We start from the raw sequence: 72,089 nt of genomic DNA, 5'->3' as shown, positions 1-72,089 counted from the left end.
TGAACAACTGCTAACAAATTGTTTTACGATTCCATCGGTTGCGGCTCATGTTGCAGCAAAGAAAAATGCGTGGAGTCCAACACGCAAGGAATTTCTACCGGATGTACAATCCAGTTGTTTGGAATATTATCACGGTGGACTATGGAACACTGAATACAGCCGCGACGCTATGATTTCCGTTGATATGGTTGCCTGTTATCCAGCGAGTTTTCTCGGGTATGGATCCGCCGCTGAGTATTTCAAACGATTTGGACACCCCAAACATGAAATGACTCGTGTTGCTATTAATGGACCACTGCCTGATTTTGATTTAACCGGATTCGCTCGCATAGTATCATTTGAGTTCGCGGCAGGACTTCATCGCTGTTGCTATATTTGGATCGGTAGACACATGACTGAAAAGAAGTGGCTGCCAATAGTGCTGCTACGGTATATGATTGATTGTAAAATGCTAGTTTCGTTGATTGTCAGTGACGCGATTATATCATACCGGGCGCAGACTGAAGTCTGGTTACCAGAACCGGAGCGTCTAGATAGCATAATTGACGAGTCCAGAAAACACATCGATGCCGACGAGGAATATATCGTCGAATGGTCCAGGAGGATATTCAACCAACGAAACCGCGAGGCAAAAGATCTCGGTAGAAGAATAATCGGTAAGTTCACACAAGGTGGAAAAAACTGCGACTACAAACGATATTGCTCACGGCTGATTATAGATGACGCAGAATATGATTTCGTAATCAAGGACGCAGTGGCGAAAAATAGATACGTGAACTGCGAAACAGCTTTCTTGTCCAATGGAACAAGGTTGGGTACAGTTGTTACCTACAGCGATGGAGACAGCCCGGCATACCCGCATTTGAGGGCGTCTATGCTGGGTTATGCTTGCATAAATTTATTCTCGATGATAAATAAATTTCCCGACACCGCGGTTAGAGTAGCCGTTGATTCGTTTTATGTTGACGTAAAGTACAAGGAAAACGTAGCCGGGTTTACTAGTCCGGACGAGAGTTGGGGTACATGGAGAATTAAAAATGAAATACGACGCGATTATTCCCCGTCAGCAGATGTCACCGTTGAAAACAATTACCTACGCGGTGATAAATTATCAGAATGGTCTAATGCACCACCGTGTTCTGATCCAATTTGTAGACACAAAACAGTTTATTTAAGCGGCTGTGGCGGGTCAGGAAAGACGACTCGGGCAATTGAATTATTTCGAACGCGGGCAAGTATAATCGTGCTTACACCGACCCATAGACTAGCGCGAGAAATAAAACAACGAAATGTTGACGCCGTTACTTATCACAGCTTTTTTCGATACAGCGGCGGTGAGTGGACTCCTGATCGAATGGGCGAAAAATTTATTCCTGAGGTTATCATCTGGGATGAAATATGTACTTTTTCGTTAGATGTTTTACAAATGTTTCTTGATTGGTTGCTGATCGCGAATACAGCGGTGATCATGTGTGGCGACCATGGCCAACCACCACCATTTGTCGGCGAGGGCCCACATGATTGGTTAAAGGGTTTTGTGGACTATTATGAAGAAACCGATACTGATTACCGGGCACTTGATGAACAACTGCGTGAGGTTAAAAAATTAATCAGATTACAGCCGGATAGAATTCAATGTGAAATAATCCGCGAGGTAATTCCGGAAACGCCGTTAAATGAATTCTGGGAAACATGGAGACCAAACGATTTGATTGTAGCGAGTAGAAAGATAGTCAGAGACACACTTCAGCAAAAGTTGTTTACGTTGCATAAGGAAAAGTTTCCAACGCGTCCAGTGCCGTTATGTTATAGACCCGCGGATACACGGCGGCAGAACATTGAAGTTGAAATCCCGGCCCCGACAGCGTCAGGGACAAAAAAACAAATTCTCGTGCTGAATGATATCGTGCTCGTTGATATCAGCGTCGTCGAGGACGCGCTACGTGCTGATAAATCCCCGTGGACGCTAGGATACGCAACAACAATACATTCCTCGCAGGGACTAACCATCACGGACACAATTGTTTGGATGGTTGATAATCGCATCGAATGGTCGAATCTAGTCTATCTTGCAGTGTCCCGAGTACGGAGGATAAATCAGCTTCGAAGAATTGTTGTTGACGGAGTCACCGACGGAGTCACCGACGGAGTCACCATCGATGCAAGCGTCATTGATAGAAAACTCTCGGGTTACCGCCAACAGGATAAAAAAAAACAACGGCGTTTTGATATTGATGCCGAATTAATAATTGCGTTACGACAACAACAGAATAATCACTGCGCGAGCTGCAATTGTATAATGAGTTGGCGTTATTCGGATAAAGACGCTCGCCAATTTACCGTGGACAGGATCGATAACAGTCTCGGTCATGTCAAAAACAATGTGAGGTTGACCTGTCTTGAGTGCAATAGACGCAACGGCGCTAGTTAAGACCACGCGGGGGTAATTGAGTATCGTCAGGTATCACTTGTAGTTGCTCGCGTGTAAACCCCCGCTGTGGGGCAGTTGGATCCAGTCTATGGATCGGTGGTCTACCAGTTGATCGTGTTATCGTTGATATGTTATGTGTGGTAACACTCCAGATAGGATCAGTAGCTCTTTTTTTACCGCCTTCAAGCTCTCCCGGTTCATATAGATATCTAACAGTGACATCGCCAAGAATCGGCTTGGAAACGCTATTTATTTTTGATTTTCCGGGTATATACTCGTATTTAATCGCGTCGCTGGGCTTCATGTTGATTGCTCGGGTAATCTCGTTATTTAACGCGGCAATTACACCTGGCAACCTTTTGACCCATTCACGAGATCGTTTTTCTTGGATGAATTCCTTCGCCTATTGATATCCAAATAACCGTTCAGCAAGAGTCCGATTAAATCGTTCAACAATTGCCTGATCACGATGTAGCGCAGTATGACCTCGTCGTACCGCGACGCTATGATGTTTCAGCGTTGATAGAACAGCGCCGCGAAATTCATTGCCGGGATCAACTTGTAATAGATTTGGCCAGCGCAGAGGACCTCTTCGATAAATCCGCTCAAACGCACCGGCTACTTCAGTTGCTGACTTTGTTTTTAACGGCTCCGCTTGTTTGTATCGACTCGCAACATCAACTACGGTTAGCGCGTATTTGTAACCGTTGTCATGCGGCAAAAATAGTATATCAGCCTGATGAACTTCATTAGGTACGCTGACATCAAAGCGCGAAAAGTTGATTTGTTTAGGCGGTGGTAGATAGATTTGCCATATAGCCTGTTTGGATAACCAATTAGCCGCAACGGCCTTTGTTACCTTTGCAGCGCTTGCAAGCTTACCAATTGCGGCCTTCCCCTTCCAGTATCCTCTCGGAGAATAATAGATGAATTCCATGTTGTTATTATAAACGCTAGCGTTTTCAATTACCAGCGCGAGAAGCTCCGCTTCCAATCATTAATTTACCTTTCATAGCCGATTTTACCAACCATGAAGCCAATTTTTCTTTGAAGGATTTATCAGGAATAGCATTTAACGCGTGAATTAATTTTACGTCCGCGATATGACGCTGTTGCAGATCGCTACTTTTGTAGTAAGCAACATCATGAGCATGACACGCCTTATCGATAGCGTTTATTGGATACTCACCGGGTTTGGGCTGATTTTGATCATCGAGTCTGATATCTAATCGCGTTCCGGGGCCACAGTAGCTATATCCTGGGAGGTGCTTTTCTCCTGGATACTTTGCCCACGGGGTTCCGGGGAGTTTTGATAACTTGGCTGCAATATCACCTCCTCGCTTTTTTTTAAAACATCTCCGGGTCTAATAGAAATAAATCTAAATTTCTTTATACCGCATTGTACACACTTGCCAGTAAGCGCCGATCTGTTATTTCTTGTTGTAACAGTTGTCATATCATTTGTGCCAGTACGCACTCTACACTTCACACAATATAGATCCATAATTTATGTATAGAGACATGAATATAATTGACTTTTCAGCGACTAAAACAAGAGAACCAGTTAAGCATGTTGCAGCGTTACCAAACTCGATCCGGATGATTATCATCGGACCATCTGGATCCGGCAAGACGCAATTGTTACTTAATTTAATAATGAGATGGATGAAGTGGGACAAGTTGTATTTGGTTGCTCCTAGCGTAGATGATCAACGATGCTACGAGGTGTTGAAAGATTTCAACGAGAATGCATCAGCGATCGCTAAAAAAAATGTCATCGAGTTTATTACAGATATCAATGATGCACCAGGCATCGATGATATTGATGGCGACGTTAACAATCTAGTCATGTACGATGATGTTATGTTAGACAATCAAAAAAAACCCAGCTAAGATATTTTCCAGAGGCAGGCATAAAAACACTGACGTGATATATGTCACTCAACGATACACTCAGATTCCAAAAGTAATCAGAGACAACTGTAATATTCTTGCTGTATTCAACGGCGTTGATACACACACGCTACGAAATATTTGGCAGACATGGTGCGGCGGTGACATGGACTTTAATGTTTTTCGAAACTTTTTTAGTCATGCTCAGTCGACCCCACATGGATTTGTAACGATAAATTTACATGATCCTCGGACACGATATCGTATCGGACTTGACCAAATATTCGGTTAAATTGTAAATAGCCACTTAGCAGCAGGGGGGGGGGGGCGATGACATCGACGCGGTCGTCGCGCTTTTTTACCGGACGCTGACGACGCTAGGATCGCTGAGTGCAGAAGGTATTAATTAAACCAAATGACGATTGGACGATCCCCCAACGACGACGTCGTCTTTTTTTTTACCGGGCGCTGACGACACCGGATCCGCTGAGTGCAGAAGGTATCAATTAAGCCAAATGACGATTCAGACAAATGTCCGATTCGCCCCCCCCTGCTGCTTAAATCGTGTTGTATGTTTATTCGAGATGGTACTACAGACAATATGTGTGGTTTGGCATTTTTACGACAGTGAAGTAAACAACTTTTTATTTTTTTTCTTATTCTTCGAGTAAAAGGATTGGTTTTTGTCAAGGTCATACTGAGACTAATATTTTTTAGACGTAAATGCTTCTCGAAGATTCTGAAAAGTTGACCCTCATCCGGGAATCTCTTATGCTTTTCAATTTGCTGTATAATCTTTATAGAAATATTTCTCAGTCGGGCTTAAAAAGATTGGGACGGAAGGTATTCTTTTGTTGTGTCTGTTTGGAGTTATTTTAATGTGAATTCGACTTATCTGGATTCGAAAGGAATAATTCTTTTTTTCATGGAAAGATATGAGTGCTCATGCAGAATTCTTTGACAAAATCATTTCATTAAACTTTATCGGGAAACACAACAAGAATAGTTACAATATACGTCATCGCTTTCTATCTTGGACTCTTCGTCGGGATTGAAATTTGAATTCATTAGAACATTTCATTGTTAGGAATTTTAAACCTTTATTCGTGGATTATTCTGGGATTGATTTTGGATTTGTCTCTTAAAACCGTAAGTTCCTATTTTTCATTTTTACAGTATTGTTCAAGGGAAAAATTATTTGTTAAATTTTTCAAAGCTTGTTGCTTTCACTCTTTCGTTTATTGCCTAAACACATAACACTTCTCAGACCTATCTACAACTCAAAAAGTTTAAAGACTTGGCTTCAGTGGATGTTCAGCAGAAATCAAACCGGTTACTATTGAAAACACTGTTTAAAAATGTTAGCACCAGAATATGTGTATTTCAGGTTGGCAAATGTGCGTTTCAATCACACCAATGACTTGACGCATTGTACGTAAAACATGCAGCTCAAATTATGATCCCGTTAATAACAATGGAAGTTTTACTGATTGAATCGTTAACTATCAGGACGTAGGACACAATTAATTTTACTGTATGTTCTCTACATTTGTTTCTCAGTACTGACCTTTCCACTGTGTGACAATCAATACAAATCATATGTTAATCTAAAATACCTTCAAAGATGACTTCACGGTGAAGCTCTCGTCAAAGATTGACCTGCTCTTTTTTTAGATGCTGAACTGTCAACATAGCAGCATGTTAACAGAACACAGATTTCACTTCGGATCATCACCAAGGCCTGATTACTCACTGTGCACTGTCGCCGAAATACACACATACAACAACACCCTGAGCTCATATTATCAAGAATAAACAGTTACCTTTAAATCCCTACCAAAAATGCATAAATAAAACTCTTCTATCACCACCAAAATGAGAGAGGAAAAAATGTTCTAAAAATAGACTAGAACTACATTCATGGGTACTGAACTGGAAGTATTGGTTGTGAACCGATTCCATCAGTGGATGATGGCCATTCACGGAAATACTGTGATGTCATGAGTGATTTACAATCAGATACTATTTCAAGAATCGAGTGATCTTAATGTCCATAAAAAATTAAAGAGAAATGTCTTGTCTTTTCTGTATATTTAGAGAAGATTGATTTAATTATTTTGCAATATGTTTATACTTTTATTTTATTCAAAGAAATCTGAATCAACATACACACGGACCCTTATGTCTATACAATTCATTTCCAGTTGCCAATCACATTTTTGTAAAAACAAAATTTGAAAATATGAGCAAATTCTGAATTTACAAATCATGCAATGTCCTAGTCTCAAGGCTGAATATACCCACTTGTTCAATTTTAACTACATTATATCAGCGGGTGGGGAAGGCAGGGGGAACATACCTCTTAATATTTAATTTTTTATTGGGGGGAATGCGAAGCGATCATTTTAAAAATCAAGACTTCTACGAAATTAAGGGGGAGGGGGGCTCATACCTGTATCAAAAATGTAGATGAAGACCTTGTACTGACCCCATAATCAATCATTGGTGATATATTTTATGTAAAGAAATGTCACGACGATGGTTAATGCGATCCTACGTATGTGTTTTTAATGGTCCGTTAATGGCATCGGGGCCTTAAAGACAATATTGATTTCTGTATTACCCAAAGCTGATCGGGGTCATATATGTAAGCCTGATTGTGTTTTGAAATCAACATGGGCTAATTATTTCACTAAAACATGACAAGAATTAAAGCCCAGATGTGGTCTCAAAGTGCAAAATAATATTTAATTAATTAACAAAAGGAGATTACCACGACCAGCTGAATGTTTCATATACTATTCCACTTGTAATTATTTATCGATATTTTTGTATTGTTATAATTGTTAATTTTCAATCAGGCACATGCCCCAAGGCGAACCCATGGGTGCAAAACGAACACGCTTAATGGGCTGGATGGGGCAGGCAGGTTCACCTGGGTCATATATTCGTTACAATTACCTGTTGATTCCTATTTCGAAATATCGGCCGATTGCAGCAGTCCCCCCAGTTATAATAATGGTTTTATTGTCCGTCGCATGGATTCGAGCCCTAACGAAGTTTTACCAGGTGGCCATGGGATGAAGAGTATCATCCGCCCTAGCCTTAACACTATCACATAACTGAAAATGATATTGTTTGGAATACATATAAAAAGGATACCAGCGGTGTTGTTTACAACAAATCAATAATATTAACCATTTAGTCAGAGAGACTATGAATTAATAATTGCTCATAGTATTATGCTATTAGTGTAATACTAAATTGATAGACTGGCATATAATGTATAATTCCTCACAGCGTTGTGCTATCAGTGTAAGACTATTGTACTATCAATATCCAAGGATTTAAAACATGCATATCTGCTTAACAAGTCAAGTATTACTGGTAGTCAGTCAGTTTAAACGTCAGCTTGTTAATGGTGTATGTGCGGTGCAAACACACTATAATCTTATCCACGGGTCTGCTCACCTTATAAAACTTTAAATTTAAAAAATACAGTCACGCTGTTATTGAGGGATTTTACAACAAACTGCGTGTGGACAGGTGAACGTTTCAATATCATCACTGGGAATTAATTTCCATGTTAGTGGAATGTGTAGCATTTCATCGCAAAGGGTTCAGCGCTGTTTAGTAGGTTAAAACATATGGTACATTACAATGTATACTGATATCTTGTATATCCGCTGACCGGTCATAAGTAATTAAAAAGTTGTAGTACTAATAATCATGAGTGATTCTGAACTTACTATGGAATCTCGTACGGCTAAATAAGTGTCACAACGACTAGAGGCAATTAAGAAATACCTTCCAGTACATGATTCTGTCAAACAGGAGTTAAAAAACATCAGGAAGCTAAAGTGGAATTTACGTATGGTACACAACAGTTATTGAAACCAATTGTCGAACCAACCAAAACAATAGTTACAGCAACTGAGACAACAAAAAAGCTCTTAAAACATTACCAGTTGATGTTGTTAGTCATCTTCAACCCGTTCCACTGACCCATCAACCGCTTCAGCCACCACCAGCAGTTCATCCACCTCAGCAACCCACACGAAAAGTTAGATCTAACATAATATATAAATTTACTGAGGAAGTTATTGCCGCTATCGCGAATAAAGACCAAATATTTGATATTGCTGCGTTTGGATATGGTGGTACAGATCAATATGTAAAACCCAAATATGTTAAATCGTTGAAAGGTGCCGATTAGGTTAATGCTGTATATCGCCTCGCTACTTATACTAAGCAGATTAAATCTGAGGAAGACATTAACAATTTTGAAATTTTTAACCAGGCAGTAAAGAAACATGCAGCAATTGTAAAACCGAAAATGGAAGAAAAATATAAAGAAATGAATTATAATCGTAAAGAACCAGAAAAAGAAGGTTATGCATAAAAGCTAATTCTAAAACAATGAAAAAAAATTTAAAAGCTGAGTCATAGTTCCTCCAGCAGGTTGCTCTGGAACAACATATCTATCTATATCTATAAATACGTTGACGCAGTCACATTTGAATATTAAGCAACGGGTGGTGCTCGGTCAAATATAGTGTAAAGACGGAGGTGATAGGACAGTTAGAAGAGTAATGATAGGAAAGGCAGAAATAAATAAAAGAGTGTCAGTGTACATTTTTGTCCTTTAATACTCAGACCAATCTGTCTACCATAGCGGTGGTGAGAGAAGGAACCTCAACCGGCATAGCCCAGTGAATCGCTAGGTCATATTTGTAGCTAACTAGTTCATTCGAATGTGATTTTGGAAAGCTCCTGCTTGTGAGACACCAAGTCAGGAGCATCTGCAATTTTTCGATGCTGAGTTTAATTGGAATTTTTTCCTGTGGTTTGCCCTAGTTTGGCTATATGCCAGGGTCAGGTATTTGTCCGCTGGTATGTCCACTAGGATGTTTGCAATCTTGTGTAACATGGTCAGCTGGGCCTTGGTTCGCCTTGATTCGAGTGATTCCCACTGGAGAAGGTTCATCATTGCGCTGACACCGCTATAGTTGCGATATTAAGTTGTGGTGAATCTAGCAGCTCTCCTCTGAACCGTTTCTATCTTAATTAGTATATCTTTATTATATGGGTTCCACACAGTCAAGCAGTACTCAAGACCTGGTCGAACCAGAGTGAAATATGCTGCACTTTAGACTTCTTTCATTGTTGATTTGGAGGTTTCGGCTCAGGAAACAATATTTAATGTTCCTTTTTTTACTATCTTTTATATGTGTCTTTTCCAAGAGAGGTATCTGGACAATTCAACCCTGAGATATTATGTTGCCTGCTTATTGGTTAACTTGTGCCCCTTAAGAGTAAATTTAGACAAGATTAGTGATTTCTTCCTGTAAAGTCTTAGGATGAAGTATATTTCTGGGTGGAACGACATGCCTCGGTTTCTTTCCCAGATGGCCAGTTGGTTCACGTCTTCTTGAAGGAACTCACAGTTCTTGGGTGCATTTATTTTCCGGTAGATTATACAGTCATCTGCAAAACGTTTTGTCTTGGATTTGACACTCGCAGGTAGATGATTGGTGAACACCAGGAAGAGGATGGGACCTAAAACATTCTATTGAGGTACCCCACTAACAGCTGGTGCTCAGTTTGATGTTGCTCCATCTACTATAGCTCTCTGCGATCTGTCTGTCAGGACGTATTTGATCCATTTTTGGGTATTACCCCTGATGTCATTGTGGTCCAACTTACAGAGGCGGCTTTCATGGGTGCCACGATCGAAAGCCTTGCTCAAGTCAAGGATAGCAAGGTCATACTGCTTCCCTTTGTCTAATGATTTGGCAAGCACATCTACTATGGTTATGAGCTGCGCTTCACAGCTTCATCTGGTACGGAAACATTGTTGCCAGTCTGTTGGAATGTTGATGTGATCTAGACGTTGCATCATGTTGCTAAGCATTTTTCAGCAGAATCATGTAAGGATGACAGGTCTGTAATTGCTGGACTTCAATCTTCTCTATTTTTGAAGACAGCTGTAACGTTTGCTGTTTTCCACACACCAGGAACATAACCTGTTGAAAGGCACTTCTGGTAAATATAACTCAAGTATGGTGCACACTCCTCTGCTAGATATTTCAGCATCTTTGCTGGATTCATGTTTGGTCTTGTGGCCTTATGTGTGTTTATTTTCCGCAACAAGTTGTAGACACTTTGTTCAGTAACTTGGATGTCATGCATTGGTGGGTAAGTATATCCAGGTAGGCTTGATAGAATACTCTTATCCTCTTGTGTGACGACTAATTAGTATTGACGATTCAGTATGTTATCCTTGTTTGATGCCTCTGAATGTAGTTTCCCGTGTTCATTGAGTGGTGCACACCACAGTTGTCTCTACGTAAGGACTTAATATAACCCGGGATACATCATCAGATACCGCACGGATGGTAAACTGTTCAACCTCAGAAGGCTTCAAGAAAACCTAAGGTCACGACCGACATCGTCGGAGACTTAATATTACGTCCTCCAGCCCTGGGCGGCGAAATTGGACTTGGTGGATGAATGACAAGCCCGACGTTGTATCTTACCCACTATCAGAGCTGAAGCTGCTGCGTAGATATACCAAGGAGCTAAAATCCCCGACTTTATGTGTTTTTACAGGAAGTAAACCTATAAATGTATTATGTTTCAACTAGATGATTTTAACTTGTTTCCGATACTGTAAAATATTTGTATTGACCCAGAAATCGACATTTGTTATTTAATGTAAATGTATGAAAGCGCAAATTATATCCCGGATATTGTTATATTAGTCATTATAGGCTATTTAGCAAGTTGAGATTATTATTCAAACGAAAATGTGTCGCCTTGAAAAGATAATGTTATTTCTGCATGGCTGTCTTTCTCTAGTCTTCTTGGTTTAAACCGCTATATTTCAATATTCTAAGGCTGCCTATCTAGTAAGATTCCTTTTCTTGTTTGGTTTGGGAGCTCCAGTTGCGGTTGTGAGGAATTGCAATAAGTGTTATACCGCTGAAAGTGTGGCCACTGAAGGAGAAGTGTTCTGCGACCGGGCGTCTGTGCAGCTTCTTTGTCAGCCAATCAGATATATGAAGGTTGATACTTTCGTGTATCTTTTCAGTTTTCAGACATAGTGAATGATACAGATTTTACATGTGATGAGATAAATGACATTATGTGTTTTGCATGTTTGGTCTGGACCATGTACATTTAGTTTGTCTCTCGTCACTGTGCTAGAAAATATACTAGGCAATATCATATGTTGACAGGTTTTGCACCCTTTATCGCCACAGGCGGCAGATTGACTAAGGTGGTCTTGAGTAGTGATTGGGGTTAGCTTCGCCCTGACTAGGATATCCTTGAGGTTTTTTAGTCTCCGACAGGATACTACAGGTTTTTTATATATAGCATTAACATTAGTGTGTCCGACGATTCCACGAGAGATAGTGTTTTCCGATTAGTTCACCTACTTTGGGGTTGTCTGGATGGTAGGTCAGGATAAATGGTATCCTATCATCCTTTTTCTTCTTTCCGTATTTTAGTCGGTCATCGCTGTTGTTTGTTTAGTCCTTTCGGGTGTCTCCGTAATCAGGTATTTATCGTAGCCTCTGTAAATTAAATGGTTAGATACCTCTTCAGACCTCTCTAGGAATGTTCGTCAGAGCAAATTCCGCGTATCCTCATCGCCTGGCTATATGGGATGTTCCTAATGCAATGTTTTGGATGACATATGTTGGGTTGAGATAATGGTGTTTGTCGGTTGGTTTCGAGTAGATGTTTGATTTCTACCATTCTGGTTGTTGTGTCCAGGAAGACGTGGTTTGTGTTGGAGACTTCTGCCGTGTATTGTATTGAGGGATGGAAGATGTCTGAGCCAATATAGCTTTCAGAATTATTCAGTACACAAAATGAAGTGGATGAAAATGTATATCAGATGAAAAAACGGACGTTCTTCAGATTTTACACGGTACAATAGTTAAAGTACCAAAAATAATTTGAAGAAAAAAAAAAACACAATTAGAAATTTAATTGTATTGATGACTTTTGAATTATTGCATTTCAAGGAACACGAAATATTATTGTACATGTGGTGGTGTCTAATTTCAATATGGTATTTGATTTCGAATACGTTCCGATGTGCTTTACAACAGTTTTCATTGCACCGATTCCCAATGAATATATGATTGAATGTTATAGTGGTATTATCCTAACACCAGCTCTCAGTAAAATATTTACTTACATTCAAAATACAAAGTCGAATTCAATGGATAATAAAAAATTATCTTTTCCATGGAACACAAGCTGTATTTATAAGTATCGATAAGACAAATATTTATTTTCTCGGATACAGCAATTGATGCATATTTTGGCATCTTTAATTATCCTCAAAATCGGTCGATTATCGAGTATTAGGAACAACCTACATTACGATGCAGTATTGCTTAATCAAAGTGACGACTAAATTTCCTGACATCAGATGTCAGATTGCCTTTTTCCTCAACAGAGGTTTTCTGAAGGACGTGGTCCTTTGACCATGACATCAAGAAAATATATATTGTACGTATGATAATACAAAGTTACAATGGTGAGATACAGTATCCAGTTTGCAAGTATTTATTTCCAGTGATGTTGGCCTGGTTAATGGCATACCTTCTGTCTGGCATAGCCGTATATCATTAGATTGTTTTATGGTTTAGCACTGTGGCGTGCTGATGAATTGGCTATATTTGTCCAAAATGCTCTTTAGCGTTAGCAAACGTTAACATAACGTGCATAATGCTATCGCATTTGAAATCTAAATCTAAACCCGAAAAAGACAAAAGTCATATCTGTTTGGAATGAAAACGAATCTAGTTTTCAATAGCACATAGACTATTTAAAATTCAGATATAGAACATTATGTTATAAATACAGGTAGATTTTTACAATCTTTCCTGTGTTGACAGACTATACGATTGTTGTGTAGACATGAAGATGAGTTTTCATTTGTTTTAAAATGCTTAAATACAATAATCATTGTGAACCTCACGACAGTCAGTTATCGTTTAGTCGCTGTCATTTCTAAATGGTTATTACAACATATACTTCTTAGAAAGTAATGTTGGCTGCTTTTCCTAGAATAATCACAAACTCAGATCGATCCGGGTGTCTGTTTATGTCGCTCGTTGATCTAAACTACCTGCTCAATATATTGGTGTACATCCCCATTTTGGGGTTTGGAGACTTACTAAAATATTCTGAGCTGGTACTGTCTTATTAGTAACGTAACTCAAAGAACCTTCGGACCATCGACCTCTTTTATTGTCGCAACATAAGTTGTAAGTTTCAGTCGGAGTAGGACAGCTTTAGTGCGGACAGAACATGCATGTACAATAGTTTCTGCGTTAAAAGTTGTGTGTATAACGGACGAAGGTATCAGGACAGTAATCGAATTTACTTCAATGAATGTGTTTAGTCACAATTTACTTTCAAACGTTGGTACGTTTATCCTCAGCAACACCAGCGTCATTTTCACAATATCGAGCGCAATGTTTTGCCCGATCAGCCTCCATTACAATCCTGGTAATAGTACGTGAGCATAGCTTTAATTTCGTGTAAATATTGCCGTATAGGCATATAAGTATAGCAATAAATAAACAGTCAGAGGTTCCAGTTAATGTATTAAACAAAGACTTTCAACTGGCTTGGTGTCTATGTTTACAGTTGGAGATAACATCCATTTCAAGGGTCGCAATGTCAAATTACGCTGAACATAGTGTGCATACATCTGCAATATCATTAAGAGGAACTATATAGTGACATTTTGATACATGCTTAAAATCAATGCAGAAATCAGCAAACAACATATCCTCTTACTCCTAAATGAAGGTATTTGTGGAAAAGATAGAAATCGATTTCTTCACGGTTGAGTGGCTTTGGCTCAAGTGACAATTTATATTAGCTCAAAGGCTTAAGTCTAACAAAAACATATGCACTGTGTGAAGAGTGTTCTGATGAAATGTCTTTGCGGTTTTTATAAATTGGCGTTTAATACGGTTACTTAATCATTCAATTCATTTTCAAGCATACAGTGATGTGCAGGATATAATTCATACCGTCGAATATCATTTTGTATTTATGTGCCCGAATCCAATTCGACTTGATTAAACTTTACGCCCTTATTATTGATATATGTAGGTCCGCTATTGCAAACTATGATTGTCAATTTGGAAAAGAGAGTTGTGAACTACCAACAGCACTCTCAACATTCTGAACACCCGCCTGCTTGTATTTGTAAGTTGCAAACCCAACAGCAAGCATGGCTGGCAAAGAAAAAGTCTCAAAGGTACAAATGCATCGACAATAAGGTAACAATTGAACCATAATACATAACCCACCCCATCCAGAAACAAAACAGCACATCAATACCAAAACACCAGGGAAGATAACTTTATTTTAACATTGTATTCGTGCATATACGTTCAGAACAATACAACTGCAGGAGCATGATCACACTATGCAATGATCAATGATTACAAATTGCATAATAATAATAATAATAATAATAATAATAATAATAATAATAATAATAATAATAATAATAATAATAATAATAATAAAGTAAACCAATATGTAGAGCTACGTCGGATAAGATTTACAGTTTAATCAAGAAAAAAATACATAATATTCTCTGATTATAACAAAACAAAGAATTACTTTGCCGAAGGATAAATCGAAGGCAAATACTAAACATTAGGTTGGCATAGATATTCCAAAAGGCACTATTATGCATCCTGGAAAAAATATGATAACCATTATATTTGGAAGTTTTCTATTCAATCGGGTACATTACGCAATGGTAACATATCCAAAAGAAAAGTCACGTGTGCCTTATCTGAATAAGGTTGCTGTTAGAAGTTTGAACCACAAACAACTAATTATAGTGTGTATCCACAGGCTCGAAAAGGCTGTGTTGAACTCTGGCTTTATTACTGCTACCTATACTTCTTTCATACGATAAAAACTACACCACCTTGTGACTTCTTTAAAACAAATGTCAAACAATGCTATAACAAAAAGGGAAACTAAGGGATCGTGACGGCGAAAATGTTTGACTGTACCATGATTACCTGTATGAATCAGGTGCAAAATTCGATAGCATACCTGCAGAATAATATCATTGAATATAAATAACAGTGATTGTATTCCATTATTAATCATTTATTAATACTATATGACACGATGTGTGATTTTTGCCAGCATTAGTAACAAATTTGCATTTTCACTGGGTCGGATATAAGATATAAGTATATAGAAACAATGTCCTGTTGTTAACGTAGATATATCAATATTTGGTATCTTACCATCGTTACCAGCAAGCACATGGATAAATGCCAAGATTACTCAAAATCACCTTCTAGGAATGGACCATGTACGTGGCTCTTGTCGAAAGTAAATTCCGCCTTATAATATAAATATTCTACCTAGCTTGTGGTAATGGCATTGTGTTTATACAGGAGGTATATATCAGAAAGGAAAATATAACTCTAAAAAATTAAATAAAGATTTGCGTTCCTCTGATTCCATTGAAAATGCTAACAGAAGAAGAAGAGCAAGTTTCAATCATATATCAGTTATGGCTATGTAATTGGACATTTAGCTGTGTGCAATTTATATCAGATGAAATGTGATTACATCTTTTTAGTCTCTCGATGAAAGAAACCTTTGCCATAATGTAACAATTTCACTATATACAGAATTGAAGTAAGTCAACTTTAGAGATATGTACAATGAAAACACTAGGCATTGCAACGAGAAACAATTTTGATTATCAACTTCTCATTCAAATGTATAGATCAATCTAACAAGAAGAGACATTGAAGAGAGATTCCGAAATATGAACCAATGTCAATTCCCCATTATTGGACTCTTTCTGTGGTACGTTTTTCGAAAACAAATCCAAACAGAGGGCGGCAAAGCTATCTCCGATCTGAAGTGGAGCAACGTTTAACGATATAGTATGGTTAACGTCCAGAAATTCATGTGCAAAAGTATGTTTACTTCACGTAAAAGATAAAACATGATATTCATCAATGTTTAAGGAGTTCATGCAGAAAGGTTATATAAAGTTGGAAAAGCAGCAACTAGATATAAAATTATAAAATCTCCACTGTCAAGTGTTTGATGTCGTCTTTTCTGTTATTTCAAGAAACAATTTCACACATACGCATCCCAAATCACACACACACACACACACACACACATATATATATATATATATATATATATATATATATATATATATATATATATATATATATATATATATATATATATATATATATATATATATATATATATATATATATATATATATATATATATATATATATATATATATATATATATATATATATATATATATATATATATATATATATATATATATATATATATATATATATAGTAAAGTAAATTCCGCCTTATAATATAAATATTCTACCTAGCTTGTGGTAATGGCATTGTGTTTATACAGGAGGTATATATCAAAAAGGAAAATATAACTCTAAAAAATTAAATAAAGATTTGCGTTCCTCTGATTCCATTGAAAATGCTAACAGAAGAAGAAGAAGAGCAAGTTTCAATCATATATCAGTTATGGCTATGTAATTGGACATTTAGCTGTGTGCAATTTATATCAGATGAAATGTGATTACATCTTTTTAGTCTCTCGATGAAAGAAACCTTTGCCATAATGTAACAATTTCACTATATACAGAATTGAAGTAAGTCAACTTTAGAGATATGTACAATGAAAACACTAGGCATTGCAACGAGAAACAATTTTGATTATCAACTTCTCATTCAAATGTATAGATCAATCTAACAAGAAGAGACATTGAAGAGAGATTCCGAAATATGAACACATAAACTATATATATATATATATATATATATATATATATATATATATATATATATATATATATATATATATATATATATATATATATATATATATATATATATATATATATATATATATATATATATATATTTATATATATCTATATATATCTATATATATATATATATATATATATATATATATATATATATATATATATATATATATATATATATATATATATATATATATATATATATATATATATATATACACATATATATATTATATATATATACATATATATATATCTATCTATCTGTCTATATATATATCTATATATATATATATATATATATATATATATATATATATATATATATATATATATATATATATATATATATCTATCTATCTATCTATCTATCTATCTATATATATATATATATATATATATATATATATATATATATATATATATATATATATATATATATATATATATATATATATATATATATATATAGTTTATGTGTGTGCGTATGTCTAATAATATTAAGAAACCAATGAATTTGCTTTTTAGTATGTCAAAATGTGGATTGTATATTGCATGTCGTAGTAGATCATTCTTCCATTTTGTTTCAATTTGGCTGAATCTGATTCAGCTTGCTTTAGGCTAAATTTTACACCTTTGTTACTGATATAGGTTTGTTTGCTATTGCAAGGTTTTCGTCGAAAATTGTAGAATGTTTCTGATTCATGCATCATATCCCTCATCCTATACGCTTGTACATATGGTGTAAAGAGTTGTAAACTACCATAGCCACTCTCATTGGAACACTCACCTGCTTTAATGCCTATTTTCCAAACCCAACTCCAAACAAGGTTGATAATTGAGCAAACATGCGTCAATACAAAACCATATAGTGCCCATTGTAACCAGACTACTACGTCAATTTATGAGAAGACCCCTCCAATAATTTATACAACCAGTACAATGGTACTAAGGATGAAGCTCACAGGGTGCATTTAATATATAATTGCGACAACCATAATAGAACAAATATGCTGTGCTGATTCAACCAGGGTTTACACGTGAAGAAAACAAAATATGTTATAATCTTCCATATTAAATAAATATGTGTGTTCATAAGGAATCGCAGAACCAAACTGAATGAAAGAGCCTATTTTTACCTTGAAAACAGATGCCCAAAATACGCTGGTACGATCATTAGGAAATGTTATACTTGATAACCTGTATATTATTGTTACGCACTGCTTAACAACACTATCTTTGAAATAAAAAGTATAAAAATATTAGAAATGCGAAAAGATTGACAACTGGCGATGAAATAGGAACGTCAGTGAATGACCCGGTCTCAAAGGAAAACAAAGTTTACAAAAGTTGAATCTTCTAAAACGGTATCATGAATACGTTTGAATACATATCAATTCTCCGCGTTAACCAGGAGCAAAATTTGACCGAAGGCCAGGGGAATGCGTTCATCGAAAAACAAAGGCATTGCTTAGGTTCTAAGGACAATAATTTACAATAACGATCAATCTGAGGTGCAGTGTTGTTAGCATAATTAGTGTAGGTAAATAGCAATGAATCACCATTCTATAACGTATGCATATATGTCAATATTTACTGTCTATGTTTACCGTTACTCCCTAACGCAATATATGCCAGGATCACTTTATAGATACATCTTAAGATTAAGCTAATATATGACTTTTATTGACGAAGAATCAATATAACGTTGATATCCAACCTTTCTCGCTGAATAGAAATGACACTGGAGAATGTTTCATTCATAACAAGTGTAATAACGGAAAGTGTGATTTGTAGAGCTAAAGAATACAATCACGATTTTATCATTAGAATAGCAAAATGAAATACAAAATAAAGCAATAATTAGACGATCAGCGTGTTTTGCTGATTTGACTGGTTATGTATCTCAATAAAAGTCCGGTAAATGAAAAATGATTAAGTACTGTAGGCTCGATATGTGGTTAGTATAGATGTAAAACAATGTGTTTTCTTTGTCATGTGGCCCACATTTGGAGATATTTCTTGAGAACTAGAACAAATGCCAATATTTAGATTTGAACTTGCCATTGTTTATCACCTAAAACTTCGTTAAATATTTCGTGTGTTAGTGTTAACGTCAGTTAATGGTATACCAATTGATGTATCAGTTTCGAAGTTTCTTATTGCTTGCCATTCCCAATCGATTAAGGAAACATTCAAGTTTTCTATTTGGTGCACGTACCTTATAGGGATTTCACTTTTTTTCTTTGCCACTGTTATCGTCTTCCATCATTAGCAGGTAGTATTCTGAATCAGTTTCAAAAAAGGATCATTTTTTGGAATTCAGTTTACGATCGCTTCTTCCATAACACTGCCTGAGGTATTTTATGAGACGTTGAAGGCTAAATGTGTGGCTGTTGTAGATACACAATAAGGTTATACCGTTTACTGTTGTGGCCCTAATTGTGGAATATTTATTGAAACTATCGAAAAAATATGGATTTTGAGATTGACCTGATCATGACTTCTGAACCTGCTAGAAAGGTCGTACTGGAATCTTAAAGGGTACCTATATGGTAAAAGCTGAAACATGTTTTACATTTCTGCGCTAGCGAAATGGTTTAGGAAATTATTTAAATACTTTATTGTTGGAAAACACGTAATTTAGGAATTCAGAGTTAAAAACGATTTTTAAGCACCTTATGCAATTTTACTGCTGGAACTTAACAGGTGTGAATGAAACATTGCGTGTGGTTCAAACCTGGTTTCAGAGGGACAGAAAACATGACGCTTGCCATGTAAGATAAACATGTGCGGGATAACACACAAGAATTGCTGAAAATACCAAGAATGTGCATATACGTCTAAAACATTTTTGTGGTGGTTTCCATCAGGACGTGAGATGGTGCATTTTATTACTCATTGTTTATCAACATTCTATTACTGAGCAGATTATTTTATGTTATGTCTGTAGACTGCAACAAAATAATATTTATTTGTTTAGTATTTCCCAGATTGATTTTTTTACAAAAGCATTTATGTTTATCTTCTGCAATTAAACAGATTTTGTTATGTCTCTTTCAATTTGCAACATTATGTCTTCTTCTCTTCATGTCAAACGAGTGCCGAAAAATAGGTATACGTTTAAAAAAAATTAGAAATCGTTTTTGTTATTATTAGTATTGTTATTAGTAGAAGTAGTAGTATTATTAATTACAACAAAAATGTGAATAACAACAATAATTAGATTGATGAGAGTTAGAAAAAGAGTATCCTCTCGATTTAGAGGAAGTCGCGTTGTATATGATTACTCTGTAAAAGAAATTTCTAAAAATACTGTTTGTGGCAGAAACGTACACAAATGTCAATTTTCGAATGTTAATACTCTTGTAGATGTGCTATAAATGATTACTCGACGTAACTCCGATGACGCACTCGAGGAATAGTTGAACACCTGTCCTAACACCTAATGCGAGCTCGTGTGATGAACGGTATTATTATTATGGAATTTATTAAGTCGAACTTTTTATTTAATTACCATGTTAGGCACATGCTTTTTCCTGTTGTTATATTCGACCTCTGTTGTTTATTTCCTCATGTGTATAAGGTGGGACATGGATGATGATATCAGCCGATACTCCATATAAAAGATTATAATTTTATAAAGTCCATCTAGCGATGTAGACTATATTTACTTCACGGTAATTCGTAATACTAAATAAGGATTTTGAAGACTCAAACATGCTACGATGAAGTTTTAAATTAAATAGGCGCGTGCTTAGTGTAATTTTTCCAAGTGGTAGATGAGTCCATTTTCAGTGAAAGGAGGATGTATGCCCTGCACGTGCATATAAAGTAAACACTTTGTTAGCTGCATCCAATATATGCAAGATATAATTCTACTATTTCCAAAACGAATTTAGAAAGGTAGAACCATACAGATAATTAAGGGAATTATCCAGAGCTTATGGAAAACAATGGATAACACCATTACTTTTGTGTACAAACACTTACCTGTGGATTTATGGACGCCGTAATGTTGTTAAAGTTCATTCAGGTTTTGGCGCGCGAAGAAGGTGACATTGTAAGGGAACACACAATAACGATCAAGTTCTAAATTATACATCAATGAATAAAATGTGTAATATCTTTGCATCTTTTATGTCATTGATGCTTTTTTGTTTTAGAATGGGGGTGGGTATAATCTGCCGGATGTGCAGGTTGAACCTATAATAGCGCTTTTTTATGTCTGAAATTACTAAATTAGCATGCCCTTCACAATTAATGAGTCGCTTTCACATAAGCGATGTCATATTTGGCTGAGGTGGACCTTAATAAAATATATCACTCATAAATACAAAATTCAAAGTGAGGTGAAGGCAGGGATGGTAAAGGGGCGTGGAACATAAGTGCATGTAATGTACAAACTTCAGAACTAAACAGGTTCTCATAATGTCTTAAATATTTCAAATATGAATGTCGTACACAATTTTAGAAGGTTTTGGTCCGTAGCAAGATGTTCATAAAGATTTAAGTTGACCACGATAAAGGTTTAAAGTCATCAATACTTATGTAATTATCTTTCTTATACAATTTGGTTTATACACCATGCAATTTACTAGAGTTTCGGCCATATATAATTCTGATTTGTCTACTAATCTATATCCACCTTTATTAAATTCAGTAACCAATATAATTAATTACGTATACTAAAATCGAAAACAAATGATGTGAATGGCAACGATGCGTAAAACTAAGTAACGAATAATTGACATAGAACAAACTCGCCTTATCAGCTAGATATTAGCCAGAACTTTCGTAATATTTTCGTCACTGCAGATCTCGCTGTAAAATCTCAAATTTAGAAGAAATATATGTTAGTCGTTGATTCCGTAATAGACTTGCTTCTTCATTAAAGCGCATGATAGTGTTGTACAGGTTTTGTTATTATAACTGATAATTGCCTATACGACCTTCTACGCTTCATGCAGAATATGTACGTTGAATTAACGATATATCGAGATGAACAGGATTGTCTAGCAACTTACATATTAATCCCAAACTTTCTCAAAACTTCACTACCAACTTTATAAAACACAAAAGTAATAGGAGGAACAAGCATTTGCATTGAAAAAGGTGTGACATTCGTTTAATATAACGTTTTATTTGGAAGTAAAGCAACATAAAACAAGTAGTGACAGGAGGCAGGAAAATATTTTAGTTATTCTGTTTGAAGAAAGAATAATAATTTCATGTCTCGCAGGCGTGGGATATTTTTACGCTGTGACATTTGTATGGTCAAATTACTATTTTTACTGACGGATTAGTAACTAATAGATGCGGATTGATTTCGAAATGAGGTGTAAAATACATGTATTGTACCATGCTAGCATGCATTTCGATGGAGGATTATTTTACCATCATTACGTACACATCATATGCTTTTTCATATATGCCATTTTCAGACATTGTTTTAAGAAGATGATTTTTGCTTTCAAATGTTTTGTTTCTGCTGGTCTTTGATACACATTATTGCCTAAATCATGCAAACGAAATAGGAGCTAAGTACTTTTCTCGCTAACAAAAGGATTTAGCTGACTGTGTATATATACTTTTCTGTTTGCTGGTAATCCTCCAAAGACAAACATCGTTCATTAATATGAAAGAAAACAAAACAGTATGTATAAATATTCTTTCTATGGGGCTGAATGGTGCAGTTAAAGGGATATTGAAATACATGTTTTAAACATATGTCGGAACATTTGAACGTTTGTTGTAATTCTTTTGGAATGAACTTTAATATAAATGTAGATATTATTATTTCTATTTTGCATCGACATTTGTAAAGTATCATATCAGTGTGTAAGGAATCAAAATAATTTCAGTTGAATAATACTAATTAAAAGTCAATGACAAGTGCTACAATTTATAATCATTTTCAGTCTATCATCGGAAAGCACTTACAGCTTATTTATAATGACAATGGCTAGTTAACCTGCGTATTAAATGTACCAAGTTGAAATAAAACAAAAAGTTTCTACAATTTGCCTTGCGTATGCCACAACTCAAAAGTATGACTTTCATGTATAAAAAACTAAAAGTATCTTCATTGTGGTTCTACATATTTTAAAAATAGCAACTGAGGATCATTTCTAAAATACTTTAATCATGCCAATTTTTTGTTTAAACTAATTGTTATAAATATCAATCCAAAGTATCAATGAAAGTAATACAGATTTTATACAGCACGAAAGACTTGCCACTTAATTCATTATTGGACTAAAAAGCGATACAAATTGCTGCACGTGCATGCTCACCTTTACATCTCCCGTAGAGTTTCGGGGGAATTTAAAAATATAACATAAACCTCTGATGTACAAAGCGATGTTTTGAAACGCACCAGATAACAGGGGATGCAAAAGTAAAATATTTTCTTTGTGAAGGAAGTGATGTTTAACAGGTATAAGTATACAAGCTCGGTTGAGTTGTCAGTTTAATAAGGGTACACGAGGACATATGTGATAATTCTTTAATATATGTGTTGCAGAGTCCTACTGCATTTAGCTAAATATAGGATAAGTATTTGCAATGATTGCAGATAGAGAGTACTTAGCTACTACTTGCATAGTCAATTTACAAATATTATATCTGCAACCTTACTTGACATACAATTAAAATCTGTGAGACAAGTCTAATTTGGAAACTCCTGAAATACACCGTATCCAGCTGTACGATAAAGGTGAATACTGTATAAAAACTCGATGGAAATATGGCGATACAATATCAATCCGCAATTCATAATTTTTTAAGTCAGATGGGCAGGATCGGCCTCAGGCCTGTTCAACAGCTTGGTCAGTCGGGCCCCGCTCTAATAGAGGCCCCGCACGCTAGTAATTTTTTAAGATATATATAGAGAGAAAGTAATTTTTTAGCAGTGGAAGTATATTTTAAGTTCAATATCATATAAAACCTTTAAAAAAGTTTTCTCCAAATGCAGTTTGTCATGAATTCTGATTTTGTGTATCGATAACGTTGCATGGATGATACAAATGCGACATTTAAAATTGCTAATAGCTATATATGATTCTCGGTTTTTAACTATGTGACAGTCCTGGACCAAATATGTTTGGTAGACTGAATACATGAACAAATCAGATGTGAAAAACCGGCAGAACCCCGTCTGCTGCAATTCGTATGCTATGGGCTGTATATTAATGAGCCTTTATATATTTCAGTATCTAAAACTGTTGTACACGCACTTCCTCTGAACAAAGGTTCCCACAGTTTAAACGAAATTGATCTAGTAGGATGTACCTCAGTGACAAATGTTGCTAGAATCCAATCTACTTACTTAACATTGATTGTACCCGAAAATGACATCCCATTTCTGCTGAACGAATTATGTTAATATTTCTGGAGGATGAACGTGATGCAAAATCTTAAGATGGTATTATTCAACATTATTTGAGTTTACGGTCCCAACGTGGAAGTAATATTATATTCCCTAACGGGCTTTACTATCCCCCCACTTTCTCTGAATAGGCTAGAATAATCGTCTGTATACTTTATACATTTTTAGTGCAGATACATATCTAGAAGTAAGATAAGGAGGGGCTGAAACTACCTCTATGTGAGGGTTTTATTTGTGCAAATTGTTGATCGAATGCCTCTATTATGTAGTCCTTTGCACACCCAGACCATATAAAAGGAAAGATTGGGTAAATACGTAACCTTAAAATTTTAATCTACTACAAACTGTGTTATAAATTACCCAAAAGATTGTTTCAAAATTTGCTCTATGACATATTTACCAAACATTTTGCTGATGTTGGAACGTATTCTTATGCAGATCCTCGGGGTTTTGATATAACTCTAGTTATCAAAGAAACAAAAACGGCAAAATAATTTTGGGAGGTTCTTGTAGGGTTCATGTACGATCTAAAGGTGAAATATCTTAGAGAGTTTTGATACAATTACCATGCAAAATAAGGGTTGAAAAACATATCATCAAAGGATTGATTCATTTGGTACAAATTGCTGACAGAATGGATCAACAATGGATGGTACTCGAAACGAACTTTGCCAATACGTTTCTGGTGTTGTTGAACATATTCCATGCATCAAAATATAAAAGTACGATCCGTGTCTAAATCGTTTTCTCACAGGACATTATGGGTTTATTAAAATGACGTAATGATAATTCTCGTATTTTTAATAAAATAACTACCATATATCTAAGAAAAGAAGGGTTCATCTTTGGCAGTTTACCCCTTGAAAAACAATTCGGAATACGACGCGTAAATAGCACAACAATTAGTATATGTGAGTTAAATATAGGTCGATATAACAATCCATGACACCTACGAAATCTAAAACATGAAGGGTCAAAGAAGATATATTCACACATATGATTCTATATATATATATATACACACAAATAGTTAGATATAGTCTCTGTGAGCATGTATAGTTAGATATGGAATTTCTGAGTATGTGTTGTTCCGACACCATGGGTATAAGCTAAGCAACAAAAATGGAGAAAAACAATTTATAAATAACTTTTGTATAATTCAACTAATTTATTTCCCTACACTACAGATTGAAAATTTTACAAAACTTATTGTACATTAAGTGCCAAATGGTCTTATATTTCTATCAAATGTCCAGAGCTACAGATTGTCTGGAAATAAATCGGGGTATTGTTAGTGCTGATATTCAAATATTCTTGGATGAGCTGATATGTGAAGATTATTGATGTTTCACAATAATATAATCTACCATGTCTTTGAAATAACTCACAATAATCCCAAAGATTGATTTAGTCCAAAATGTCAATTATCTCTTTGTTATTCCAATGAATAGGTTTGAGACAGACGATTCTTTACAAATTGTATCTTAACAGTGACTCTAGAGATAGAACATACATTTGGAATAACATAGTTATGTTTTTCATAACCTATTGCTTTCAAAGCCATCGTTTTAAAAGAAAAACTAGACTTTGAATTCAAATATCAACTAAAAACCTATTTATAAATTACAAACATGACAAAAGGCAGATACACCTAAGACCATTCTATGTAAAAAAGACATGTTATCATGTTGCATTACATTAAATTCCAATTGACAATTATTGACAAATGATACTCATACAATTTAGACATACATAACAGACTATTTAGATATGGTCTTTGTGAATATGTATATGTTCACACAATAATCAGCGCAACATAAGTAAAGATAAAAAATAAAGGTCATATAATAAGTATATTCACACAGGTAACACTTTGCAATTGGTCCAAATATTAGAGTGTTTGAATATGTATATTTCCATATAGAACTTGCTATTATGTATATTATCATATACTAATACGTGTAAAAGAGGCACATTCTCATGATATTTTATTTGCCATCTTTTCATTATGATTTAACCTTTAGCCTTTAACCTTTAGCGGACGTTTCTAGGTAATGTCAATCTCAGTACAAATTGTAAATACAAGACGGTATGATAATGATTGGGGGGGGGGGAAAGAAACTATTTATGATCACATATTTTCTAAAAGACGCATATGTGGAAAAGGTTTAACATCATACAACTAAAGAAATAATAAATTGCTCCTAGAATGTTCTGCAACCATTACAACGTATTTGGAGCTTACAAACCTTACACGAAATCTACAGCAAGGTAATATATGATATGTTTCCATTACATATACACTACTGCTACATATACTGCAAGACCAAATTATCATTTTCTTTTTTTTGTACAGAAATATTATAATCTTATTCACGGTAATTACGCATTTATTTCCCGCAAAATGTCACAAATTTGTTATTTTTGAAAATCAGTTATTTTGGATAGCAAAACACAAATTTGGCAAAACTTACTAAGCAATAATAAAATATTAATTACTTTATCAACTCTTTCAAGGTATAATACCTTTTGTTAGAAGTAAAGATGCAGATTTGAACTGAATCAAAAGACTACGTTTGTAGCAATAATACCGAAAAAATAACTTTAAAAGTATCACACGTTCCTCCGGTTTACATTCATAGTATCACGTTATTAATAAAGTCATTCCTTTATAAGCGGGATATATATTTATGCAGAGAAAAATACACTCTTTGTTAATGTACACCATATCAATTAAGCCTAGCCCATGCTTTGATTATCGTAAATTGTCTTCACTGCAGAAAAGTCTTCCTTTGAAAGTATGTAAAGAACTATATCGAAAGGTTCAAATCTAATTTAGAAACGTATTTTTAACGGAACCCATGTACATGTGTTCTGATTTACTGAGAATAGAGGGATACAAATACCAAAATCCAAAATGTCCTAATGTCCTACTCGTCCATTCAGTTTTCTGAAAAAGAGAATGAAATTATGAAAATAAATGACAAAAATTGATATTCAATGTACATATGGTCAAATTGTTTGAGAGTAGAATACAGAGATAAATGCACACACATGTATATATATATATATATATATATATATATATATATATATATATATATATATATATATATATATATATATATATATATATATATATATATATATATATATATGCAAATATATATACACACATATCTATCTATCTATCTATCTATCTATCTATCTATCTATCTATCTATCTATCTATATATATATATATATATATATATATATATATATATATATATATATATATATATATATATATATATATATGATTGTTATTGTCCTGGATATGGTGCGTAATTCTAGTACTACTATTACTACTACTACTTCTCCTAAATATTATTATTGTTATTATTATTATTATTATTATTATTATTATTATTATTATTATTATTATTATTATTATGTTTGCTCAACAAAAGTGTTTACCAGAGATTGCAATATCCTCAACACGTCGATAAATTATATCAGCATCTTCAGCTTCATTGCCATATTTTCGGCTGGAAGTAAAATGAATTCTTCAATGGGACAAAGCAGCAAAAAAAGATGCACCAATTTAAACATTTACAGATAAATAGATGCCATATAAATGATAATATACGAGAGATTTTTTAGACTTGAGTTTAGACATAATAATTTACGTGTAGTTTTTGATAATATTTATACAGAAGAAATATTATGAGCATATGATTAAGTTTTATAAACAATGTTGATGTACACACGGATTGCGTATTATCTTTGAAAGACTTTAAATATGTGCATCAAAACAGTACATACACTCTAATTCTGTTAAATGTCTAAATGTCTAACTATTATTAACCACGAAATCAGCACGAAGAGCAAAGTAACAGTGCTAGACCATTTGTGTATCTGTGTAAAATGACATGATCCAAATGTAAATGAGAAGGGCACTCAAGCTCAGTCGTTTGATTGATGATTCCTTCGCAGTTGTATCGGGTTCAGTTCACAGACCATTCTGGGTCTGCTGCTGTTTTGTGTCCATTGCAAAACGTGTTACCCTCATTGCACTGCAAAAACTGAAGCCACTAAGCAAAATACATTGACGCAGCCTTAGACAAGCCAAACCGAAACAATCTTTCTAATACAGATGAAACAAAGATGCACTGGGATTCTCCAAGGCTGCATCTGGAATATACACAAGGTTACGCCGATAGTATATAAAGCAACCATGGATATAATGTATTGCTGTTGTTCCTTAACGTTTCTATTATCGACCTTGTTAATAATTACTACTCACTGACATAGTTACGTTGTTAAGGAACTAAAATATGAAATAGCAGTGACCCATAACTAATAGTACTCTGAGAGGTTTATGATATAGCTATTTTTTAAATTATTTTTTGTGGATTGGTAGGGTATCGCTATGAAACGCATATATATAACTACGTTTTCATGCGAGTGTATCTGCTACGTACGAGGGCATATAACACCGATTGATTAGCATCATTTTTGGTAATGTGCTCTTAGTCGTGAGGGAATATGCGCTTTTGTGTGCAGGCAACGCGATGGGTGCCGTTTACCCGCGGACCTGGCTTCGAATGTCCCTAGATTACGAATACAAATACTCTAACCTGTATGATATTATTATTTTTATTAAATATTAATTCTGTCAACTATCATATTAAGTATTCTTTTATAGAATCCAGCGATAGCACTTTCCGTTCTGTATATTTATAATCCACTCTCTCTCTCTCTCTTTATGTATATATAAATAATTAAAATAATTGGACGTTCAATAATGTTACATATCGATAATGATTAAACATACGGAAATCAAATCATACATTCTTGTTTATTTTTAAAATTAAACGGCTTGATTGGATTTAAATTATATCGTTGACATAGGTAGATACACCTTTATACTACTTATACATTTGTATATGTATATATTTATGTATATCTATATCATGTGCATTATTTTCATAAAATATATTTTGTAATGGTCACTTAGTAATTGTCATTTTTAATGCTAATATCCTATGCATGTTTTTATTTGTAAGATGATTCGTGAATAGTGTGTACGATGCTTCATTAACAAGTTTCAAGTTTGAGCAGGATCAATAGTTCTGATAAATATAACGTGATTCACCAAGGATATCAGTTCATGGAATTGAGGTCATGGATCTTGTTAAAATGGTAAATTGACTTATTTTTAGATTAACTAACTTGTTTGCTGTAATGTGATTTCGAAATTCGAAAAATGATTCATTGAAGCCTTGCATATCAATATCGAACTATTTGTATTATGAAGGTATATAACATAATTATTTCTCGGAATCATTCATTCCTAAAAGTATTAATGGTTTTATAAGAGATATCAAACATATTGATTCATGTATTTCATGTTAATATTCACTGGAATTATTGTGAGATACATTCATTAAAAGAGCATTTTGATATTAATAGCTCCACGGAATTGCCGTAAACGTATTCAAGGACATTTTGATTTGTAACCGTATTCTGACTTACCTGAATTAATTTAAAGAATGTTTATAACATTGTGATTGTTCTATATTGTTGGTACGCTCAGTATAATAAAGACGTCATCTGGAATACCATTGGAACTTATTCTGAATGCTAGAAGCTACTGGAGTTGATAGAGTTTTTATAATTTTAAGAATCTAATCAGCATACTGTAAGTCATTTTCTAATTCTGTACTTATGTATTGTGGAGAAAAATTATATTTTCAATTCTACAAAAATTGTTGTCTATCGCTCTTTGTTGTTACGTAGCAAAGAAACTTAAGGCTCATCCGGAATTTCAATCTTCTATAATATTTTAGTGATTTGTATTTCACATATTTAGAAATTTAGAGTGCGGCTTTGTTAATGTTCCTCTCCATTGGGTAAATTTGTCATCAGACATATTCTCAGGTCCCGTGACAGTCGGAACTGCGTTTGTTTTACACATTGATGAAGGTCATTTATTACTAAGCACTGACCTAGATGGATATAAGGTTGTGGTGTAACTGGGAAGTAGTTTTTGGATCAGAAAGTTGATACATTGTGCATTTACTAGAGCAATGGCAAAGAATGCTCATTATAATGATATTCATCAGGAATGCATTACTTTAGCTGACACATGTATTCGTCAGGCTTTTTAATGACGTTACTTTCACTCCTCGTTTGGATCTCTCGAATGATATTGATAACAGTGATCCCCATCGAACTACTCATTCTCTTTCTTCTAATCAGGAGGACAAATGACAATCACTTGTCTTCGAACAAGAAAAGGATTCTGAGATCTCCTGTTTGTTTCAAAGGGCCATTAGTGAAGCCGAAACAAATTAAGTACATGTTTGTCATTTCGTTGGAAAAGGGATTCCTATGAGAAAATGGAGACCACCTGAGGAACCTGACGAGTGGTATGTGAACGACCATATTGTAGGTCCACAATCACTCAGACAGGGAATACTTAGTCTGGCCCATGAAACACCTTTGGCTGGTCATTTAGAGATTAATAAGACTTATCACGAAATCTTGAATCACTTATATTGGTTTGTAAATACTGCATATCGTGTCACACTTGTCAAATTAGAAGATACCTAAGGCTCATCTTCAACCTATTCCTGCATTTGACGAACCATTTAGGACAAAAATGGTACATTGTGTCGGTCGTTTACCTAAGACAAAGTCAGTTGCCAATACTTGTTGACCAAAATGTGAGCATCAACAAGATCCCCAGGGGCAATCCCTTTGAAGAAACTGAAACAATAGTAAAAGTTTTGATAAAGTTTTTATACTAAATTTGGCCTTCCCAAATCTGTCAAATCTGATCAAGGTTCATATTTTTTGTCTTAAATTTTCCAGCAAGTTTTGTCCGAATTAGGCATCCAACAATTAAAGTCTTCTGCCTATCACCCTGAACATCTAAGGGCTTTAGAACGATTTCATGAAACTCTGCAAAATTTGATTTGGTCATATTATTTTGATACAAGTAAAGATTGGGATGAAGTTGTTCAGGTACTACCGTTGTTGTTAGGAATCAGTTCAAGACTATTTAGGATTCAGTCCCTTTGAACTAGTTTTTGGACATATTGTGCGTGGACCGTTCAAGTTGTTAAAAGAGAAACTTCCTTCTAATGAAGATACAGAAATTAATCTTCCCGATTATGTTTCCGACTTTAAATATAAATTATCAAAGGATTGTGATTCTGCAAGAACTAATCTGCATTCTTTGCAGTCAAAATTGTAATAAAGGTATGCAACAAAATACAAAGGAAAGGAATTTTCAGCCTGGTGATACAGTTCTGGCACTCTTGCCCGTATCAGAACATCTTCAGGCAAGTATTATGATCCTTACATATTTGAAAGGAAAGCAAATGATTTAGAGCATAGACTTCTAACCGCAATGCATGCACTTGATGAATATAAGGCTATGCTCTCTGGATTACTTCAAAATATTGAAATTAATAGAACCTTAATTGTGTTAGCAATTCCTTCACCATACTGTACCTTTTCTTAATTCTTTTCTCTTGTATTTTATAAACAATATATATTGTCAACTATACAAAACTCGTTGTTTATTGCACTGTCTTCTTACGTCTTCCTGTCTCATTCATTACCAACTTTCTCTCTCTCCTTTCAATAAAATATCTAAATTTCCGCAAGAAAACACCCTCTTAATTACCGCCGATTAGTCATGTATATCATTCTCGTCTTTACACATTTGCTTTCTAAAAACAAACTGTCATCATTGAATTGTGGAATTAATTGTTTTAGTTTCCTAGACAAATAATACCAAAAAGCTATATTTAATCACATATGTTATGGCGAGAAAATGGTTCATTTAATTTGAAATACATATAGCTCAAGTGGACACAAAATACCACTAATGTGTTCTTTAAAGCTCAAAAATAAGTGTACTTAAAATGAGAACTCTATGTCTAATTCTATACACAATATGATTACGTGGCACTTCTATTTATTGCTAAACGACGGTACATACTTAAAAAGCTTGTTGTTTATCCTAGAAGACATTTGGACATGGTTACCTGTAAGGGCAATTTGAATACAACATCTGTCCTTCTGGGTATGGTTGTGTGTGTTGGAGAGCTTGCTTGTGATGACAGAAACCCGTTCATATTTAGATTTCAGGTGAGCCATGATCAACAAAACTAGATTGGTAATTTAGATCAAGCCGTATTTCTGGTTACCACCACCATTAACACATCCCTTAGTTAAAACCAATTTCCTTTCATCTATAATCTTCACATATCTTCCTAGAGCATGCATAAGGTTGACGTTAGCGTCGGAACAAAATGTAAACAATTTACCTCGGATTTCACAAATGCTGTTATAAATGTAACTGTCGTCACTGTTCCAACCAGAATCACCAAGCAATTCAACTATAGACTAACATCGGAAACAACATTTTTTGATTAACTTTTCACTCTAAATCATATGAAAACTGATTACTAGGTTGAAGTTATTCATGGCCTCCTGTACTCATAAATCAGTGCAATCACAATGGGAGGTTTACAAACAGATGACAGAGAACGTAAATGAAGATGAAAAATAAAGAACAATTTGAGAAAAATACAAGGATGATGGAGGATGCAAAACTAGAGCCGATGCCAGAAGGTAATTAAAATGTAATGTTCCAGATATTAGGACCGGGATGAAATGCAAACCATGCTTATGAAAAAAGCTTATTTATATATCTATATATGTAAGTATCGTATGTGTCAATGACAATTTTATTCTTCCGGTATAAGGTTTTTTAGATAACAAACGTAATTTTATACATAGACGGAACAATCGGTTACGAGACAATTTAGAAATACAGAAATACTGTAAGTCAAAAGTATTTGCTTTTTAAACTGAACACAACTTGTAATCAGGACTCATGAAGTTGACTATGATATAAATCAAGACGATTTCTTCTTCAAAAAGATACTGGGATATCTTCAAACCAAGAATGACAAAAATAATAGCAATAACCAATCCTTAGCCACATGCGTCATGACAAGAAAATGCTTTGTGTTTTGATAAAAATAAATATAGTTCAATGGGTAAAGAAATGCCACTTATGAAAGTAGAAATATCCAAACGACTAATATGTTAATCAAAAGAAATCTGATCAAAATCATATAACCTTATATTTAAAATGAGAACTAGATGTCTAGTTATATATAAATATATGCGTATATGGCACTTAGATTCATCGCTAAAGGAAGATACATAATTCAAATAGCAGTGGCCTATTCCAAAAGACACTGCAATAGTGACATCCCAGCCCATAATCCAAACAGTTTGTCATTTGTAATGAGTTTTAAGTAGCAACAATCGGACAAATTAAATGTAACTACTGATAATCAAGCTTTAAAGTACAATATTGAATCCGTAATAAAACTGACAGCATTATGTGTGGACGTTGCAGTATTAGATAAAATCGGCTGAAGTGAACTATAATACAAATGTTTGTTTTATCTTTCCTTTTTCTTCTTAAAGGGTATGTGTGAACAGCAGCTGAAGAAAGCCCTGGCTACTTGTAAGGGTAATATAGCAAACATCTTTGCTCCTGCGATGTTTGCTTTTGTGTGTATGTGTGTGTGTGTGTGTATGTGTGTGTGTGGATAAGCTTGCGTGTGATGAAAGAACCGACCCATAATCATAAATAAACTAAAGTGATAATTTAGACCAAGTAATATTTCTGGTAAACATCATCCTTAACGCACCCCATAGCTTTACCTAGTTTCCTTCCTTGCGGAATCCTCAAGAATATTTTGAAATAGCTTACTAGAGGAAAAACAAGGTTGAGTTTAGAAAGTTAGCTTAGGAAGGAAAAATACTATATTGCATGGAACTCTCTTTATTGTGCCAACCAGAGCGCTCCATCCATCCAAGGATAGACTGATATCAGAAGCAAAACTTTATGACTAACTTTGGATAGAGTCTAAATCAGACGAAGAACTGATGACTAAGTTGAAACTGATCAAGATCTTCAGTACTCATGCATGACAAATGTGATCATAATGGTTGAAGTACATACACGCATACATTCACACAAGCACACAAATACAACAGTCAAGAACATTTGATGTGTTGTTGTGTTTTGAGAAAAAGCACAAGGATGATGGAAAATACATATGCAATGCTTCAGAGATTAGGGTAGGACTGAAATGTTTAACATGTTTAGGAAATGTTTATGCCTCGCACTATTTAATGCTTTGTTGATTGCAAATAATAATAGTAATGATAATAATAATAACAATAACAATAACAATAACAATAAAACAGATATCGAACTCCGTAGAGTCGATAGCACCTTCCAATAAATTGATATTATTTGTGTCTTTTTTATAAATCGCATTATACAATTCAAATGCTAGATAATAACACGGAGCTATTACTTTTTACAAGTATGTGACTAGTTCAAGTGTGTGTTTTCGACCAGTTTCTATCGCTCTCTTCTGCTTCAAATATCGCTTTTGATGGTGCTAAGTATGATTAAAATATAATAGTTTTATCATCATAGCAAAGGAAACCTTAAATGCTAAAAAAGAAACTACTCACGCAAATTCTGTTAGAGTGCCATCGATAGCTGTGACAGCTCCTGTCTTTGCATAGATCCGAATGTAGTAGTCTGAGAATACATCTGCCAATAGATGTGACACCTGGAAGAGTTTATTGATTTAAGTCTTTTGGAAGACATGCACTTTCAAATATGAATCGGAACACTAAACAATTTTTAATCTTGTAATCTTTAAAGTGGACAACAGAAACATTTTGATCATTAATTGTGTATTCTTTCTCTTCTCAATTTTGATTTAGTGTATGTGTCGCTGATCTTGCTTAATGTTTGGACGACAGTCATCGCTCTGAGTATCCGCTCATTTCAAGAGTGTGTGTTAGAGAGAGAGAGAGAGAGAGAGAGAGAGGGGGGGGGGAGAGAGGGCTCTGAAAGGAGAGCTCGCACAGGTAATACAACATACGATCGATTATCAGTTCTGAACCAGTCACGATGACTTCTACGCAAAACGCAAACTGAAGATCATGCATGTATGTTGATTATTGCTGTTGAAAATTAACTTCATGTGGACATCGTAGCTGCATTAAGTGCGATTTCGACTGAAATTGACTGAAATTAATGCGTGCGATACTTCAATATGGATTGAATATTCGCATCAAAGGCATAATGAGACATAAGTGTATTGCCTAGATAATAAATGAGCGTATCGGCTGCAGTGTACATTACGATCTGAGATTTAGACTGTTCTAACATAAAATTCCACGCGAAGGTGTTCTATATTCATAGAAAAGGGTGACTGGAACGGATTGTATGCTAGCCTAATGACTGCCTCAAAAATTCACACTTGTTCTTGGAAAAAGATTAACTTATAAACTTCTTATTATAAATTATACATTATGAAAAAGAAACAAATATTTGAAAACTTTGTATTTTTGTTTAACCTTGACGTCATAGCATGGTGGTGTAATACATATTTTTCACACTAATCAGCCAAATCAAAGAGCTAGAGGATGGATAGAAACTAGCTTGAATATTTGATAAGTTGAATACATGTTGCCATAAAAATGATCATATGTAACATGCAATGATATTAAAACAAGAAACATTCTGATTGCCTCCATGATACATAATTTGGTTCCAGGACGAGTTTGAATGGACATACCTTATGTTTTGGTAGAACGTGGCCTGAGCATATCATAACAGCATTGGCATCGACTCTTTTGTCGTAGAAAGTCTGATTGACCATCGGATTTCTGTCACGCATGCCATAGTCGAAACAAATCAACTGCAAGCGACAATACAAATGCATTCTTTGTTAACATTCTCTAGCATAAACGGTATATTCATGTCTCTCTCTATGTGATTATAATACGTCATAAAATATTGAGCATAGTATAAACATATAATTTACAGATATTACATTAGGTAGTATGTCTAATTTATATTCTATACGTTGCATAATAATATTTGTTCAAAATAATTTGTTTAAAAATTAAAAACACCTTAACGTTATTAAAAGAAATTTTATTTCTCAATGTTAAATATAATATTAGGCATATTTATAAAACTCCTAACGCTTTAATGAATACTCTAGATTGTGTGCTACGGAATCTTAAATATAAGATTAGTCCCATATTGTCTAAGTGCAAACATTCCAATTATTAGTTGAAGGTTTTAGTTAATATTGTTGTATGTACTATTTTGTAACGTTTGGGACAACACAATTACCTTGTTATAAATATAATACTTATCAACTTTGATCATTCAGATTGAGATACAGCAACGGTCACAGAACAAAGACGTAGAAAAGTACTCCTTAAGATATATTTAAATGCAATGGAAAATTCTTATCGCACTTTCACATTTTGTTCATATTTTACATTTGGAAACACAGCCTCCACTTTCTTAACCTTGTTCGATATTATTGTTCTAGGTCGCTTGATTGTCGATCTTCACAGTACGAATGTAGTTCCGTCAAAGACTTGATTTACATCTCAAGTAAACAAATTTATTTCAAGCCAATTTATGAAAGACAACTCTTTGTTCTATTCAAAAATAAGTACAGGTCCCTACCACAAAACTCTTTTCAAGACACTTGAATCAGAGGAGTCGGAAAACTTTTGTTAAACCCGCCTTTTGACCAAAAGTGCCTATAGGTTTTCCGTCCTGAGTCATCAACGCTTTAAAAACTGCCTTTGACCGATCTGGACACTACTTATGTATGTATGTATGTATGTATGTATGTATGTATGTACGTATGTATGTATGTATGTATGTATGTGTGTATGTATGTGTGTGTGTATGTATGTATGTATGTATGTATGTATGTATGTATGTATGTATGTATGTATGTATGTATGTATGTCTTGAACTTTTTCCTACCACCACTGCAAAATTATCATGAAAATTCTGAATAGTCCTCTCCATCGACTTAATGCAGTCTTCCTTTGCTCTCTCTGCATCGGTATGGCTAATGCCACGCTTGGAAGAAAGAGATTCGAATCAAATAAACGAATGCATGGTGTGACAAAATATTTCTTTTATTCATAGCGAAACGTTTGAGTTTCGAATTTAATCTCGATAGTAAGATTAACAGTCATGTGTGCGTTTATTTTAGAAAACAAAACAGAGATAAAATTATTAAACCATGAATGCATAGTTTTAATTAAAATTCCACGTACATATACGTATGCTATTATACATGCAGATTTCAAAGCAAATTTGTTTAATATTGAGATATATAGGAACATTTGTGTTGATAAAAATCGAGCTCTTTAGGAATGATGATGAAAATGTTTCATTTGACGGTGTCTATCTCTTTAAGATGTTGACATGAATATGTTCTGCAATAAAACTGGATAGGTAGACAAATAATGCGTCAGTGTACTTAGTCGGATTTACTCTCACATATGTTTAGATACCGAAGAAACATTTTGCAAATGACAGTCATAACTTTCCTCTAATATAAACATTTCAAATCCAAACTGTGCAGCATTTTAATTCGAAATTCATGTTACAAAAACATATGAAGCACCTAATATGTGGAACAAATATGTATACTAACATTTCACAGTCAAAACAGCGTATATTTCCTGTTTTTTGATCTCTTGCATAAAGAATATATAACGCTGTGACACAATAATGTGTTACCTTCAAATGCAATTCGCGATGCATTTTGTAAAATTTTCTGTCATCAATCCTTTGCATGAGCTCTACAGCTTTGATTATTGGATGCTCTTGGTGGGTACCATTTTTTCCATTAATGTATCGAATGGGCGAAATTATATCATCTGTAAGTTTCATATATTTATCAGTGTTAGTTTCTTCCATATTTGTAAATGACTTGATATAGAGGTCAAGTTCTCTGTCTGTGTCTGGAATTCTCGTAGTTTCTTTCAATGGGTAAGGATCAACCTTGAGAATCTCGTTACTGAAATCATATAATGTGTCATATTTACATGTACTAGATGTCTGTATATACACAATTTCATATGCATATGTGTATGTATGCATGTATGTATGTATGTATGTATGTATGTATGTATGTATGTGTATATATGACATCAATTCATCAATACTTGTATACATGTGCCTGCACTAGAGGCATGAGCCAAATGAAAGTGAGGGACAGTTATAAACGTTTCGATAATGCACATCGAGTTAAATGCTTTCGAAGATTCAAATAAGGATTGATCGATTAAGAAATCATGGTTACACAAGAAGGAAGTAACTGTTCTATAATATTTCATTTTGCTAGTATATATATATATATATATATATATATATATATATATATATATATATATATATATATATATATATATATATATATATATATATATATATATATATATATATATATATGTATATATATATATATATATATATATATATATATATATATATATATATATATATATATATATATATATATATATATATATATCTATATATATATATATATATATATATATATATATATATATATATATATATAACTGTTAGCACCGTCCAATGCATTATACGGCAGCTTAAACATCAATATACTATTTTGAACAAGATTACATTTTGACAACATCTTAAGAGAGCAGAGTTTTTTTTCAATCATGTCATGTTTCATTAAATTGTCAGGCATTTCCTGGTTCGATATTTCTAGTGTCAATTAGCGTTTGTGCCATAATAACATTTTATGTGTTATAATGCCACATTCACTAATGTGTGTGTGAACGAAATATTCATAAAAGAGGAATTGTTACGTACCTTTCTATCATTGCTTCTGATTCTGAGGCAGTGAAAATATCTTTTACCCTACGAGAAAAACATTGAAAAATAAGGAGTTGCTTCATTTTGTTTATATCATGTAGAAAGGTTGTATTGAATTATAAATAACAACAATAACAAATTAATACGTAAGCAATATTGACAAGATGAGACAAAAACTGTACGAATATTATTATTTCGGGTAATATGGAAATGTGTTCAAGAGACCAATGTAGGGTGGATTATTTGCTGCACATTTATTCATGTGTATTGGTCTTACACTTGTATATTGAATATATGAACTTAAATATTGCTGTCAATTTTCACCGAATCCTAATACTATTTTATAATATTAAACTATTACTTCCGGTGACAATATCCCGTTTGAAGCATAAACAGAACTGAGAGAACTGAGAAAAGCAGTTTCTTACTTTGAAAATCAATATCGTATTGAATGAACGTACTTAATACGTTCTTAGTGTGAATTTTATAAAAACAGATTTAAATACATGTATAAATCCTATATAATTGATTGATATTTTATGAGTAGCGCCAGGCATAATTAAAGTTTCATATTTTATAGGATTATCACTAATTAAGAAAGAATTGAATTAATACTTTCCTAAGCTTTATGATTTCCGGTCTATCTTGAAAGGATTTGTCTATATTTCCATAGCAGCTGATTATCGTTAATAAATCTGTTGCGAAAACATTAGTTTTTTATTTTTATGCCAGTTACTGATCTTATGCAAGTCTAAGTGATTGTAATCTCTTTAATATAACTATATTTGCATCATTTCAGAGTTTAATTCAAGCGCAAACTGCTGATCAATTTATGCAGAGATCTAGTTGTTCACGGTTTTCAGTAATTACCTTTCGGATGAAAGTAAAAATATACCAAAATAAAAGACAGACTGAGTCAGTAAAAATGGAGATTGCTGTGCAGAAACAATGGTTTCCTTTTTCATTTTGATATTGCTCATAAAGTTGATAAATGCAGGTTCATTTATTGTCGACTTGATTTAAATTCCCTGCCAAACGGAGCCAAACAGTTGCATTTAACTTCACAAATGCGAGCGGTAATGCAACGACTTGTTTCTTAACCTATCTATAAACAATGCACTTCAAGTGCTGACTGATTAACTGACTATATTCCGCTGTAGTGCAAGATGGGCAGCAAATTACAATAACTGTACATATGAAAAATGTTCAACTCTTTTCAGACCTAAGCGAGTGAGTTGGCGTGCTACCGGTCGGTAATGGTTGTTGGTCAAGTATTACAAAGGCAGATGACGTTTGCCTCTAATACGGAAGGTCGCGGGTTCGAACCCCGGATGAGTCATACCAAAGACTGATAAAAATGATGCTAATAGCTCCATCGCTTTGCACTTACCATTAAGAGATTCGTGTTAGGACTGGTCGGCCTGGTATCAAGATAATGTCACTGAGTGGGACATGATGGTATATGTCTGCGGAATGATGACACAGTGATAGACATTACTATAAACTGCCACACAGCATCCATCGTAAGGATATGGCAGAAAAATTGTTAAAGCTACGTTAAAAATCCAAATCACATAGACTCACTCATACACAGGCAGATGAGTATACAATCAGAGCAAACCAGTAAAACTGAGATGTAAAGGTACTTACATTAGGTGCATTGCAACGATGACTCTGTGCTGATAAACGTATCGGTATAGGGTGATCCTTGTTTGGAACATGTTGTAGAGCATCCAGGCATCCTAAAGTTGGTAAGTAGGCAAATTATGATCTTGTGAAACAAAATTCTGTTTTATATATTTTCAGAAACATATAGTGCGATAATTCGTCCTCATTGAGGCCACGATTTGACAAACTCATTTATTTAGTACTAGATATAAAATATGTATTTCCGGAAACTTTAAGACTGGTGAAAACGCTATTATATACTTCGACCAAACTATAAATTAAAAGTATGAAATAGGTCATCGTTTAATTTGTTTAGAATGACTTAGAATTAATAAGACATTTTGATGGCTCAGAAACGTCATTATCGAAGAGAATAACTGAATGACAGACCAACGCAATTATTTATTTTGATGTGTTGATTGACCAGTCTCATAATCGATTGACGAACTGATCAATACAAATGCAATGTGTCTGGCCACTTTTATATAGAACCTGTATCGTATTTGAATATGTTTAAACTATCCTATTCATAATGGACGAGTTGTATTCCTTTTGTTTTCATTTCGTTTTCCGCGGACACAATTTTGCCGCGTTACCATTTTAACCGTTTAATCGACATAATTTCTTTTGCGTACCTTTCAGTGCGAGTTTCCTAAACATCATTCAGAGGTAAGAAGTGCAAACAAGAAGGAGAGAAGTCAGTGGGAAGGAAGCTATGGTAACGACCTACGGGGTGAAGCCTTCAGAAACATTTGCATTTTAATCATATCCAGTGTATAAGGTTAACCATCTAACAATAAATAAAACTTACTCTAAGAAATGTTTGTGAATTGTTTTGCGAAAGGTTTACATGATGGGGTGGGAGTCAATTCCCACCGTTTGGAGCCAGTTCTGCATATCCAGAGTGTTCAGCTGCTCAGATACTCCCACTTATACTAAAGTCCTAACGGTTTGCTTTCATACTGTTGCATCTTCGTTTCATCTGAGTACCATACAGCAGCGTACGCGTGCTTATTCGTCTTCTTACTTTTTACCATGTTACACAGACGTCAAAGTAGTGTCTTAAAATGTATACCTTCTCTGGATATCCTATTTGATGGACTGGTGGTTCACCCGTCTTCGAGGTAAATACCACTCTTGCCCCCAAGATGGCTCTATCGCTCAAGAACCTCTCATTCATACCGCAATACAAGGCGTCTCTGCACAAATAGTCCCACTTATCAACGTCAATTGCGTTTTCCTTATTTGATACAATCTGAATGCAATAAAAATAAATAGAAACCATAAAAACCCTTTAGGCGTCATTGTTCATGTAGATTGCTTCAGATCGTAAAGAGGTCAGCACGTTTTGTTAGCCATCACTTTTAAACTGATAAACATACAGAGCACTTTGAAGATTTTTGGTAACGTCGACAGTTTCATTCCCGCTGCTCTACAATAGTTAAAGCTATCGTTATTGCGATAGTTTTATTTAGACAAATCACAATTTGTGAAAACTAAGAGACTGCATGCTGAATAGTTTCCACAGAGAATATTATATTTGTTTCAATTATATGCAGTATCTATTGACCTGTGTTATTGTTTTAAAGAAACAGCCTTTGTATACATTAAAATTAGCATAATTTGAGACTAGAGTAGATACGCCATTACCATCATTGTAAATTTCGGACTGTCAGAAATATATGTATATACTTTAGATATAAGAAATGATTTAGAACCTGGAAAATGTATGCCTTCTTCTTTTCTTCAATAGTCATCTTCGAAATCTTTTTGCCCTGAAAGATTGAATATGAACATGTGTACGCTTCTTAATTTAATATATGCGTCATTGAAATTCTTACAATGTATCCCTTTATGACATTATAGAAAACATATTATAGGAAATTTGTGTATATTTGTTATTATTTCCGAGATCAAAACAGCTAGAGCACTCAACAAATAATTTGGGTTGAGACATGAGGCTTAATTCTATCAACGACAAGAAAAGAAATAAAACAAATAAAACAAAGTAATACAACCCTGAGGAAAACCCTCCAAACCAAACAATACAAAACAAATAAAATTTCCATTTAGTTGACGCTAGATATTAAGTGGAATTCTGCATTTTGAACAAATCTCCCCTCCCGCCTCATATTTCTTTATGCACATGCTTTTAGTTCCAGTTGCATTTCTTTTAAAGAATTATTATTTAGACTGAAAAAACGTATCATGACACCCATTTTGTTCTGCATAATGTGCTATTCATTTGCTGAGTATACATACCATTATCAACCTCATGATAAGTCGTATTGATGCGATTCCATTCTGTAGGTTTTCGCGTATTTCTGGATGTTTGTTGATGATCCTTTTGACTAGTAGACATGAAAGATCTTGATGCTGTAATGACCAGTGAAATATAACGCTGTCTATATGTGTTTTATACAAGGGAAAAAACATTCAACATATTTAAAATAGATCCTTTACTCAGTAAGAAGATCCCAGTTACCAAGTGAACCACATATTATATTCGACATGATACTCACAGTAATACTTTATTTACGACAAGATTACCTTTTTAACATAAGGGTAAATAAATATTTTGCTTGCAAAATATGGATTGCAAAACAGTTGGGATTTGGTCATTGTCTCTCGTACACGTGTATGACAGCAAGCGTTTATTTCCGGGCAAATGCAACTGTCAAAATTAAAAACACAAATTTAGCTCGCATCATTTACGTGTCATCTTTAATTCCGGTACAATCCTTTTCAGGATCAGCATTTTGCTTATAACGGTGTTATTAGTAGCTCAAAGTTGGTATTTATGTGTCAGTCTGGAGTGTTATAACGTGACTTACGTCCTAAAATATGTAGGACTCATATAATGACGACATTTTAATTATTGTCATACTTTTTGGCAAGCACACCCGGTAACAGCGCAGAAGGTTTGTGTAATGACTGTCTCATTATGGGCGGGCGGTCTTTCTCTGATAAGAAACGGAGAATTATACCTTGATAATCAGCGTTTATTTTTTTCTTGAGTGGATTGCTGATCGGGAGATTGCGTGGGAGAGGTTATGGTGGGAATTCGTTATATTTTTTATGTATCTATTGTGCAAGGTGTCAACCAAGTTGATGAGAGGAGCGTGCCTTAACTCGCTGATAAGAAATGTAACCTCGGACGGTTTTGACTTTGTATGAAGCGTACATCGACCAAGTTAGATGTATATCATTTTAAAAAAGCAAAAGGACAAATCGTATGACTTGAAGCCGCCTCAGAGTAGCCATTTCTTTTGTAAACGTTGAGAGGTACCCTGCTTTGTGTTGAATACAGATGTTTCGTTTGCTACGCTTTGTTCATATATATATTACTTATATACTATTTCTCAAGAAGATAATGTTTTGTGAGATTGATATATTGATTTCACATATAATTGTATGCATCCTAGAAGCGCAATGAGGGTTAGGGTAAATATTGCCCCAGAAAATACATTCAGCTCTCACATTGCAGATGTGTAATATTCATGAGCTGATACTCTTTGGTTCTGGTTATATTCATTATTTAATTCTTTCTTTTAAGAATCCCAGTCATTCAAACATTTAAACGGCTCAAGCGTTTCCTCTGACAGACATATCTTCCCTTGATGAAGTATTTTATTAGCTCGAAATACCGGGAATGAGTTTAGTATGTGACTATTCAAGTGTGCATATTTCTAAATGTTTAGCTGTAGAACGGTAATGAGTGCAATTTAATGTTTTTTTTAATGTATGGAAATCATAAATTCCTGTATGTTTCGTTATTTTCCTTCGCTTTTTGGGTGTACATCGCATGTCTTTAACATCCACCGTCCATTATTAAGTATTGTACTAATTTTAGGGGAGTATGTGGAAACTGTATCTAGAAATTTAAAATGCAAGTCACATTTTCTCTATCAAAATGTGTTGCATATTGTTGTACTATTGAGTGAACGTAGGAGATCGAAAACATCTATCACAGTGTAGGATTCATTACAAGAAACGCAGTTAGATGGGTCCTCTCTCTCTAGTACGTAGGAATGGACTGTATACATATACTACAATTTCATGTTAGGAAATAAATGCTAATGAATGGCATTTAAAATAAATATTTCAAGTACATATGCCTTATGTTTCATTTATTACTTTTAATTTGGTAGATTTTTCAAGCTCAGTACAAATATAAAATAACAACTAATCATTTATAAATTTACCGAAATGAAGCACAGGTGAGATTGTGTATTAGAGGTGAAAACAAACGATATTGCTTTGACGTGTAGCGTGTTCAAATGTGTTTCCTATAACTTAATTTTGTGAATCAAACACAGATATATCCTTCTCACATTAGGACGATCTCGATTAATTTTGCGAGACACAATTGTATCGGATATAGGTAGGCGTTCACTTTGCAGAAAAGAAATAATACTTTCGTTCATCAGAAACCTGCTCTCTTCACATTTTTAAAAGAATCCGCAATGCTTGCAGACCACATTTGTGTTTTTGTGATTGGATTAACAGTGAAAGTGGACAAACGATGAGAACGAAATGTACACTCCTTCTCCGAAAAAGACAATCCCCCAACAGAGAAAATGTTGGATGCAGTTACAACTTCACAAACCTATTTCAATTAATAACAACATTGATCTGATTGGTAACCAGTGGAAACTATTGGAATTCAGTAGAATTATGATCCATGGGATTGATCAACAAGTTGCTTAAAGCCGCAACAATGGACAATAACTCCTAGAGTGGTAAGGGATTTACGTAATCCATTATGTTAAATGAAAGACACACACACAGACGAGAAAGATAAGGACTGTTATGAAACAGCATACATATGATAATTTTCAAAAATATTTTCCAAGAACATAATGAACATTAAACAGAATAATTGAACTGACTAGAATTTGAATGAAGGTGAAGAAATATTTATTTTTCTCTCAAAGCAACATCGATTTTAATTAATTAAAATGTGATGGACAGTACTTTTTGTTTTGATGAGAAGGACAGTGTGATTGTTTGTAGAAATGAGCGTTGTTCATTACTTACGGTATGTTGGTCCATAGGTGTGGGAGTTGGTCAGCAGTGATGTGAGTTGATCAGGAATGATCTATTACATATTAAGCGTGTTTTCTGGTTAGTAGAAGTGAGTACTAGTCAGCAAAGTTCCATTTGGCAATTAACCGTGGGTGATAGGTGTGTGTGCTGTTAAGTAGGTGCGTGTCATTTTCAGCATGTGTGGGTGATGGTCAGAAAGACCTGTTTGATCAGTAAGGATGGTAATTATTCAATCACGTCAAATGTATCTCTCTGAATGTACACAAACAACATATTTTACTCTACATTCTAGCCTTATCTGAAACTGCAGTAGTACCGCCATCTCATATTGCACTATTTGATTTTACGATACATTTGATTCAGAAGTAGAACAATGTATGCCGTCTGCTTTTTTAAAACTTAAACGGAAAATGCAACAAATTTAATGAGCAGAATCTAATATTACTTCCAATTCTGACATTTTTTGACATTGCGGCAATGTGTCGTTCTGTCGTTCACCAACGTTGCATATAATGGGTAACATTTAACTAACCTTATGAAATCTTTGGCGACAAAACCCAATACAGTATATTAAAAGTGAACAACAAAACCTGAGATTGGATAATGCATAACATTTTTAAAATAAACTTTGCATTGTAATCATGGCATATATATATAATACAAAAGGTGTATTGTTTTGAAAGAATCATTCACCCCACAAAACCACCAGTACTTACAATCGAGTTTGTATTTGACGAGCATATGTGAATCATATGGACTAATAATAAATGTCCCTTGTTGGCTTATAGTTATATCATCAGCATATTTTCGTTAAAACTAAGGACGATTTTGACATTATAGTTAAATTTACTCACATCGTCTCACAATATTAATCCTATGGGTCTAGGTTAATTTGAACTTGTCGGTATACGTATATATTTTTAAAATTGTGGCCTTAATAAATGTTTTTGGTATAGGTCCCATTTGTTCGCACGGTAAACACCATTTATACTGTCGTTATTAATATAGATAGTGTTCTCCTGCAGTGTTTATCTTCGTAGCAACAATACAGAGCAAACCCAGCTTCCCAGCAATTTACACAAGATATAAACACAGTATATAACTGATTGTCTCATGTGTTCAAGAATCAATCTAAGGGCAAAGACTGACAATTATTAAAGTGTAATTGTCCGCTAATTAGGATGGAGACAGCCCTGCCACCATGATAAACCGATTACGCAAACAATCTGTGAAAGACGCTTTAAGCGAATGTCCCCCCGTCCGAAAAACATAACAAAAATTCGAATATAGGCAAAACAATTCACACAAATTTGTTCATCTATGAATATAAAAACACTGATTCATGTTATGACGCATTGATAAAACAAAATGTCCAAGGATGCAATTCGCAATTTCTTAAGACATCCTTGCTTCAAACACATACACGAAATCTGTATGTTGTGTGATGCTAATTGTCCTATAAATTACCGTTCAATTCAAGTGAAATTCAAATGTCACATTAAAACAACCGTTTCTAAAGTAAAACACATTAAATAATATATATGCGGGCAAATTATAATTCACGTGACTAAAGTATGATCAGTAAACGTAATGCCAAAAGTTACTAACAAATGAGGTTTCGAACTCACTTTCCATCGCTTATTCTGTCCATGACGCTCTTGGCATATCTCTTCGTAAATGTGTGAGAAAGGTCCATGACCTATAAAATCGAGTGATGCAATACGATGTAATAGATATTGATTAGTTTGTTCCTTTTTTCTGGCGTTATTGATCTTAGGTGTTGAATGCTTGAATATTTCGTCATGATATTAACTAAATGAAACGTTTTGTAGAACCGCAGTGTTTTTCAAGTACATAATTTTGAGGTTTTCTGCAGGGAAATCGGACATAAAATGCATAGGATCTCGTGTTTTTCCATATGTATCAATAGTGACATTCAAGAGATTATTTGCTCATAGACGTACACTGCACTCAAATTGTTTAGTTTCTTTAATAAATGCTATGCACGATCTATATCTTGATTTTCATATTTTACGTTTTACTTGCGAATTGTATAGTATTATTGAATTCTCAAATGATTCAATATTTCTCCTTCTGATCAACTTACTTAGTGTATTTACTGCAACCACCCCTATAAGTCGCCGTAACGAAGAAAAGCGCGGCCCAATTAGAAAGTTGCAGTTTGAAATTTCGATATAGACTGTCGAGAGTTCTAAAATCACATGTTGGATCAAATTGCATGTCCTTAAAGTTCTATTTTCTAATTCACAGTGGTGGTTTAAAGTTCTATTTACTATATCGACGTTTTACAGTGTATATTTTGAATTAAACAGCGGTGGTTGAAGTTTCAATATGATATGTCGAGAATCCCTAATTACGCACTTTAATTCTTTGAACACAATACAAAGTCTTAATTTTGGTTAATAATTTAAAAATAGAAATCAGTTTCTTCAATAAAATATATTTTTTGCACTTTTAAAAAAATTGGAAATCAGAAAACGTACCTAAGTCATGACAAAGTGCAGCAACCCGTATGCATTCCTCTTCCCAGGGTTCCATGTTTATGCTGTCATCTCTGATGTCAGATTTCTTTAACCCGTCTATCATTTTACAGGCAAGATAATAAACGCTAAAACATTTAAAAATAAATCCGTTAACTGACGCGACTTTCATTGACTGACACTTGAAACGTCAAATATTTGAATCCTGAGAAAAGAGATGCGATGAAATTCTTAACAGAAGCAAATGACAAAGTTCGATCGGAATATAGCATAATCGGTAATTTCGGGGATCTATGAAAATGTCACACTAAATGAAATACACATCGATGCGGGCAAACACCAACTACGGGTGACAAACCCATGATACTGACTAATATAGTCTTATTGAATAGAAACCACACACTGACAAAATTATTGATAATTGCGAGTCCAACTGTATTGTGTCACTGTCAAACACCCACCTACAAGATGGACTCTCAATAACTGCTCACATCTACACGTCCTGGCTAACACAAAATACTCTCCTCCCTTATAAATTCCACCAATTTCGTAAACACTCAAAGTTTGAAAATGTAAAAATTTACAAATATCAAATAACTAGAAACATATTGAAACCAGTTTAGCAGAAATTTCAACAAATGACAATACTTACAAACATTGGGTTTGAGAAACTCCTCTACCTCTGTTTGTCTTTGTTGTTGTTGTTGTTCTAGGGTTTAACGCCATTTTTCAGCACAAGATAGGCTATACATGGCGGCCAGTATGACTGGTGGAGGAAGAACCCTGGAAAACCCAGGGAAGAACCACCGACCCACGAGAAGCTACTGGCAGGCTTTCCCATGTACCCACGTTAGCCGAGCCTTGGACTCGAACCCACGCAGACAGAGGTGAGATGGCAGTGATCCGGAACGGTGAGCGCTTTAGACCACTCGGCCACTCGGGGCCCCCCTCTATTTGTCTATGTAACGGTATGTGTGATAATATGTTGCGATCATGTGCAACTGTTACTAATACTAATTAAAAACGAAAACAAAATAATATAATTTGTTATTTCAACAACAATTTCATAAAATTTCATTTGTTATTGGTATCTTTTTTGAAATTTTTTAGAGGAGAAGAATTATAATGATTCTTCTTCTCATGAAGTCTCTACATTCGTTTATACCCATATCATCATATAATATTAATTTCCCATTTTTTCCTATCTTTCCTGGCAATCGCTTATGTTATGAGGGACACACTGTGGTAAACTCCGATTGTATCTATAAACGTCCAGTATCCTAAACCTATGGACATTTTTCGAATATTAAATTCTCCTTGTGACCATATTAGCCCGAAATCGGAACTGCCACCTAATGTTAAATTCCTCTTGCAGTCATAACAAACCAGTTGAGACTAGTATTGTACCACAACTATTTATATCACAAATAACATTACATCTGTAAGTGGGGCCCCGAGTGGCCGAGTGGTCTAAAGCGCTCACGATTCCAGATCACTGCGATCTCACCTCTGTCTGCATGGGTTCGAGTCCAAGGCTCGGATAGCATGGGTACGTGGGAAAGTCTGCCAGTAGATTCTCGTGGATTGTTGGTTCTTCCATGGGTTTTCCAGGGTTCTTCCTATACCAATTATACTGGCCGCCATGTATAGCCTATCTTGTGCAGAAAAATGGCGTTAAACCCTAGAATAACAACAACAAGAGCATGTCTAAGTTGACAATGCAGATAAGCAAGATCATTGAAAAAAATTGATATTATGGAAACAGAAAACAAAAATAAATAGGCATTTGCACAAGACATTCTTCAAAATTAGCTGTGTACTATATATATCAGTAAATTACCGTCAATTATCACAACAACAGTCTCGATGGAAATAATTGACTGGAGTATTAAATGATATACAAACCCAATACTGTGTGCAAATCGTGTATGAGTTGCACCAGGGTACACATAGTCTGTGCATCCAAGTTGTTTAATAAACCGCAGTCTTTGAAACTCTTTTGTGTCAATTATTTGGACAGCTAATGGGTCTAGCTGTATCACACCATGGACAGGATCCAGTACAATCTGGACGAAGAAACAAATACAGTCGATTAGAGGAGTGAGGAAAATGTGAACTTGGGGTGAAATGACAATGTTATCACAAATTCGAAAAAAACATGTTTTGTTTGTAAAACTGGCTTCTGAGATCTTAAAAGTTTTGATACAAGTCATGCGTAATTACCAATTAGTTTGTGATAAAACACATATCGTACTTAACTGATAATAACATGATCTAAATATATTATGATAATAACATGGTCTAAATATATTATGTCTAAACTCTGATTGGAAAGTTTCGTTGAATTCTTGATGAGATAAATGATTATGTACATGAACAGCCAATGAATTCAACGCTTGACATCCTGTAACACAAAACAAGCATCGCAATCCTGGTACTGCTAATCATACGAACGCATTTATATTTTCCTGCACTCATGATAGTTATGTTGTTGGTTTACGAAAGTAATAAGGGACTTTTCATCTTGTGTATTGCAAAAAGGCCACGTTTACATTTAGCACTGACCGTATGATGGACATTTTCCCGTATATGAGGGTGGGAACAGCAAATGTGAGATGATTTTACAGATGTTTAAATTCTGAAAATGTATTCCATATACTAGTTTTGTAGCAATTAGTAAACACTCGAAATGTGTATTTAGGTGTTAATGTGTGTATTTCGGATTTTTAACGTAGCTTTAACAAGTTTTCAGTCATATCGCTACGATGTCTACTGTGTGGTAGTTTATAGGGGTTTATTAAACTGGGGCATCATGCCACAGACAAGTAGCAAGATGTCCCACCCAGTCAAATAATCCTGACACCAGGCGGAACAGTCCTAACAATAACCTTTTAATACTGAGCGCCAAGCGAGCCAGCTGTTAGTACCATTTTTGTAAGTCTTTGGTATGACTCCGCCGGGGATCGAACCCATGACCTCCAGCATCCGAGGCAGACGCTCAAATCACTAGGCCACCAGTGTGGTTGTGATTAAGGTATGCTTTTTCTAGAAAATTGACTTTTTCCAATGAGCCGTTTTTTTCTAGAAAGACAATTTAAAGATATATCTACCATTGTTCAGCCAGCGTTTTAGGAACTATGCTTGAATTTAGAATTCAGCACAACTTAACATCTGCACATCAGTATGTCGTACAAAGACTGATAAATAATATCATACATTCCACTAAAAGGTCAATCATGAAAACATCTAAATATCACTTTATAATCCCCAGTTTTTCGACGGCGTAAATAATCCGCTCTACCATGTAATCTGGAAACGCCTTCCAAATACGTTTATTATAATTAAACAAGTATGTTCCTGCGTTGTCGTTTGAACATAATTAAGTTACAAGATCTTCAGTAGCAACTGAAAGCATTAATTATAGTAGCAGCAGCAATTGCAGAAGTTGTAGTAGTCTTAGTTACAAATCAGAACAAACAAACTAAAGAAATTCTCATGTTCGTTAGGGAAGATCATTACTTGGTTTTAATCATTCACAAATGATGGATATAACACATAGGATATCACACCGAAATTTAGATATACCAAGATCAATCTAGAATTATCAATGCTTATATATTTTCCCTGTGTAATGTGAATCCAGCGATATTATGTTATTATGCTAGCCTTTTCATTCGTCATTGCCAGACCTGACATCACGTTTCACACCTGGGGAACACTAATAATCATGGAGTAGTCAAAACCTTTTGGCTTCCAGATCACCTGTGCTTCGGTTTGCAAAATCCAAGATTTGCATCTTCTTTATATAAGGTGCTGAGGTACTCAACATTTGCTGAGTATAGTAGATAAGTGTAGGCGAAAACTGCGGTGGCACTGGACACAAATGTGCTATAGTAATAATAACACTCCGAGGCTGACTTAACATACCTTTGGTTTTCATTTATCTTTTAAGGAAATCGAATCTATCTATCTATCTATCTATCTATCTATCTATCTATCTATCTATCTATCTATCTATCTATCTATCTATCTATCCACCCATCCATTTATCAATCTATCTGGTATGATGAAGTTACTTTTTGCAGTAGTTTCGATGGTACCTACCCTTTCACTGCGCAAATTTAGGTGGTGAGCTGGATTAGGTCTTATATCTCAGTCTCTCTCAACAGCACTGGTATGAAACCAATATCATCCCAGAAAACATAAGATTGCACTGTTTGAAGTTTGTCTCTAGCCTTCGTTGCGCACTGTGCTACTGGGACAGTTTGCAAGTAAGCAGTATTCAGCTTTCAGGCATATCTTTGAGTTGTTTATCAACTCCACTTGTCTTTCACCAGCAGCAAGTCTGTTCGCGTGTTTAACCTTGATGACAAGTGTCTTCGATTTTGCTGCATCATTTGTGGGTTTTGCTGACGTATGCATCGTCAGCTTTGCATGACATTTCATGTGGTTTCCTTTCAAAATTGGCATGTTTATATGGAATATTGCTAGATGCAATGAACGCAAGTATCACACAGTAATCAACACAAAAACAGCTGCTGAAGAGGTGCAAACGATTGTATTTTTTTAAGTCACTCACAAGACGTTTGCAGTTACGTCTAGTTAGAACGTAACCTATTATGGAATCACAATTTTGCCTTATATCTGTCACAGGTCTTTGCTACGTCTTCATCACTTCTATATGGTCTTCAAAAGAAGAGAGGTCGTTTTAATTATTTTTAACCGACTCCAGAAGACTTCAATATGGAGAGTCGAAACCGCTGATGTACTAACGTTGGTTCGTCTGGCACGAGATTTTTAGCCTGTGTTGCACCTATTGTTACTGCCGGCTTAACGGCTTCTCGTTATACTGCTATCAACGCTGCGATCATACTATTTCTTCAAAGTCACTTACATCAACCGCCATGGTCCGTATTTCTGGATATTTGTTGAGAGCTTTATTGAAAGTAGCTTATATATAAATATAGGATAAGCTTACAAGTATTAAAGAGCCACAGGTATTTAGAAAATATGAAGCTATCACAGTATCTGCGTTTAATAAGCGTACACAAGCGCAGTGTGAGGTCGACAAATTGCCTTTCTTGACGTTTTTGGCGAGTGCACAAAGCAGATTATCCAAAAAATACAGATCTCTGAATTGACCAGTAATACTGATTCATCTTTTCTTGCCAAGGGCACACACTCTGTCATATGCATTGTTCAGGACGATAATAGGTTGATCAAGACGACATAAATTTGATTTTGGTGCAGCTTTGGAGATATAGTCAGCGTTGCATGTATGCTGGTTTGCCGATGGTGGACAAAAATGGTTCATATTGTATTTTTAGCTGCGCGCTCATGATGATGTTTAACATGGTTAACAATCTGGTGCATGGGTAACTCGTTTACTATGCGCTTTCATGGCTCTTGGAACGTGTTGTCATCTGCTGACCTCTTAGATATTCCTATTATCGAAATCTTTTTATTACCGTGTGCACCTTGAATTGCCCTTACTCAACCAATGATCAATTAAACGCTTTCGTATAGGTACTTCCGACTTTAAAGGCATGAAATACATCTGTTTTATAACACTATCTTCTTGTGCAGTATTTTAAGCATTCCCAAGTGTGCTATTTATATGTTCTGTAAACGGATAATGATTTTTGTCTCAAATAGCTGCTAGTACAAGTCTCTATTGCTGGTAACAGTGTTTGTTGTGCCCATGCCGTGGTTTTGGCTGTGCTTCTGTCTCCAGTCCAAGTGTTCATTCACATGAAACGTTCTGGTAGACATCCATGTTGATGGTATTGATAAATGCGCGCCACAATATTTGAGCAATATGGTTCATAGCATCATGTAGACGACCTTGTTGTCTAGTAGCAGATATGGTACGGGTAAAAGCTGCTAAGTTTGCACGATGATGATTGCTGGCATGAAAAACACATGTTGGTCATGCACCAGTAAGGCGCATCGATTGGTTATGTGTGAGTGTGTGCAGGGAGGGAACGCAAACCACACACCCCTACAGAACCAATAAACATTCCAAACATTCCAATCACGTTGATTATAAACGAAGTATTACGTAGCTATACCCTAAACTCAAATTCCCACAAAACTCTCGCCTGTAATGAATCAGCGAAGCAGAAGACATGTGTACAATAAGTACAATCCTTCAGTACATGTGGTGGATAATATTTAACAACACATTGACTGCTGTACCTCTAAGCATTGGTGTGGCGATAAATGGTATAATGTATGCAATCATTACTGCTACCGTCTCAATCTCCTTGAATCACAGCGCTGAGCTTTGTTGTGATATTTATGACGGTACATTATATCGCCCCGCGACTATCCATTATATCCCCCCGTGACTATCTATGAAATTAATACGTACGATGAACTCCGCGTCTTGGCCGCGTCAAAACGCAATACAATTACTAATCACATATCTAAGGCCCGAAGCGACAATGACTTGTTGAAGGAAGAGGTCAAGCTTATAGTCGATGAAGTAGACAAATGCTAAACCACGAAAAATCAAGAACGAGATGCGTAGAACAAGATATACCTTTCATATGCAAGAATATTAAAATTTAACAAGTAGATCGCTGAGAAGACGAAACCCGCGAGGTGACTCGACAAAAGAGCGCACGACAAAAGAGCGCAGGCATAAGGGCACAGATAAAAGGGCAACGACAAAAGAACGAAGACAGTTAAGTGCAATGAAGTGTAGTTTCTTTTCAAAGTTTGAGTAGAAGTTAATTATTGAGCTAAGAATCAACGATGTCATTTTGCATATATAATGAAAAGTGTAGTAAAACGTTATTTGTAAAATGTTTCTTAATAAAGAAACATGGATCGAATCACAGGAAGGAAATATTATGTTATTGGTCGACGGCTACATATATTGCAAAGACAAAGAAAATGCTGATGGAAGTACGTCATGGAGATGCTGCATGAAAGAGGGTTGCCGTGGAAGGATGAAAGTGTAAAACGACAACGTTCTGTCATCATTGGGACAAAATCACGCTCCGGACCCAGCTAGAAACGAAACAGCGATGGAAGTTGCACCTCAGTTACCATCACATACCAAATCACAACGTACAGTAGAAAGACAAAGGAAAACGCAAACAGCTGCCATACCCTAATCCACAGAATGTTTTAATATTATATTATTTGAATAACCTGCACGATTGTGTCTGGCGCTATTTTGTCGGGTAATTTGGCACTCTTTTGTCGGCAATTAAAGGCGCTCTTTTGTAGGCGCCCTTATGGCGAAGCTCTATTGTCGGCGCTCTTTTGTCTTGCATTCTATTGTCAGGGTGCCCCTGTGCGAAGATAGTGAAAACAGTTAATTGGAGAATATTTACAAGCTCTGCGTTGTCTTTCGGAACGATGCAAATGACAGAACCTCTAAAATGACATCTTTATGTTTCGTGACGTATTACCAGCGCACTTCCAACATAAAATAAAAATATTCAAGAACAGGCAGACAAACATTATGCAAAGTGGTCTTTATTTGCATTTGTTCCTTTTTTGGTATTAAATTTGACAGAATGGTAGCCGATTCACGCGCCGTCCCCATCATCTGAAATGGCTTGCAAATCAGCAGCATAAAGTTTTTACTACCAAAGCCACTGTGAACATTTGTTTTAACAACTATCGGCATTGATGCCTGCATTCCAAACCCAACTGCAAGCTAAACTATAACAGCTGAAGTCACCAACGGGCACAAATGCATTCAGTATACATTTTAACCAGAATATTACAATATTTTTAAATATGCAAAATTAATTGAAACATTATATTTACATGCATGCAGTAACATTGGAACTACAGGAGAAAAACTCACAGAGTTCATTCGATCGATAAGTGCGACCAGCATAATAATACAACGACCTTGGGAGGGTTCACGGTTATATTATTGAATCATTACGCTATACCCGATATTGAGATGACAATATTTAGTATCTCACCATGGGTACCATTGTAGTTTTACCATACCTTGAAAGGAATCGGATATCAAAGCGCCTTGTATAAACAACTTGCATGTATTAGATCTTCCTACGCGAAAACATGCGGGAGCGAGAGGGTACATTTTTTGACTGCATATTGACTATCATTGTTAACCAAGCGTAAAAATTCGACGATATTCATTGAATAGAAACGCAATTATTTTTGTTATATTGTAACCAATTATTCTAAACCAAGTACTCCATGCGCAGTGATTAACAGCATAAGTAGTGTCGGTGCATAATAAATGGTTAGGATGCATGACATAAGTAAATATTAGTAAATTACCATGAAATACCCATTAAATATCCGATGTAAATATGGCAATATTTGGTTTCTAACTATGTTACTATTGTACACTTGGGTACATACTATGATCGCTTAATAATATCTTCTTTGAACTGAGCTTTCAAATACCTCTTGTAAAAGTAAATAAAGGAATATATGTTCAGTATTCAACTTTGCTCGCTGAATGGAAATGACGTTATGCTATTTGTGTAAGAAGTCGATAGAGTCGAAAATGGTAAATATGCAACACATATAAACAGTTTAAAATAATACTATAGATCGGCATTTCTGATGATTATACTTGGTTACGTTTCTCATTTCATTGCGAAACGAAGAAGCAGAAGAGAAAGAAGAAAAAGAAAACAATTCGTTGAGCAGAATTAAGGAAGTATTTGAAATATATTAACTCGTACAAAATTGCGGAAACCTTATACTCAACCTTATATTTACTTGGGTCTGTCATTTTAATCAAACTTCAGTTTGATTTTGCAGCCTGAAATATAAAATATAATATTGTGTCAACATTCAGATCTCATAGCTGTTTATTTCTACTGATTACTTTATATATTAAACGTCATCCTTTATGCTAGAATACTGATAAGTCTTCACAGGTAAACTACATTATGCTTCATATCTAATATTTAAATCTTAAACGTCACTTATGTGGCTGATTAGTTAATAATATACCGTATCGGAACGATGTTTTTGGTATATCTATCATTAAAACAGATACATTTGTTTACAATTGATTTATCAATTCTTTCCTCCTAAAATGCTCTTGAAGACAAACGTAGTTTAGCAAATAACATCCCATATATTGGGATACAAAAGCATGAGGAAAAACTTACCTCTGCAAGAAACAAACTAGGTAGCAGACGCCAAATGATATGTTGTTCACGTTGACAAGGCAAAACCTTTTATAAATACAGTCTTCTTTGCAAATGCAGCAGTTTCAAGTTACACAATGCACTATTACGATTTTGTATAAGCAGAATGAACCTGTACCTGTCTACCGTAGTGCTCATATACGATAAGCCTTGGCGACAACATATAGTATAACAACTGTCATTGAATTGAATTTCGTACATGTTCCCACTGTCTCTCTCGATATGTGTGTGTGTCTGTCTGTGTGTGTATCTCTGTCTGTTTGTGTGTGTGTGTGTGTGTGCGTGTGTTTTGGTATACTTGCGGACCTGAGTTAGAATTCACGCCAGCATTTCGAGGACGTGACTACTTTGTGAGGACTTACACACCAGTCCTCGAAATGATTCTGCGGAAAATTGTAATCAACGATACGATCCCCTGTGCGAAAGTCTTGATTATTATATTCCCATGTCAAAACAGTTCACATTGATGTCATAAGGGTAGGTTAGCGAAGACGCGGTTCTCTCTCCCTCTCCATTTCCTTTTCAACCTGATTGTGCAGAGAGAAGATGAGCAAATTGAACTTTATAGTACACGAAGAATATTGTGCTTTTTCTTGTTTGTTTTTTATTCCAAAAATACCAAAAAAGAAAAAGAAAATTTAATAAAACTTCAGATAGGCAAGGAAAGGAAAATGGAATGCCTTTGTGTCAGTACCTGATATCCCTGTAAAGTAAATGGTTGGTCCCTTTCAAACTAGTACAGTTCTCACTCTTAATGAAACAATATATCCCTCAACAGAAAATAAGGATCTGTACATGACATACTCGTTGATAAACAAGCTTGGTTACTATAGTCTGAATCCTGACTTGGTATCTCACAAGCAGGAGTGTTCCTAAATCACTTTCTAATAAACTAGTCACCTACAAGTAAGACATAGTGATTCTCAGGGATTTGCCGGTGGAGGTTCCTTTATCTCAACGCTGCTACGGTAGCTGGATTGGTCTGAGTATAAAGAGACGAAAACAGACACTGACACTCTTTTACTTATTTCTGCCATTCCTATCATTACTCTTCTGCCTATCCTATCACTTCCGTCTTTGCTTTATCTTTGACCACATACCACTCAATGCTTAATAGACAAGCGTGATTGTGTCAAAGCTTTAATGCTATAAATTTTGCACAGAACTTAGTCATTTCATTTACTGAATGTCTAACCTGATTGTGACCCGTGTGGTAATAACACTAGCATCCTCCACACATTTCAAGCTTGACGGTCTTTCCATACTACCACGGCGGCATATTGCATATACTATGGGTGAGTCTCTTTTCCTCAGATAGCATTGCCATGTAATTCATCCTATTCGGTAACTGCCGGAAAATTCCGTAAATTACCATAATGTTGAGAGTTTAGTTTTATATCTCTTTCCACTCATGAATATAAAACTTATATCGCTTATTAAATCCACGGGAAAAGCTAATTTGTATTTGTCATGCTATTTTGTGCGCTTGATTCGACATTGTAAATATCGGAAGCAGACAACATAGTATTTTCTTCCATGTACATACACTTGTAGTCTTGCATATACCACTTTGCAGAAAATGGAGTTGTCCAGGAACCGGAAATGGCTGACAATTATAACTATTTTAGGGCCACCAATAGCAGAATCAGGTTTTAATAATAAACCAAAAAAGGAACTGATCAAGTTTTTAACATCTCTGATATCATTTGATCTCATTTGTGCCTTTTGCTTTTAAACGGGGAATTATATTTAGACTATAGTTTAAGGTCGATTTAGTGGAACTTGATGTTAATGAATGGGATAGCCATGTCAGCATGTGATATGTCAGAGCACTTTCACATCAACACGTATATTCCTGCAGAAAACTAACTCTCAAATTTGGAAAACTCTGCACATTGCTTTTTATTCTTGTACACTTCCACACTAAGCTCTAAAGAACTTTATTCGACTTAGGACTATTCCATACATATATACAGTAGTCAGAAGCAACTGGCTATGGGTCAGCTGTGAGGCTGCAACTATACGGCTAACATATTGCTTACATCAACGTACAGTGTTGATAAGAGCTTTCTTGGGCAACTAAGTATGTTGTAATATTTGTTTCACTGTTGTTCTGTTACAGTGATACAGAGTTATGGACTATTACATGTGCTATCTCCTGTGTCATAAACATATACATGTATTATCCATGCACAGAGCTAGGTGGCATTTTACCATAAATATATAGTTCTCACATACAAATCTTGGTGACGTCATCCATACATACATGGCTCCAAAACTATCGATTTGTCGTATTTCACACCTTCATACATGTATACTACTCCCCGTGCCACCAATGTAATATATGTTCCAGTAGAAAACAGTGCTTTAGAGTAACAACAGTAGTACATAGAAAACTCATATTTACCTGAAAAACGAGACGAAAGACTGACTTTAAAATTTCAAAAGGTTTTCTTATATATAATAGATTGGGGAGAGATTTTGTCTCGAAAGCAAAAATAATAAAATTTGGAAATAATCATGATGGTATCATAATAAAATTGCTTACTTGATAGTAAGAAAATAGACTATCAGGCATAGCGTTTGACCCGTTTTTAAAAAGGCTTAATTGGCAATGTGCATATGCATCCATCATAACTCATTTCCCGAGAAGTGCAGATAATCATAGACAAAAGACAAAGTTACAGGAGAAGATTTTGATTTCAATTTAGTATCATTCTTACCATTATAATGATTATCTTCAAAGGAATTAAATTATATAGGTTAGATTAAGTTAAATATCAAGATTATGTTAAAGGATTATTGGAAACTGGCTTTTAAGGTAAAATTGGTGGGTTCGAACACCGGCCGATTCTTACGAAAGGCTTATATAATGGTCCTAGCAGCTGTCTCGCTTAGCGCTATGCATTAAGAGGTTAGTGCTAGCACTGGTTGGCCTGGTATGAGGATAATGTGACTGCACGGTTGGTCTTAGTCCGATGGGAATGATTTTAAGTTCAATATCATATAAATAAATTTATGTTCAATATCATATACAACTTGTTGTAACGTTTATATGTCAAATACCTTGTTCACAAGGTGTCGCGTGCGTAAATATAGGGTGCCCTGCCAAAATGATCCAAATCGGGCCTCACATTTGCTACGGCCGGTGCTGTGTGACTGGGTGGGACAAGATGCTTCATGTCTTTAGCATGATGCCCCATTGCTAGACATCGATACAAACCTTCTTACTGCAGACATCATTGCGATATGACTGAATATATTTTAAAGCTACATTACAAATTGAAATCACACAGACATTTTCTCAAGAATATATGCTGCATACATGTTTCATTGTCTAATTGCTTTGGTGATGCTGAAGTTACCAGTGCACCTTTTTCCTTGTGGAAATATATCTAGATAGAATCAAGTAGTTAAGTTCTTTTTAAATCTTTGGACCACCAACAGTTATTAACGAGTTGTTACCCAATTTGTTAAAAGAAAATTAACACTTAGTTCAAACATACTGGGCATATCTTTGCTTCCATAGCTCTTCTATCTACTGAAATGATGGTCAACACATTTTGAGGAGAAAATTACTTGAATGTAACTGTATGTACTTCTGTAATGATAAAAGCATCAGAGTAAATTTTGTATATTTAACACAGTAGGAATCAAATCTGAGCAGTTGTATCAATATAGGCTGTATGAGAGACATTCTTGAAAACTTGTCTTTGTTGCTGACTGCCGATAGGTTATGCTATAGATCAGTGATTCTTCAGACAGTACATGGACCCTCCACCAGTATATATCAGGAGTGATGCCCTAAATGGTATGACTGACTGGTACACTAGTAGTAGCTTCTTATAATGCTTCTAACTTCTATTGCATAGTAAAAACGTGAATGGGTCGTTGATGCAACCAAAGACTGATTATCCTGACTCCTTGGAAGATATCAACATTGGGGTTGATAAATGGTCCTTCAAATAATGAAATGATGTAAAGCACAAAGTTTAGGTATAAATGACATTCAGCTTGAATAAGTGACAGTCAAATTAATTGGTTTAAATATAATCACTTTGATTTTAATGACCAAATTTTACATATTGATTTGTTTCCTCTTCCCATTGCAATCCAATGGTTCACATTATTATTAAAAATAGCTGGAAGGACGATGTTGTCATTGTGCTATCCAAAGTCTGTCCGATGTTCTGCAGTTTTGTGTTGTCCATTCATATGCCTTTTGCTTACACTAACTCAGATATGTGCCATAGCTAGACAGAGTATCATGCCCAGAGAAACATTTTCTGTCTGAAGAGCATTACGCTTTGTAAAAAATTCAACACATACTTTATTTCCCTAGAATGCAAAGTGAAAATGTAATTAAAAGGAATTTATGGTATTATGAATTAAATCCCAAATGATCATATAATTACAGACACAAGTCCTAATAATTAAAGTCTTGAATAAGTTAAATCCAAACCTGAGGGTGTTGCTGTGTCTATAGTAGCTTATAGACTGTTCACGTTTCAACAACATTTTGTTGAATCACAGTTGTATAATTCCAGGTTTGAGTTCACTATGTAGTGCAGTTACTGTCTCTATCCAAGAATTTGTTTAGAGCAATTTTGTATTTCCAGAGAAATGCAATAATTTAAAGATAAAAATTCCAGCCCGAAATAAAATACTGATCACAACTTATAATTCAACTTGAAAGTGATAGGTCTTAAAGCATGACCGAAACATCCTCTCAATTACAAGGTTGCATAGTTCACCACTTGAAATCAGGTCACTATTTGCATTTTCTATATAAAAACCAATATATTATCTAATTGACAATAAATTTCTAGAATGATCCTGATGCTTACAAAATAAAAAAGGAATGTTATTATTAGGAAGCAGAACCTGGATTATGTGAATTACACTAAGGGAATCTCAAAACCTAGACAAACAAACATCTTTACTTCTTCTGTTAATAAAGATCCTGATATTAAGCTCAAGTGTTTACCATGTAAGGGCTGTTCCATTACAACATACATATAACCCAGGGAAGGCATTGTGCATAAAAAGAAAATTACACAATATGATTCAATGGTAATGTTTCAGATTTGACCCAAATGGAGTCGATATGGATATAACTATTGTGAATATGTAAATTTGAAACGGAATGATTATGGTATGTACTATTTTTACATTTACTATTTAGTTTATTATTGTTTTCTCTTTCGCATTTGTCAGATAAACAGGGCAGTAATGTACAAAACTAGCATTAAATGTGATGGAATGCACATGCCTCTCTCATCACAACAGAACACTGGGAAAGACATTTAAACATCACTGATGCAATTTCCCTGTTGCCGATAATCAGAAATACACACCATTACCATTCCTGAAAATGGAAGTTGCTAAGGTGCATTTCAAACAACATTGCTAATTGTATTCTACATGTAACTCATTAATTTTTCATGTCATCTGTAGCTAAAAGTAGCTAATTTGTTTTAAATATTTCGAGTGAAACAAATTTGGTACTTCTAGTTTCATTTGATGGTGCTGATATGCAAATTTATGAAAAATTGAGGTATAGCTCCGGCCTTGTCTTATGCTCATCGCTTACTTATATATAGATGAAGGATAAAAACTGTACAAAATGTGCAAATTCGACTCAAACTTCACAGAGACTTATAGGCCGACAAATACGGTAGATTTTCCGGTTGTGTTTACAATGTGTTCTTTGATTTCATTTTGGTTATTTGATTAATTTGCATTCAGGGCAAGGAAGTTTAAATTGGGATTCGGATTTATAGTTTTCATATTTGTACCTTTTCATGTATCAAGCAAGTCATTTTCCTGTCAGTGAAGCAGTTCATATATATTTCTCATTCATTGAAAAAGCATTGAAAGTATTTCTATGTTTCAAACATGTAAATTTGTGTTGTCTTTGAAGTCAAGATTACTTCAGTATAACTATTCATTACAGTTTCTTAACATGCTGTTTAAAGTTTGCTTCTTTTCACAAATATTCTTTTCCTGTACATATTTTTCATATTAGTCTTAAAGAAGTTTGCATTTTAATTTCTTCACCCATAGTAGATTGAGATATGTATACTTTGGTAAGAAGTATACAGCAATTTTGAAATAGAACATTGCATACCTTAAATGCAAGTTTAGTACAATTGTATTGCTCCAACCTAAGTTTGTCTGAATATTTTGAAGACAAAACTTGTTAAACATCTTTCAGACGAATCTGTTTATGCAACTGTTTTGTTTGTCAGGTGTTTAAAATGCTATTCTTGACTTGTATTTTAGCAATTGCTTTAAGTGTATTCATATTTGCTCTGCCCACGTATCCTTCTTATCATTATTTTGGACCTAGGAAAAACTTCTAATTGAAATTATAGCACAGATAACTGAAACTTTGTTTGCTTCTTTCTCTGAATAAGTAAAGATAAAATTATTTGAATTACTGAAATACATTTACACTTTACTGGGGAAATTGTCTTGCTTCTTGATGTTCCTTCCCAAAAAATGACAGTTTGATTTTTCGTCAAGTTTGGAAGGGACTACCTTATCTGATTATAATAGAGATTGTCCATGCAGACATAAATTATAAACAAAATGATGTTTTCATGTTGCAATGCAGCAGAATTGCATATGTTTTCCTGTGACGCCATTTTTGTCAAGACTCCCCCACCTTAGATGGAAGTGGATGTCCTTTCGTTCATCTGTCAACACCCTTTGATTACCCTCAATGGTACAGTTTTTTTTTAACTTTCTGTCACTTTAATACCATTGTAACCAACATTGTGAATATTCCTCAAGAGGTGTGAGCTCGGTATGCAGGATGTGGACGGCTTCTTGTATTTGTTCAATAATGATATACGTATTGACTGAAATGACTTTCTTTAGGTTGCATCTTTTATATTAAACATTTTTGTGGAGATGTACATTTACTGTATGCATTGAAATATGTGTCATATTCATACATGCTTATTTGGCTTAATTAAATTATAATTTAATTTATTAATTTAATGTTTGTCTTTTTCTTCTCAACTTCCTACTGCTATTTATTTTTAATTACTTGGTTTCAAACATTATTGGGTAGGTGGCCATAGCAGCTCAGTAGGTGGTTCACTGCGTTTCGTAATCCCATGGTCATGAGTTCTCTACACTGGAGAGGAAAAACAAAGCCTAACTTTACATCCTGAATTAACAATATCCAGACCAGATTTTTCTCAGATACGGGCAATGCACCTGATAATAAAATACTCTGTGTCCCTTAATATTTTAATCAGGATAGGTTTGGTCGAATCGTGCACAGGTGATATAAAACCTTTCAACATGAACGGTATATAATCAGAGTGATTTGTTTGATCCAACAAAGTTATTGCTTTCAGTAAAGGACTGTGATCTTGGCCTGTTAAAATAGGAGCCTTTGGCAAGTCTGTCTTTATTAAGTTGCTTATTTTTCAATCTTTAGCAATCAAAAATAGCATGCACGTTCTTGTTGCAATATAGTTCTATCCAGTTTCCATTTTAAAAATTCTAGCCTGTGTTGATATACGTCAGGTATCAACTCATAAGCCCTCAATATATGTTCCTTAACCACATTTTAAACTAACACTTTGTACAAATCTATTTCAATGCTCTCTTGACCACAATGATCTGCTACCTCTTCTCTAAAAATTGATACTGACCTATTATTTATGATAGCATCAAAACAAAAGTGTGCATGTAAAGGGAGGGTAGTTTTTCATTTTTTAGTTCTAAGTTTTTAATCTAAATTGAATTTACCCTTTTTATATGTCGCTCTGTATTTCCATCTCTTATTTTATTTCAATTTGCATGTCGACCACTCCGGTACGTTTCAAACAAGGACAGGTCTCTTACTAAAACTTCAGTTAAGAACATGTAATGTAGCAGGTACACTTTGAATTCCTAAGAGGAACACCATTGTCCTAAATTCAAACTCAAGTAAATGTTTATCTCAAGTAGTAATGATCTTAATATGTAATCTAAAATCATAGATAGATATTAGTTAGCTATTTTATTGTTTACATAGAAATATGTTTTGACAGGTAGGCATTACTAACCAAGGTCAATATCATAATTTGATATACGCAACAAATAATCATAAAGGTCAACAAATGCAATGTGTTTGTGTGATCTGACTTTTTAACGTATCCTTAGCAAGTTTCCAGTCATATTGTTACGATATCTGCAGTGTGGCAGTTTATAGTGACGTTTTGCACTGGGGAACCATACCGCAGACATGTAGCACGATGTCCCCAGCCAGTCATATTATCCTGACACCAGGCCGACCAGTCCTATCACTAACCTCTTAATGATAATCGCTTAGCATCGCAGCAGTACCATTTTTATGTCTTTGGTATGACTTGGCCTGGGTTCGAACACGTGACCTCCCGCATCATACGCCTACGCACGAACCACTAGTCCACGGGAGCGGTTCATACTGTGATGTATTTAATGTTTAGTTGTTCTTAGTCAAACCTCTTATAATGTTCTTCAATCGATTATTATTAATTAAATATGAAAATGTCGAATCCACCCTTCTCTCTCTCTCTCTCTCTCTCTCTCTCTGGACCATAGTAGCAAACTGCGCGTGATCATCTACGAAAAGACGAGCTAATAGGAGAATTTTCGTTTGTGTCACCCCACGAAGCCTCTGGCCTACAAACGGACCAAGGTGTGTGTGTGTGTGTGTCAGAGAGAGAGAGAGAGAGAGAGAGAGAGAGAGAGAGAGAGAGAGAGAGAGAGAGAGAGTTTATAGTCGTTAGTACTGTTATAAAGGCAGAATAATTTCCTCTGGTTTGTTCATAATTTCTCTTGGTTTCTATTCCACAATAATTTCCATACGCTGGTACTCGAAGGGCTCTGCGTTCATGTCAATGATTGAGCTAATCATGTGTTTCTAGTCTCTACTTTCTTCATTATAACCATCTTTCATGTTTAAATTATACATATGTCTTAGGTTGACTTAATCAATGTAAAAAGATCAACTTATCAAATTGTGAATGTGATTTTAAATAGCAACAAAAGTCACGTACTGCATTTTGTAGTGGATACACTCGGTAGGGATGTGAGTAGTTCATTTACTCGGTCAGTACACAGTTGCCTGCAGTCATTCTTAAACTCCATTCAAAGTGCAAACATATATATTTGCATGTGATATAAATAAAATATATTTTGCAGTATGTAAGCTGTATCCATTACAAACCACTCGAAAGAATCTTTCATTAAAAGGATATTCGACAAGCCTCTTTTTCTTTTCATGCAAAATGCATGCATCTCATGGTATATCACTGATTCAGCGTACATACAATACATATTGGAACACGGCAGGAATGAATTGTTTCCAGTTTTGCATACATATAACTTACCCAGCTCGTGGTCATTCTTTGCATTATTTCGTGTTGACCAACCGACAGCCGTCAGATTCCCATTCTCTCCAACATGATGTAAGTCGTCTGATAACAAAGAAACCTTAATTAAATAATGAATTCTTGAAAAACAAATCACGCATTATCAGTGTGTGTTCAGCGGAATCTTACATTATTAAAATAATTACGTTAATTTTCGTTTGTCTTATCCTGTGTAAATGGCTTATTAACTTCCTTGTCAAGTCCGGGATATTTCGTTTTAGGTTTTTTTGTACCCCGTTGTATTTTTGTGTTTTATTTTGGGATTTTATGGCACGGGTGGCAGTTTTGTGTTTTCATTATTTCTTCTTTGAACGTTTATTTTGATCTATTTTATATTAACTAGTGCGCATTTAAGTTTCATAAAAACGTATGCTGATCTTTCTATACCATTTTAGCAATAAAACCTTTAGTCTACATTCCTCTGTGACCTACGTTTATTGCACTGTGCAATTTATATACTTTACCTGCATCTTTTAATATTTGATGATTTCATAAGTGCAGTTTTTAATAGATTACATTTAGTTACATCTTTTAATAAGACGCGATTTTGTACATTGTCGAACTCTATAAACGCCTTGCAATCCGCAACGAAAACTCAAAGAGTACTACCATGTGGACTTGGAAATACCAAAACTATAAATTCAAAGATTTATGGACTCGTATGTATTGTAGAAGTAGGAACGAATGACATAGTACACAAAAATATAGTTAGAACAGCTATTATAAGAGATCAATATATATTTGTTACTATTAAATCGAATAAATGACAACAGCAGATGTATTAAACGTTGGAGCAATTGATAACATTTATGCATTCGGAGACTTAATTATTATTTTAAAATTATTTGATTTAAATGAAGAAAAAAAATACCGGAAGAATAAGACCAAAATAGAGGAATTGTTGAAGAAAGCTAACGATTTAAAAAGCAAAGAAAACAAAGTAACCTGAATACCTGAATGGACGATTTAGATGATACTGAATTATTAAATAGTTTGCATGATACTTTTCCTCAATATTATTCCACCTATTATGTTGTTGAAGAACTCCCACGAATGGACTCTCCCTGACATGAACTGTTGCCACGCACAGATGATGAAGTCTTGAGGTAGCCCTTCGCTATGTCTTGAAGTCTATTTCATGGAACTATCTGCGGCATGGGGAAGGCAAGACCTTTCCCCTCACAGTAATTACGGGGACTGTTTGAATGGCTAGTCGGGTAATATTTTATTGCTGGACTTGCAAGCAGTCGAATGGTAGGTTGAAAATAAATAGTTCGGCCTCACTTATGCCCAGGATTAAAAGAACGGGAAATAAATATTAATGCCGATTAACTCGAATATAGATGAATTGCACAACCCGATACTGCGATGTTGGGGAAAGCAGAAAGATGAACACCGACCCGAAACTCATCTCAAGGATGTAATGTCCCAGACCACACAGTGCAGGGTCAGACCGTCGGCAACAAATACAACAGCCATGATGCTTGCAGCGTCCTTCCCAATACACAGTGGCTCTGCACGACAATCTCGCTCTTCAGCACCTTTAGTTTACTGTTCCCACGCCTCTCCAGTCGTATTATTGGCAAGCTCCTTGATGATAACAAAATTGCTTGCAACATGGAAGGCCTTTAGGTCGTATGAGACATTGGGAGAGTATCAGCGGGAACCGCAATAAGGCAATACATCAGCATCGGCTGGGCTTGTCAGAAGGTAGTCTCGATAGATAGACCTCGCTTAACACACTGTTTTATGACAATGTCAGCCGGTTTAGTCAGAGCTTTATGAGTATTAACGCAGCATTAAACTCCACCGGTCCATACATCTATTCTGACTCTGTGAATGGCAAATGCAAAACACATGGCACACTAATTTCAATTGCATTACGTAGTAAGTGTATATAAGTGTTCCGTTGGTCAGAACATAACAATGTTTTGTGCCCCGGTATTCTGCAAGCAACTGTCGTGTCTGAAATAGCAGAATTATTCAATTGTTTGCTATGTTTATTAATGGAGACATTGAATTCACTGACATTAATATCTAACGTGCCATCGGAAGTGGACTTGATATCGAAAGATGAATTATTAAGCATTACGAATGAACAAACGTACAGAAGGATGATGACAAACTAAATCAAATTGAATCCCTTAAAGAGGAATAATGACCAACACGATTTAATCTCTAAAAGAGTAAGATCTCTTATGTAGCTCCCTGTCTCAAAGCTGGGAAACTAAAAATCTCCCAAGAACATTGGGGCTATATCAATTTCACTGCAGCTGGTTACACATGAAATTTAAACTATAGGTAAATGGATATAGGGATTAGGAGGTGGTGATGTATTATCTTGTTATTATCGAAATTTAATTTGCTAGTTCCCCGTGTAGATACTCTAATCTGATAATGAAAACAAACACATATTTCAAGAAAGTAAACATACGAGCATTGACAAAAATGATTTGGCCAAGGCACATTGTACATGAAAGCATCCAATCTAATAGACATTTGAAATTTCAACAAAGCAACACATAACAACAGATGTGTCCATTTAGATAAAACTATTAAGAAATTACGTTTCTAAATCTTAGATCGCCTACTATGGTGGAATTACTTGTGGATGTTGCCTCATCAATTATATTTTGATGTTCAATACGTAGGTACATAACATAAGCCCTCAACAAGAAATCATACGCTTAAATAAGAACCTGAAAATTATATGAAATACCTTTAAAACGCCAAAAAATAGAATAATTAACAAAATACTATTAATATTTTTTGATAGTTTTGAGCATCGGACGTTGTTTGCTGTGTGAGTCAGCAACGGATAGTTTATGCCACGATAAACTCAGAAGAAACATTAAAATCTTAAATAATCCCAAGTCTGTATGAAAGCCAACATCGTACAGGTAATTGATAGTCCGGCAAATGTAGCTATTGGGTGGACTTAATTGTAACAGAAGGAATTAAGATTTGCTTCCTTGTCTGCAATGACCCATTGTTATGATTGTTACTGCTTTTATTTCATCCCCGAGGTATAAGCGACCAAACTGGCAGGTTCCATCTTTAACAAACGCTTGACAATAAGAAATACACGCCTTCAAGGCTGCCCAGTACTTCGTCACGGCTCCATGATGAAGGAAGTACTGCTGCTTGGTAAATGAGATTTCCAAAGTCCATCTAGTAGTCTGAGGTACCCATTTTGAACCTGTGTTCCGAGAGTAACGTTTTTTTGCATTTTGTTTCAAAGACAGGTGCAATACATCATTGTTATATATGAGAAGAGCCAGCCCAGGCTAATGTATGACAGATGATAGCTATCAGAAACATTGCATTCCATTTTGACTTGTCCTTATAGTGCTTCACGCTGTGATTTTCATGGTTCTTGCACCGCATCCTACAAATGTGTGCACTGAGAACATGGGTGGTTGGTTTTCTGGAGCTGGTGTTTGGCTTTGTTAAGTCACTTTGTTTAATCAGCAATGACGCTGTTCTGTCATCTAATACGGCTGTTTTAGTACAAGTAAAGCAACACAGACACAGCTTATTTATACAGCAAACTGCTGAACAGAATGTGGCTAATTTTGTCATAGGCGTGTTTAGGATTCGGGTATTTCTGTTTTGCAAAATTGATGTTAATGTGTCGTCAAATACGAACGAAGGCACACAGGTACAGAAATATTGAAACAATTGATTTCAGAACAATTGCAATCAATCGCACTGGAATAAAGTTCAACTGAAAACATCAAACAAATCCGGATTACTGGCCATCTGAGTTTTCATTCGGCTATTAGACAGATGTCAAACAGATGAGGTGTATTAGATCATCATAGGCTTTTTGTTTAATTATAATGTTGTAGTAATTATGTTATCGTTATTATTATTATTATTATTATTATTATTATCACTATTATTATTATCATTATTGTTGTTGTTATTTGTAATAGTCATAGTATCAGTTACAGTAAAGCCCAGCTTAAACGTCACATTTTAAACAATGCCACAATTTTCTACACAAATCTGATGACCTGTAATGATATCACTTATTTTGGGAGATGATTTTGGCGTATGAAGACGGTGCAATATTGTAAGACAGATTTCACTGACATTTTCATTATATTATTATTATTATTATTATTATTATTGTTATTAATATTGTTGCTGTTGTTGTTATTATTGTTATTATTATTATTGATATTGATATTGATATTATTATTATTATTATTATTATTATTATTATTATTATTATTATAGTTACCCATTTACCTTGGCTACAACGCAGTGGGTAGTAGTATAATTTTATGTTCTGCGTTCCATGTTGTCATGCGTAATGTGGTACATCCTACACAGTTTGAGTTAGAGATTAATTGGGTTCCACATCAAATCCTTAAGTAGTCATCAGTGTTCGCTAATCAGAAAATTGATGCAGTATGCCATATTGTATTATAGATCTTGATTTAATTGAAAAATACCTAAGCAGCAATTTCCGTTGTTTTATTAGCATCAGTCGAATCGATTCTTACGAGGTTCTGTTAAATGGTCATGGTACAAGGTTTTGACAGAATGATTCATTGCTATTTGTTACTGAGAGAAGACATGATGAAAAACGTTTGCAGAAGCTAAAGTACAGGACGTGTGTTGGAAGCACATATTCAGATTTGTCGTTTCATGTGAGTTAAATGTATGCATGGCAATAGCATGGTTACAATGCCCCAATTATGAAACAAGGGCATGTCAGCTTATATTGGGGTTTATCGCAGAGTCCTTACTAGAATGCTTGATTTCGCCCACTCCTTTGCTTGAAACCTACGGATAGTCATAGGTTAGTAATCTCAACAATCACTATGTTATAACAAAGGGGTCATATCCCCAAACCTAGTT

The 72,089-nt window shown here is 34.8% G+C and overlaps 1 protein-coding gene across 2 annotated transcripts; it reads right to left on the bottom strand.

Annotated features, from left to right (window-relative positions):
- Nucleotides 1-23,363: 23,363 nt before the first annotated feature.
- LOC149791746 (deoxynucleoside triphosphate triphosphohydrolase SAMHD1-like) lies at nt 23,364-57,406 on the bottom strand. 2 transcript variants are annotated; one of them, XM_089970244.1, is made up of 15 exons: nt 57,351-57,406; nt 50,540-50,700; nt 48,638-48,762; nt 47,762-47,832; nt 43,347-43,460; nt 42,803-42,859; nt 42,160-42,339; nt 41,067-41,158; nt 39,414-39,461; nt 38,304-38,583; nt 37,536-37,634; nt 36,316-36,438; nt 35,198-35,298; nt 28,088-28,158; nt 23,364-27,578 (listed from the first exon to the last, which is right to left on the bottom strand). In XM_089970244.1, the coding sequence occupies exons 1-15, from the start codon at nt 57,372-57,374 to the stop codon at nt 27,571-27,573; spliced, it is 1,554 nt and encodes a 517-aa protein (XP_089826370.1). In that variant the 5' UTR covers nt 57,375-57,406; the 3' UTR covers nt 23,364-27,570. The 2 variants fall into 2 exon arrangements, with proteins under 2 accessions (XP_089826370.1, XP_089826371.1); XM_089970245.1 differs by lacking the exon at nt 28,088-28,158.
- Nucleotides 57,407-72,089: the final 14,683 nt, after the last annotated feature.

The sequence above is a fragment of the Sinohyriopsis cumingii genome, chromosome 9 (assembly GCF_028554795.1).
Source record: "Sinohyriopsis cumingii isolate HCF-2022 chromosome 9, ASM2855479v2, whole genome shotgun sequence".
NCBI classification, from domain to species: Eukaryota; Metazoa; Mollusca; class Bivalvia; order Unionida; family Unionidae; genus Sinohyriopsis; species Sinohyriopsis cumingii.
This window is presented reverse-complemented; position numbering and strand designations above follow the sequence as displayed.

Bases quoted from the DNA above. Each gene is read 5' to 3' on its own strand.
- LOC149791746 (XM_089970244.1), bottom strand. From the start codon at position 57,374: ATGACAGACCCAAGTAAATATAAG. The intron at 50,701-57,350 runs GTTGAGTATAAG...TTCTTCGTCCAG, and splicing joins CAGACCCAAGTAAATATAAG to ATTGTACTGGATCCTGTCCA. The intron at 48,763-50,539 runs GTTTGTATATCA...TAAATGTTTTAG, and splicing joins CGATTTGCACACAGTATTGG to CGTTTATTATCTTGCCTGTA.